This window comes from Mauremys reevesii, linkage group 4, assembly GCF_016161935.1.
Source record: "Mauremys reevesii isolate NIE-2019 linkage group 4, ASM1616193v1, whole genome shotgun sequence".
Classification (NCBI taxonomy): Eukaryota; Metazoa; Chordata; order Testudines; family Geoemydidae; genus Mauremys; species Mauremys reevesii.
Genome location: NC_052626.1, coordinates 11,143,077 through 11,204,024, shown reverse-complemented (window position 1 = coordinate 11,204,024; position 60,948 = coordinate 11,143,077). Strand labels below are relative to the sequence as shown.

The 60,948-nt window shown below is 44.4% G+C and overlaps 1 protein-coding gene across 1 annotated transcript; it reads left to right on the top strand.

The window, feature by feature from the left end:
• Positions 1-3,011: 3,011 nt before the first annotated feature.
• On the top strand, positions 3,012-43,859 carry LOC120403073. Its single transcript, XM_039533753.1, has 6 exons — positions 3,012-3,035; positions 5,090-5,194; positions 5,534-5,611; positions 20,838-20,930; positions 25,301-25,380; positions 43,610-43,859. The coding sequence occupies exons 1-6, from the start codon at positions 3,012-3,014 to the stop codon at positions 43,857-43,859; spliced, it is 630 nt and encodes a 209-aa protein (XP_039389687.1).
• Positions 43,860-60,948: the final 17,089 nt, after the last annotated feature.

The window sequence follows — 60,948 nt, the reverse complement described above, 5'->3', positions numbered from 1 at the left end:
CTTAGAGCTGAGCTGGGAGCAGAGCACAGCAAGCACAAGCTTGAGCACAGCACAGACTAGCATACAGCATACATTAATACAAAACACAGCAGAGAACAGACAACAGCATACAGATAACCAAACCAGCAATACCCAACCTGGTCTTATACACTTTATACTACTTTTTACTTAGGATTTGGTTACTTACCTTGCAACCCATGTTCTATATGACCCTATATTATATCCCATTATCAATATGGTCACAAATGGGGGCAGGGGTCCCGGGGGGCCATCAGGAATGAGAGGAGGGATTGTATGGGGCGGCAGGGGGCAGTCAGGGGACAGGGAAGGGGGGTGGATGGGGCAGGAGTCCCGGGAGGGAGCCACGACCCCCTTGTGGGGTGAGGAGGAGGGAACCGGTTGTTAATTTTTTGGCAGCTCACCACTGCCTAACAGTGTCCAGATTCCGGATGTGCCTGAACTCCTCCGGAAATTCCTTCAATGGCTGGATTCCCTAGACCAAGAATGCCTTATATCCTGCTCTCATGCACTTCGCTCTAGGCTTTGTGATCTGTACTCCACAGTTGTCTTGGTAGTTCATAACTGGGGATGCAATCTCTGTGGTTGGGCTCTGCTCCATTAATGGCTACGTAGATCAGGACCAAGGTCTTGAACTGGCAGTGGAGCCAGATGGAGATGGCAGCCAGTGAGATACCCATGATGACTTCATGCATCGTGGTGGCAGGTCGCTGCATTCTGTACCAGCTAGAGCCTTTGCATTGTTTTCAAGTTCAGATACAGTGAGTTTCACTAATTTGGTCTGGAAGTGACAAATGCTTGGATCACTGTGGCCCAGTCCTGGTCTGAGAGGAAAGGGAGAAGTTTCTTTCTGAGCTATAGGTATAAAGTGATATTTTTGTCACTGTTGCTATCTGGTCCTCTAGGTTCATTGATCATTTCATTCTATTTCACAAACCAGAGGCTCCACTCTCCCCAAGGCAGCAATTACTTGCAGGGGCAGACGAAATTCATGGCGTTTCCTATGGATTTTTCCATTGAAGAAAGGGTTGGGGGTCATGATTTGACTTATAAGTGGTTCCACTCATGGCTGCAGCGCCCCTTGGTGTCAGAGCATGACATTGCAGGGCTTCTTCCATTCTAGCACCCACCCACCCCCGCCCGCCTTTCATCAGTCAATCTGGGTCTTTCAACTGATCCTCTTCTGGGGGAAGCAGCAAAGAATCCTGTGGCACCGTATAGACTAACAGACGTTTTGCAGCATGAGCTTTCCTGGGTGAATACCCACTTCTTCGGATGCAAGTGGTGGAAATTTCCAGGGGCAGGTGTGTATATATAAGCAAGCAAGAAGCAAGCTAGAGATAACGAGGTTAGATCAATCAGGGAGGATGGGGCCCTGTTCCAGCAGCTGAGGTGTGAAAACCAAGGGAGGAGAAACTGGTTCTGTAATTGGCAAGCCATTCACAGTCTTTGTTTAGTCCTAAGCTGATGGTGTTAAATTTGCAGATGAACTGGAGCTCAGCAGTTTCTCTTTGAAGTCTGGTCCTAAAGTTTTTTTGCTGTAGGATGGCCTCAGCCCTCTGGCCAGGCCACACTTCTGTCCCCTTCAGGGGTAACAGAAGTTCAATATAAACAACCAAAAAAAAAATCCAACCAAAGCTTCTGCCTGACAGTGCGGGGTTGCCACTGCCTCTCCCCCGTTGTCCTCCGCAGGACACGGGCAGTTTCTCCTAGGACCTATAAGAAACAGGGAGGTGCCTGTCTCATGGCTTTCTGCAGGAGCCTAACCTGTGTATTTGCACAGCACCTACCACAATGGGGCCTTCATCCTGACTGGGGACTTTGTGCAACTGCAACACAAATAATCACAACCTAATCATTTAATAATAATTGAAGGCTTTATCCCATTTTGGTTAAAATTAGTTCCCATGTATTATTTTGTTGTTGTTGCTATTATTAACCATTTATTTTATTACTTATTTGTTTACCATAGGACCCCTGGGCTTTCTCCTGTCTTTCAAGAAGGGATGGTCCTGGTCCCAAAGATATCACAGTCTTAGAACAGATAAACAAGGAGACAGAGGTTAAGGGAAGGAGAACAAACAAATAAGAACATTTTAATACAACTCAGCTAGCTTCACTCTAAGCAGAATTAGGTCTTTAAGAAGGTTTTAGAGAGGCAGTGTGGTCCAGCGGATAGGCCTCTGCGCTGCAACTCAGGAGACCTGTTATGGCTCTGCCAAAACTTGTTGTGTGACCTTGGTCAACTCACTTTGCCTTCCCACCCTTGTAGTCCTTGTCTATTTAGACTGTAAGGTACTTTGTCCAGGGACTGTTTCTCATGGTGCGTATGTACAGCACCTAGCACAATGGGCCCTTATTTCAGCTGAGACCTGTAGGCTGTACTATAATGCAAATAAACCATAGCTGTAGTAAATGTGGGCAGGACCCTTGCTGAGAAGCTCAGGGAAGCTATACCCTGTGTAGATAATTAACAATAATCATAAAAAAAAAAATCAGAGCACGAAAAGTGCTGCTATAAGAAAATCTTTAGAAGGAGTATTATCCAATTAGTGCTGATAGCTCTGCTAATATGGCAGCAATTAAATCGTTGTTTGTGAAATAAATAGGAGAAGACCTAAATATTCTCTGGGCTTCCATATGAATAATGCTCTAATATCTGGTGGTATCATTATAATGAAGCTGTAAGTAGTCTCTCTTCAGTTGTTTACAGAAATAGCATTCTATTTAATCAGTCGACATGCATTCAAGGTGACTAAATATTAAATATGATTGGGGGTTTACAGCTTGGACTAAAACGATTAAGTAACACGAGAAAGAAAGTGACAGGTGACTTCTGTCGCCTCAAGGAAACATGCCCCAGCCAGGAAATGGGCTGAGACTTCTAATACTATTGGGAAAAAATAAGAGCTGAAAGGTTAGCTTGCAGCAGTCACGTTCTGGAAAGGAATGCAAATCCTGTTATACAGCTTTTTCATCTCGGTGAAGTTGCAATGGCCATAGCAGCCAGCTGTAAGGTACTGTACACTTTAACTAGCCTTCCGAGCTCACTTAGGCTTCACATGTGTCACACTGTCACACCAGGGAAGTTTCAAAAGCCATTTCGTTTCTCAGTAATAAAACAAACGTGACTCTTTCCCTAAAGAGTTGCTGAGGTGTTATGAGCGGCTATCTCCTTAGCTGATGTTCCCATCTCTGGACTCGTTCACTGCTAGTTACCTGACCACTGTGGATTCAGTTACCAGGAGAAGTGTGGGCTGATCAAATCAATTACCGAAAACTTCCTAGGGCAGAGTAGGAAATGCGCTAGCCTGGCTGTGAGTCCGTTTGCATCTTGCTCTGGTGCGATACAATAGTAGAATCCCACTTTCTGGGGAACAGTTTGCTTCGTACCTCTCACAAAAAGCGACCCATCAGGCAGACATTTGTAGCGAGGCATTAACATCGCATCACCACAGAGCCGTAACAAGGAATTTTTGCGCCCGAGGCAAGGGCCGGATCCAGGCTCTTCGGCGGCAATTCGGTGGCGGGTTCTTCCCTCCAAGAGGGACTCAGGGATCTGCCGCTGAATTGCCGCCAAAGAAGTGGCAGCGGTAGACCTGCTGCCGAAGCGCCGCCGATCGCGGTAGAGCTGCGCCCCTCCGCGTTGCGCGCCTGAGGCAAGTGCCTCACTCGCCTGGCCCTCGTTACGGCACTGCATCTCCGTGCTCTGGGAGCTCTGTTGTGTAAAAGGATCCCTTCTCTAATGATGTGGCACAGCGCAGACAATAGGTGTGTGTACACTGCACTCAGAGGTGTGCCAGCAGGCAGAGCATGTAGAACGTACCGGAGCTAGCTTGGATCTAGCTAGCTGAAATAACAAGAGCGGTGACGCTGCAGCAGCACAGGATATACAAACTCACCCAGGCCCCTGAGTATGTTTTGTGCTCCTAGCCCATCACACCTCTGATTGTAGTGTCGACACAACCATTTGAAGTCTGACATCCTTAGGCTCGGTCCACACTTGAATTTTTAGTTGTGTTTTAACTGTTGTCAATTAACGTGATAGTCAATTCAAGTGCGCACAGGGCAAGAAATACTCGCTAGTCGCGTTTAAACTTAGCCTGCATCCTAGGATTAAATGCAAGTAGGATTGTGGTGTCCGCCCCAGAATGTACAATTGTTGCTTACACGTTAGCGAATGTGTTAACATGCAACTAAAGCTCCAGTTCAGATTAACTGTTCAGAATCAGAAGGTTTGGAGGAGTGTCTGGACTTCTGGACTCTGAGGTCCATGCGTCAAGTGTCTATGGGTCAGATTCTTACAGCCTGAGGCTGAACAGCACTTTTTCCCCACAGAAGACCCCAGAGCCAGGTACAACTCATCCTTAGACAAATTCTCATCCTATGTGGCTTGCTGGGCACCCTGATTCTACTCCGCTGTGTAGAAAAAGAACCTGAAGTTCTATCCATGGCGGTACTTACATGGCCCTCACTGCTGTAGTATTTGAGTACCTCAGCCATTAATGGGTTTTTATCCTTGCAACACCCCTGTGAGGTAGGGCAGTGTGATACCCGCTTTACAGATGCGGAACTCAAACACATGGTAGGGGAAGGCCCAGATCCTCAAAGGTATTTAAGTGCCTATCATCAGCATCAAGACAAATCCCAAAGGGACATAGCCTCTTTGCCGACTGATCTCTAGCTAGGTCTTTAAGCCAGTCTACCAATGACAGACACAGACTAAACATCTAAACAATCTTATCGTGCCACCGAAGATTTTGGTACCCACGGGATCACCTACCCAGTAACGGCATTCCTTGGTAAATGCATAACGTAATTTTCTGGCCCTCCGTCCTAATAAAAATCAACGGGAATTAGGGGCCAAAATACCTTGTGAGTTGCCCAAGGTCACAGAGGAAATCTATAGTTAAGTCAGGAATTGAATCCAAGTCTCCTGCATCCCAGTCCTGTCTCTATCTGCTAGACCATCCTTCCCACTTCTGACCATATCACCTAGCACTTCTGGCTAGTTTTGAACATCCTATCTGCTGTGTGACGAACTGTAATTTTATTGCTGTTCTTATTTCAGTTGCTGATCCAAAGTGGCCCTGGCAAAGGAGAACTTGGGGAGCCTGGGGCAACGCCAAAGATAGGAAGTGAGACCTCTGTCTCTATCTGTGCCCCTAACGGGATCGTAAGTACAGTACAGTACAGACATGCATGTCAATGCCCTTTTACACAGAAAATACAGAACGAATTGCAAACGATCCTGGAAATAGCTGACCCTTTTAGCACAGCGCTTAAATATTCTAGCACCGTGCCAAGGCAGCATGTGCAGAGTAAATATTTTAATCCCTAATTAATCACTTTGGTTAGATTGGTAAAACAGAAGTCTAATGAAAATAATTTGAAATTTCCTTCATGAATAATTGCATTGTACAGGGGATTCTGGGAAGAGTCAACTCACTGACCTTCCATTCCTGGGCTGCTGTATTGCTCTGAGACTTAATTTGTGTCCTTCCACCCTTTTCAGTCACTGTCACGAGACTGGAAATACCTTCCGTGCCGTTTAGCAGCAGCTATGGGAAAGGACACTGCAGACTGCGTAGAGGTAAAAAAAAAAAAATGAGCACATGCTTTCCTGCAGTGAAACACCTACAGTACCACACATGGGAAAGGGGAAAGCTTCTTATTGACTCTGTGTTCCTTTATTACATCCTGAACATGATGGATTGGGTTGCTTTATTGAAGTAGTCGCATTCGTTTTTAATTAGAGAGGTGAGGCCAGTAGTTGGGGTATTTGCAAGGTTGGGAAAGAATTTGTTCATCAGAAAGTCCTGGTGAATGGCATCAGGATTAGCTCCATGGCTCTGTACAGCAGTCAATTATTTCCTTTAGCAAGTCATATCCTTTTTGATATTACAGTGTTAGGCCCTTATCCCGCAAGCCGTTCTGTCTATCACGGGGACCTACCGGTATGGAGAAGCTTTGTAGGACTGGACCTTATTGCGTGTTGCATTTTTAATGTGCATTAAGTTGTCTGACTTTTCCAGGGTGTCTCTTCTCTAGTTGGAATGCGAGGAGCTTCTATGGCTGATGCTACTCAATGTTGCTAGTCCACTTTGGGTCCTTTTTTCTATTCTTGCCAGATGCTTTGTCAACCTGCTCTTCCTGCCAGTTCTGTGGATGGGTCAGAATCCACCTGTTGGCCTTCCCAGCATGTGAGGAGGGAGAAAACTTGTTCACCTTAGCCTCTAAGGATAGAACAAGAAGCAATGGGCTTAAACTGCAGCAAAGGAGGTTTAGGTTGGACATTAGGAAAAAGTTCCTAACTGTCAGGGTGGTTAAACACTGGAATAAATTGCCTAGGGAGGTTGTGAAATCTCCATCTCTGGAGATATTTAAGAGTAGGTTAGATAAATGTCTATCAGGGATGGTCTAGACAGTATTTGGTCCTGCCATGAGGGCAGGGGACTGGACTTGATGACCTCTCGAGGTCCCTTCCAGTCCTAGAATCTATGGATCTATGAGGCTTTTCCCATTTGTTTCTGATCTCTCTGGAAAACACAGCTGGGTGGCTTTGGTTTTGCAGAATCATCTTGAAAATGACATGTTAGGTCCAGGGTCTTTTTGGTGTCATACTGAAACATCAAAGTATGCGCTCTTGTTAGTGAGAAGGCAGAAGATAGAGAGGGTTCTGAAAGCAGGAAGGGATAATTAGTTGTGTTATGAAGGCAAGTGAATTAAAAACACCCGCTAAATTGATCACAAGGAGGAAGATGCCAAAGGGATTTCAACAGATGGCTCTGGAATCGACTAGATCTGTGGTTCTCAACCGTTCCCAAACCAGGAACCCATTTTTCCATACTAGGGGTCCCCTCCGTCCTCAAGCCACCCTTGAATCTAGGCAAGACAACCCTCCTATTCAGCCCCAGGTGGATGTAGCCACCCTATTCAATGGGTGCGTTGTCCTAAACTGAGGGGCACTGACCAGCTGCAGCAGCACCCTCCACCCTGGCATTGTAACCCTATGCCTGGCCTGGTGAGGAGGGGAGGCTTGGGGGAGATGGGGCTGGAGAGGAGGCCGTGGGGTCAGGGCGGCTGAAGAGTGAGTCCACCCTGCACTCACTCTGTAATGGCGACTCCTGTCCCACGGGGCTGGGCCTGATTCCAGGCTCTGTGCATTGTGACCTGTTGCATAGGGTCACACTACCACTCAGGTTTGGCCCAGCTACTCCTCACGTTTGGCCTGGCCGCCCCTCCATCATGATGCACGTGTGGCCAGGCCAAACCTGAACGGTGCCGTGACCCTGTGTACCAGGTTACAACGCTTGGAGCAGCCTGGATGCAACTGAACCATGAGCAGGGGTGAAAGGAACTTAAAGGACTTACCGGTATGCCAGAGTCCTGAGCAGGGGGTAGGGTCTCTGCTGGAAGGGGCAGGGCCTTTAAATCTGCAGGACCTTTAAATCAAGATTTAAAGGGCCTGGGGCTCTGGCTGTGGTAGCGGCGGCTGGAAGCCCGGGTTCTTTAAATCACTACTGGAACTACCAGCTGCAGAGGCGGCTAGGAGCCCCGGGGCTCAGGGGCGATTTAAAGGACCAGGGGCTCCGGCCACCACTAATGCCCCAGGCCCTTTAAATCGCCACCTCCTGGCAGTGGGGCTCCAGCGACGATTTAAAGGGCCAAGGGCTCCCCGGAGCCCCGGGTCCTTTAAATCGCCACCTGAGCCCCGCTGCCGGAGCCCCCAGGGTAGTGGCAGCAGCCGGGGCCCTGGCGGTGATTTAACATGCTTTTAACTTCAAGTGATCATTTATTAACCTTTACAAACAATCTATAATTAGCTCCTTCATACAGAGAGTGACCAGCTTCCCAATCAAGTCAGTTAGACTACTCATGTGCTGAAAGTTAGGCACGTGTCTGGCTGATTCTGGGCCTAAACATTAAATTCTCTAGGGATTAAAACAACGAAAAACCAAGACTTTGTTTTCCCTCTGATGACAATAGATTGCTCTTCTTTGTGTGAGGCTTTACCGTATAAAGCCAAACTTCTTTCAATGATCACCTCTTCAGCGCATCTTCTGACCCTCTCTGTGTTGCGCGTAGTATTTGCTGTTGTACTCTCCCTTCTGTGTGCACAGTTGTTGCTTATCAGTCATGAGAATTTACACACATTAAATTAGCTGCAGGAGGGCTCTGATATTGTTCCCTGAATGCAAGAGAAGCCTATTGAATACTAAGGGGAAAGTTATTAATAAAAAATGAATGAGAAGAAGGCTAGAAAGTTCAAACAAAGTATGTTCTTTAGCTCATAAGATCTGCATGCATGCAAAATTTCATGAAAATTACCCATAATACGGTATATTATGTTTTCCTTCTTGAACCAAAAGCTTCACTGAAATATTTCCATGCAATGAGGGATCTTTTTGGATGATAACGATAATGAATGTTACCCAGCTAACCTGGAGATGATAAAGGATAGGAAGAGTTTATTCTATAAATGTGACCTTCACCACAGGATTTGAATTTGCTACTTTCTACAATATGATGCAAAGACTTTACCCTTTAGACTACAGAATCTGTTCCCGAGTTGGCATCGAGATCTGCTTGCTTGCAAAAAATCTCATGAAAATTAGTCTTGCTGCTGTGTGTTTCGCTCCTGTGAATAAAGGGGAGGGAAGTAGGGAAAGTGTTTTCCTGAATTTAAGATGTGAGGTCCAGATCCTTTAGGCTCCTAACGTGCATTGGGACAGAGCGGCTCCAGCATTAGGGCAAATATTCAACAATTTGTGATTTTCACATGATTAGGTTGGTGCAGGGGAGGGGATAGAAGAATAAAGCTTCAGGACTCACCTTTCCATCCTGACAATGCCAGTACCTTGCAAAGGGCTGTAGTGCCACAGAACTGCGCTATCGAAGCCTGATTCGCTAGTACTCCAGTTGTAGGTTTCTAGCTCAGACTTGTAAAAAAATAGGGCCTTAATTTTCAATACGTTAAATATCTGGGGCTGCCGTTACTACGGTCACAGTGCTAGAGGGTGTGATTAACTTAATTCACAGGTTCCCAAGCAGGGCTCTGTTGACCCCAGCTGAATCATATGGAGGCGGGGGAGGGGGAGACTTTGGCATTTTAGACAAGGAAATTAAATAAGGAAACCCAGAAAATATTAAAACTCTAAAAAGAGGTTGGCAGTCCAACTTTACATTAGGCTTTTAACATGCAGGACGGAGGAATAATATATATTTAAAAATAAAACCCTCTCTACTCTGCAGCCCATGTTTCGCTAGATTATACATTTCCTGCGTAACAAGTGAAAATAGTTATGAGAGTTACCCAGGGTCCTCCATCTTATCTAGACTATTGAGCTGAGCACACACAATATGGAATCCTGTCCAGAATCCAAACAAAACTTTTGCAAATTAAAAACCAGTGCACAGGAGAAAGAGATTCAGACACCACAAAGAACCAGAAAGCCTGGTGCTCAATACAACCTGCTGTCTAACACTTCCTGTTTCGGGTTCCTAGAGAGATGTTTTAATTGAAAACGAGGGCCTCTGTTGCAAAAGGTTAGCAAACTCTGCTCTAATTGACTCTTTCTGGGGATAACCATGCCAAAGAATGAGTGAGAACCTCGCACCAAGATTCAGCCCGCCCCCATCATTAATTGGGTATGTTCCTTAATCAGTGGCGCTTGGATCTATCGGCTAGATCTTTGGCGTGTTGCCAGAACTGCCACTCTGACTAGATAAAATACAAGACATGTGTAAGGGGAGGCCAAGCGTCCCTTGTTGTTTCTTCACTCTCTGATGAGGAATTGGTTGTTTTTTACTGCCTGGTGGTTGTTCTTTAATAACCCTGCTTCTTTTTCAAAGCAGCTCGCTGGTATTTTGGCTAATTTTAATCCAAAGGCAGCAACCCCTCACCTCTATTTACTCATGAATGGATCTCTTTGGAAACTCATGTCCAGAAAGTCAGTTAACAACAAGCCTTTAAGTAGTATCAGTAATCACAGGCAAATGTAGGAGAGAAGGTGGATAAGGTAACATCTGTTACTGGACCAATTTCTGTTGGTTGGGGAGAGAAGCTTTCAAGCTACACAGAGCTCTTCTTCAGGGACAGATTCACCCCAGATGTAACTCCATTGGTTTCGGTGAATTAAACCTGGGATGAATCTGGGGTTAGTGCAGCATACGGAGTTTGGCCGTAATTCTGGGATCAGTTCCATGGGAGCAGATCCCTGTGGTCATGGGAAATTGATTGGGCTCAGGCAGGCACAGGGGTCGGCCTGTGGGCATTTAATTCTGTACAAATTATAAATCTGGAAACTGAGATGATCATTGGCACTGAAAGGGAAGGGCCAGTAGATTCTGGTGGCCCAGCCTGACATAGCAAATATCCTGCAGTTTGCAGGGGAATGAGGACAGACCACAGTGCCATATGAAATGCTATTGCGTGGAAGGGAGCTTGGTCGGTCAAATTTAGAGCAGAGTAGGAAACTGTTATCCCACCCTGTCAGATTTTTTGAGCTTTTGAAAATTTGTCATCCTGAATCAGGAAAGAAAGGGGGATAAAATATCTAATCTCCAAAATGTTCATAAAACGCTAATCCAATTAAAAAACTCCTTCGGATAGGGTCAGCTGAAATGTTTTGTTTTCATAACTTCAAAACGTTTCATCTTGATTTCAACCTTTTAACATTTTAAAAAATATTTTTCTGTATAAATTAACTAAAATATCAAACGGTGGTTTTGAAACCAAACAATGACGATTTTTGGGTCCAAAATCTCGAAATGACCTGTTTCCACATCTTCAAAACTTTTTTTTCCCAAAATGGTTTCGAATTGTGAGATTCAGACTGTTTCAGTTGTGATGAATTGGCGCGCGTGCACGCGCGCACACACACACACACATATATATATATATATAGGTGGAAAATTCCCGACTAAGTCTAGTTAAAGTAAGGCCTGCATCATTGTAAGCCATTTTCTGCTTACAATGTGGGCATTGTCCCTGATTGTCCTCTTCCACAGAAACATCTGCAACAAGGGGTGCTGGTCAATACACTAGCTGCTAGGATCCCCTCAAAAGGATCCCCCCATGTTGTTCTGCCAGCAGGTTTGCAATTCCATTGAAGAGGCAGTGGGGCATGCTCTCAAATCATATGGGGCCTTAGGGATCTGCACAGAGGTCCTACACCTCTGCACTGACTCTGGTCCCCAAGAGAACACAGCTGCCCACAGAACGCAAGAGTTGTGTGCGAAAGATAATATATCTCCATGCTGGAGACATCTCTTGGGTGGAAGAGGGAGTGATGCATGTCAACTTCAGCCCTTCCAGTGTGTGAGTCCAGCCTGCCAAGGCAGCTGGCCCCTCTCTTTGGTATCTCTGCAGATGGGATTCCTGCAAGGAGGGTCCCCTCTGTGCATGGATGTGGGTGTGGTGATTGTCTGGACTGTGCACCCTCTTACTGTAGCTCACTTGCCTCCTGAATCAGAGAAGCGGGCAGATTCAGACTCTGGAAGGAACGCCACTGCTGCTAGCTCATGTAGAAAAGTTCAAGGACTCACTTTTACGGGACAGAGGATGGAAAACAAGTCCCAGCGGTTCCAGCTTTTTTGATCGATTTGATTGTTTTGTCTCCGAGTGAGACCAGTCAGGGAGAGAGGCAGAGCGAAGCCAGAACAGTCATCACACGTTTAGCGGAAGGAATTAATTTTTTTTCTTGGAAATTTCACTACTGACTTTAAAGTTCTTCCAAGACCAGTGAACTTACAGGGCATAGAGAGAGTGTGAGTGTGCTGGGTGAGATTTTCTGAGCTCTCTCACATCTTATTAAAAGGAGATTGGCCCCCGGTAGTTACACAGATAGATCCTCCCACACTTTGGCTCTCTTGTTTATTTATTTTGTAAGCTCTTTGGGGCAGGAACTGTCTCTCGATGTATGTTTGTACAGAGCCTTGCACAACAGGGCCCCAATCACAGCTGAGGCCCTAGGTGCTACCGTAATAAATAATAATAATAGAAAACTACCTCAGATGTGTTGTTCCAGCAAAAAGTTATTTTTGGAATGAATCACTCACTACCTCTGTGAAGCGAAATGGTTTTTCCTTGTCGGCGCTGGGTTATGTTTTTTAATTAATCTATCATGTTGCGAGTGCTCAATGAAACAAACTCTTTAGACTTGGGGACCCAGAAAATGGACACAGTGTACTCTACAAATGTTCTTAGTAGCACATGTGAGTTTCTTTGCACTCAAATTAAGCAGGATTAAAGGAGCTAAACTGTTGTTGCTCCGTTCTCTTGGATCATGTGACAAAGGCTTGAATAGATTTTAGTTGCTGGCATAGGTCTAAGTCAGTCCCTTGATCTCCAAATTAATTTTTGAATTGAATGATTGTTGTGTAGGGTTTTTTTTTTGGTCCTAATTGAGTCTTCAAGTGAAAAATGCTTCACAAACAGAGGGAAAACCGAGGACAAAAGACTATTATGAAATTTAAAAAAATGGAGCTCAGTGAAACAGTTTGAAATCAGTACTTGGAGGTTCTCTTTATTTAGAATAAACTTCCAAATAGTAAATGATACATATAATTTATTTGATGTGGCTCAGTGACAGAGCTTGATATATGTGCATGGATCAATAGTTCTTTTCTTTCACAGGATTGTAACAGAGTCTCTGGGTAATTTTCTGCTTGCTCCTCTTTTCGTTTCCTTGTGTTTGTGATATGGCAGAATCCACAGTTTTCAATGGAGGGGGGGACAGGGGGTGGAGTATCTAGTGATCACAGTGTATAGCTCATATATATATATATATATATATATATATATATATATATATATATATTTACTGAGTATGACTCTGAAGGCACTGTAATTAGCAATGAGAAATTTACAGGCTTGTGTAAAGTTCCCTGCGAGTCCTTAGGATTTTTAAGCGTTTCTCTCTGTCTTGCTTTGCACATTTAGAAGGTTGAGCAATTTACTAGTCTGGTCTTCATTATTTGTTATGTCTAACAGTAGCATCTAGAGGCTTCCTCTGAGGCCAGGACCCCATGGTGCAAGGCACTGTATGCACGCATAGTAAGAGAGAGTTCTAACTACAAAGAGCGCAGGTCCAGCTCTTCCAAGGTATTTAAGCTCCAACCTCCCACTGAAATCAGTGCAAATTAGGAGCCTAAATACTTTTAAGTATCTGGTCCTGACAGTCTAAATAAACAAACAACGGGTGGGAGAACAGGACTATCAGCCCCATTCTACAGATGGGGAACTGAGGTGCAGGGAGATTAAGGGACTTGCCCAAGGTGTCACGGGAAGGCTGTGTCAGAGTTGGGAACTAATCTATGGCATTTCAAAATCTTAGCTAGAGTGACAAGAAGAACTCTGCCAGACACCAAAAATCATAGACTCAATAGAGACTCTGGTTTTGTGTCTCATTACAACAATCTGTAACTCACTAACTCTCCTTTGGCCTATGACTCCTCTCTTCATTTTGAATGGTTTCTTGGTGCTTGAAGACTCGACTCTTTCCTCAACACAAGTAGGTACAATAAAAGTTATTACCTGACCCAGCTAGTCTCTGTCATAACCTGGGACTAGCACAGCTACAAGAAAACTGCAAAGGACCTTAATTGCAAGACCATTCTTCCTCTCAGCATGGAGGGATGGAAAATGAACTGTGTAGCATTTTCCTTCCATCATTCATATGAATTCTCCCCAGCAGAAGGTTGTTGGTTGTTTTTTTTTAAAGACACCACAAGCAAAACTTTTACATAACATATTTTATATTTCTACAATGGTGTGTCATTTTTCATCTTTCAGCTAGGCTCCTTTGCAGGTGGCAGTATTGCTAACCCCAGGCACCCAAAAATTATATAGCCAGTTCCCAAAACATCATGAAATTGGCGTAAAAATTATTATATTTTTTAAAAACGGGGTTCTTTTCATTTGCCTTTTGGGTTTTTTTGAGCCTTTTATGGCCTTGTTCTCAAGCTTCTCTCTGCAACAATGAGGACTAGAATTTCTTTTCCCTTAAACGAAAGCCAAGATTCTCACATAATCACATGACTCCAGGAGCTGGGGCTTGAAGGAAACCACCAAATACCACGAGACTCATGATAAGGCGCTTGGTAACTCAGACCATCCTCAACTAGTTACTCTTTTCAGTGGGGAGGGGTGGTTATTGTTAGAAAACTCTGGTCGAGAGAAGTCTGACATTTTGTCCTGAACGGAGTAAAATTCATGGTCAGCCTAGTCTCTTGTGGATCCTTTGCCATCCCCTGAGGCCATGAAGTTCCATAGCCCAGCCACCAAGAAAATTCTGTCCTTCTCTCCTATGAGTTTCACCTGTGTAACTGACAGATTCTACTCTACTAAGAGCCTGGGGAGAGAGAAGTGTTGCTCCCTGAGATAGCCCTGGCCTAACCCATTGAGTGCTTTGAAGCTCAAGAACGCCACCTTGTATTGGATCAAGTATTCATCGGAGAGCAGCATGGGGAGGACATGCTCATATCAGTTCTGCGTTGCTTAGCAGGCGGGCTGCAGCATGTGCGAACAGCTGGAGCTTTTGCAAGGCATTCTCTTTCATTCCCAGGTACAGTCCTAATTAATATCCCTCATTACTAATTAACATGAGTAAATGAGATTTGTCACTTAGGGTGACTGCCCTGAGGGAAGCAGAGCTGGGGATAGGCTGAGGAGCTAGGGGGCAGCCAAAGCCCCCCCAGGCTGCGGCCGCAGCAAGGGCCCATAGGTACTGGCAGTGGGGAGCAGCAGAGGGGGGGGGGCAGCAGCAGGCCCAAACCCAACCCTGCCTGTGATGAGTGGGCTGATACTGCAGTCTGCCCCAGACTGTCAGTAGCCACTACTGAGGCAAGGCGGGGGATAGCGCGTGTGGGGGGAGAGGGGACCCAATTATAGATAGCGGGCACCGGCGGGGGGGGGGGAGGGGGGGCCAGAAACAGCAATACACCCAGCCTGCCCTGCCGGCGCTCGGAGGCGGGACGACACGGACCGACCGACCAGGAGGAGGCGCGGCGCGGCAGCAGCGCACACACAGTGACCAGACAGCAAATGTGAAAAATCCGGACAGGGGGTTGGGGGTAATAGGACCCTATATAAGAAAAAGACCCCAAAATTGGGACTGTCCCTATAAAATCAGGACATCTGGTTCCCCTATTGTCACTAACTAGTATTGTCCAATTAAAAATGAAGTTTAAGGGCTGGTGCTTAGCCAGTTGCTTCCTACCCCCAAAAGCTCTGTATGTAACTTCTGGATTTCCCTATGACACATGCTCCTTCCTTAAAGTAGTGAGCAATTGTAGTATGGCGGGAGAACCATTGCAGCGAGAGTGTTTGTACAGATTATTTTTAACAGTTCGGGTATTTTTGTTGGCTAGAGCGCTACCTCCTGTAGTCCTAGCAACTGAATATTTTAACTGCTATCCTGAGTTACAATCATTGCTTAATATTAAAAACAGTAATTAATTTTGTTCCATCATTATGAGAAGGCCATCTGCTCTGCTGCTCTGCAAAAGCAACCAACAAAAAGAAGCTAACAGTTGCTTTTTCTGAATCCTGGTTTCCACTGCTTGTGCGCCACTGCCACTTTTTATGTGAGTTTCTTGTTGTCTAGTCTGATGGCGTTAAGAAATTAATGGAAGGTGAACACGGCGCTAGTCACGCTTAGATTCTTTAAGGGCCCTGTATGTGTTAGACTGTGAAAGGCAACCACAGCATCCTTGGTATTTCACTGATCACAAACACGCGACAGAGAAGTTATTTCTCAAAAAGCTCCAGCTAATTGGCATAATTTGTGGAAGAACAAGGCGGCAGAAAATAACGGCCTCACCTTCTGCCAAAACCCACAGGGTGAAATTCACCCCTGTGCAGATAGGAGGCAGCACTCGGGGTCACAGAGCTTAGGGTCGGACTTTTGGTGTTAAGCCTTCATGCTGGCCATCAAGACAGTGGCCAAGGTCACCCAAACTCCATACCTGGCACCCAGTCCTACTCCCGTGGAAGTCTGTGGCTATTTTGACATTGGCTCCAACGGAAGCAGGGTATGACCCTCAGTATTTATTCAGACAAAACTTGCACTGAGGACCCTGGGAGTTTTGACCAAACTAGGACTTTCGATGGGTTCCATTCTCTTTTCAAAATCTGGATCCTTCCACAGGATTTTACAGCGGTCTAGGGCCTAATAGGTACTTATATGGCCCCATCACCATAACTATGCGGTGCACAGATAATATCAGTGAACTGATCCTCACACCGCTCCTGTGAGATAGGGAACTTTTTCTACCCAGAGATTGCAGATAGGGAATTGAGGGACTAAGGGTACGTCTACACTGCACCCCCCTCGCCCCCCCAGCACTGAGTCTCAGCGCCTGGGTCAGTTGACTCAGGCTTGTGGGGTAAATGTAGCAGTCTAGATGTTCCCGCTTGGGCCGGAGCCTGGCTCCATGACACTCCCCCATTGCTGGTTTTCAAAACCTGGGCTCCAGCCCGAGTGGGAATCTCTAAAGTGCTATTTTTAGCCCATGCCTCGTAAGCTCGGTTCAGTTGACCTGGGCTCTGAGACTTGGTGCTGAAAGTTTGTCTTTCCAGTGTAGACACACCCTCAGGGCTTTGCCTAAGGCAGTAGTTCTCACAAGCTTTCCCATACTGGAGCTCCGTCCCAGGGCTGTCCTTAGGCAGACCCAGCATATGCGGCTGCGTAGGGCACCCAAAAATCCAGGGCACCACCAGGATCATAGATGCCAATTTCTCATCTTGCCAGAGGGTGCTTGATCCCCCCACTCTGCTCCAGGCCCCATGCCCACTCCACCCCTTCCCCCAAACCCCCACCCCCACCTCTTTCCCGCCTCCTCCGAGCGCACCTCATCCCCACACCTCCCCCTCCCTCCCAGAGATTGAATGCCATGAATCACCTGTTTGCGGCATTCCGGAAGCACTGGGAGGGAGCGGGAGAAGTTGTTATGTGCAAGTGGAGGGAAGTTGAGGGGGGAGCTTGCCGCCTGTGGGTGCTCCACCCGTACCCACTAATTTTTCCCCGGGCATAGGGACACCAGTTTAATAATACTGCATAGGGCCCCATAAATCCAAAGGACGGCCCTGCTCCCTCCCATCTAGCATCATGGGAAGGGTAGGGTGGTCATGACCCCCAAGGAGAGCATCCATGACAACACCGTTTAGAACCAAGATTTGAAGCCTGGCCTACAGACCCCAAAGCTTTAAGCACAAGCCTGGGGCTGTGCCTGTGCACCCTACAGGTCTGTAACTAAGAAAAGTCAGTGTACTGACAGGGCAGTGTTTAATGAGTCTCGTGAATGAAAAGCTTGTGAAGGTTTATTCTGCATTTTGCCTGAACTAACTGCATACAAATCACAGAGAAACAGGTCTAATCTTTCATTGGAATTCAGGCGCCACAAGTTGGGGGATTGTTTCTTGTCATCATAATGTAAAACTCTTTCCTTTTTACTGAACATGATTTCTTTCTGCAGAACGCTTTCAATGCAGATAATGCACAAGAAGGTACAATACAGCTGGTTGTCTAAGAAAAGAAGCTGATTTTCGTCTAGTGGGTGGTAGGTAAGAATTACTAATCCAATCTGTTTGAGTTAACTGAAAACAAGGATTAGGGTAAAGTTCCAGAATATGTTAATCTTCCTTTATAGAAGTAAACTTTAGCACTGCTATCAACCCCTTGGTTTATAGTTCATGGGAACAATGGACCAATTAAACTTGAAGGGGGAGGGGGAATCTTGCACAAGTTTACCGGTTGTTACCTAATACTTTGAATTCTTTTGACTCTTAATTATTGGCCTCCGTGTTGTAGACACAGGAAATAAAACATTGTGCGTTAGAATGTTTCTAAACAGATCCATAATTAAACACCTCTTATTGTAGTTGGCCTTTTCATCTCCCACTTTATTAATGCATGTATTAAATGGCATGTCTGGGGCTGGATAACAGCTGTAATTGTTTGCAACACTAACTGACAGTTTAATGGACTGACTGTGACTCTCTCTAGTGAAACAGTTGTGACAGTGTTACAGCTTGTATGAATAAACAGAACAGGTCGAAGCTTTCCATCGCTCCGAACCACTGCAAGTAGATGTTAGGAAAGAAAATTAACGTGGGTTTTTTAGTGGAACTCTGCTTATTAAATCTATGTTGTATTAATTAAAAAGAAACTTTCTCAGCTAGTTTATCTCGCTCAGAACTAATTGTCTATTATTAGTTAAACCAAACAAAAAATAGAAGCCTTGGCAATGTGAGTTTTTTGCAAGCTGATCCTACTTCCACTGAACTCGTCAATGGCAAAACTCCCATTGACTTCAATAGAGCAGGATCAGGCACTTAAAGCCTATTCAGGAAATCACTTAAGCACATGCTTAACTCCTGTTGATTTCAAAGCTATGCTAATTTTCTATGGGCCAGATTCTGCCACTTATTTCCAGTGATTCACACCTTATTCCACAAGCCCTGGCTATTTAGAAGCAGAATTTTACTCTAAATATTTTTCTTTTTCCTTTTTATGACCCATAAGATTTATGAATTGGAGAATATACCATAAGGAAAATACTTGGAATTACGGTAGGAGATAGGCTAAGGATTTGCGTTTAAAAGCTAAAGGGGTATAGCGTCGTGTCGATACCTGTGTGTGAATCTTAGACATATCAATGAGTCAAAAACAGTCCTAAAGAAAAGACTATGCTATTGTATTGTAGCAACTTAAATCTCCGTGGGTCAGAAAAGCTAATGTAGTTTTAGAATAATAATGCAGATGGCAAGGAGCTTGCTTTGTGCCCCAAATAAGTGAAAAATGTTGCAGCCATTCTGGATTGTATTTGCAGTATCAATATGCAAATATGGTTATTATAGATAGAATCTCATTGAAATTAAAATGAAAAGGAAACACTCTTTCTTCAATATGGTTCGCTAACCCTGTTCACTTGGAGTTACTGATGCTCAGTAGCAGTTTGCCGATGCCAATTCTAGTCAACCCTTCATTATAGAGGATTTAATTCTAATTGAAAAGGGTGGGGAACCGCCACAAAATCTAATCCAAAAATAAATTTTGCATAAAATTTCATAACAAGTTCAAATTCAGTATCAGCGAAAGAAAAATGATAGTAGTGGGAAGAAGAGTCCAGTGTAAGGCACCATGAAGAGTTCATTCCAAATTGCTTGTAGTCCAGTTCACTAAATTAAATTTTTAAAACAATGATATGGACCTTTATAGGATCACAGGTTATAGACTGTAATAGAGTCTAGCCAGTTATTAGTTGCTTATAACTCGTAACCCCTGCTCCTGGTACATTCATAATCATCTGTAACATATGTACTCCCACCGGTAACATACTTATAACGTCCACAAATCATTCACTGACCCTTCATAAGCTGTTTATAAAAGTCCCCTTAATATAAAGGGTGACTAAGTATATTGCATTGTTCCAGGCACTATTACTGTGGCGATAATGACAACATTATCTAAAGCACCAATCCAACATTGCTGTAAACACATCGGTGTTTCTTCTTTTGCCTTTTGTTTCATGCCATTTATTTCTATTTTTCATCTCAGTCCCTTTCAGACCCATTTTCTCCTGCCTGCGATGATGAGCAATCGCCCCAGGTGATAACCCTGCTTGGGAATAGGTAAGTCTCCCTCTTCTTCGTATGCCAACAAGAAAACCACAGGAAAAAGTAAATCAGGTTTCTTTTTATTTCCAAGTCTAATGACAATACAGCAGTGTAATTCGACTGGCATAAGCGTCCATTCCTTGTATGTGCTACCGATGATTCTCAACCTTTCCTCTACAGCATTACCCCGCCTTACAACAGAAAAAAACAGCTTGGGAGCCCACTTCCCACCTGGCCTTAAAGAAAGAAAGGGGAGGGACTCTCAAAACCCGTTCAAGACCCTTCCTCAGCTTAAGAACCCGTTCGTTGTACTATATGAGCCTCTGAGCATGTCAGGGCACTGGGCTGGAACGTGTCATTTTAAGGTGAGTGCGCCCAGGTGTGAGTGGGCCAGATCGTCAGCTGGCGTAAATCAGCATTGACGTCAATGGAGCAAAGCTGAGTTGCATCAGATGCAGAGCTGGCCCTAGAATCCCCATTTCTCTTCTTTGTGAGAAATATTCTGTGACTCCAAAAGGGCCCAATTCTGTGAGGTGCTGAGCAGCCCCGAGTCCTACTGAAACCAATGGCAACACAGGGCTCTCAGCACCTCACAGGTTTGGGCCCAAAGCGAGGGCGTCCTTTCTGCTGAAACATCCAACATCTCGTTCTGGCTGCGGAACGCTGAGCTGGGGGTGACAAGGAGGGGGAATGAACTGCAACAAGGAAGCCCGAGCGGGTGGCGCTCCGTCCTCTTGGCTCACTGTCCAAAGCAAATATTCCAAGTTTGAGCCCATGGACTTTTCAAGCTTGTCTCCCTGCTGGGCTATCAAACAGACAGACAACAAATGCCTTTCTGGACCCTCCACTGGCTGCGACATTTGTTGGTGTCTGTGAATCTCATTCACGCTCCTCTGTGCAACACTAGTAAGAATGTAACTGTATTGTGGGGCTCGCTCACTTGAAAACATGACCTTTTAGTTTAAACAAAAGCCTTGAAAAAATGAAAGTGGATCTTAAATGCAGTTTAATCAGTCAGGCGAAAGATGTCTAATGAAGCTGCCAGCCAGTTTTGTAGCCAGACTGTCACTTTACCCATCATGTTTACAGCCTCCAGTGGTGAGCTTAGGGCACAAAGTCTGTCAAAATTTCCCTGTGTCTGCTCCATCGCGACGGCTGTACGTTTTGACAAATTAGTTTGTTGTGTTGTCTCTAGATTCAGAAACCTGACGTGGGGGTGTTTCCACCATTGATGGAGGTTTGGAGCACATGGTATCAAGGCACAAAAGCTAGACTATTCCCAAATTGGGTAAGTTCTTTTCCATTTTTTTGCTTTGTTTTAATAGGCCTTTTGATGGTTTGTGTTAACAAAATAACATTTTGAAATAAGAGCAGTTAGGAAGTTTAAAGGGCACTTTTATAGCTCCCAGATTCCTGGAGTAATGTGTGGTTGAACCAGTATGTTGTATCTATGGTCTACTTGAATTTCAGTTTGTTTTCTTGTGTTAAGCAGCTGGGACAGTAGTATAAGGCAATTGTCAAAGCTGCTATTCAGTTGCTCCTCTTGTGGGAGATAATTACACTGAGAAATGGACAGTTTTAATGTATAGAAATTAGAAATCTTCACTGCCCACCATGGTAAAAATTATCTCTCATGTAAAGACACAAAAATCATTAATGCTAGGATGGTTACCAGGCAAGTTTGGAACTGGCACTCTCTGTGTGTATGCTCTGTATTTATTTTAGAGGGAATATTTACTGCTTCAGAAGTTTTACAGGGTTGCCTGTTGAGGAAACGAACCTTTCTGTTTATCCACAGGCTAAGTCTGGCTCAGGCATTCATAATATGGGCTTCCCACACTGCCACGTCAGTGAACTCAGTCTTGGGAGGGAATTGCCTCTTTGAAAAATGACAGGGGATTCATTCTCTATGCTAGCTCATTCTGGGTTCGGGGGAGGGGAGGTTAGCAAGAAGAGAAAAGCACTTCCAGTTTTCTGTCTTTTCACTCCTTTTATTTTTTAAAGACCATTCAAGTTGCCACTTTCACACCACAATCCAACAAATCCTAACGTGTTTCCCAGTCCTTTCACAATAAAAGCAGGTGTGTGCATGTCTGAGGGTTCTAGAGTTTTCAGACAATTTTCACATTATGTAGGCTGCGCCACTGGAAGAGTGAAATCAAAAAATCTAGATTTGTAGCTTCTTAGGCCAGAACTGACCACTGTGATCACCTTCATCTGGTCTGTTGGATAGCACAGACCAGAGAACTCCCTCTAAGTAATGCCTCGAGCAGATCTTTTAGAGAAACATCTAATCTTGTTTAAACTCAAACTTCCCCCCTACCCTTGCAGATACTTTGAAGTCAATTATTCTTGAAAAAGTCAGTTGTGTGAAGCAACATCTAATTCTGCTTCAGTAGAACAAGTCAACTGGGTAAAAATGACTGTTTGAGGATTCCCCCACCCCCAAATATTTTCTCCAAGTTCCATGCTTAAGAGAACTCTCCTCTGTAATTGTCTTGTCATGATTATAGGGTGTTTTTTTCCCCCATTCACTGCCGTTTTACATGGAAGCCCCAGGAAAAGAATTCTTAAAAATTAAATTTCATGCTTGCATGTGTTTCTGTGATCTGCAGTGTGTATGATCTCTGAGTGGAAAACTTCTCTAAAAATAAATGGATTACCCTTTTTACTACACTGTCTGATGTCTCTTCGGTAGATATCACTGCTTCCCTGTGATCTCTAACCCACTGCAATTGAATTGACAGGCGTTGAAATTAAAGCCTCTTGGTGGCGCCCTCTGCCTTTGTGCCCCTTTTTGCTGTGTGCTGGGTTAACACACCAGACCTACTTTTAGTCTGCATGCAAATACATCACTTGTTGGCAAAGGACAAATGTTTGACCTTTTATAAAACGGCATTGTAAATATCATCGTGGCTTGGTTCACTGGAAAGACCCACCTCATTCCACCAACAAAAATTGTCTTTTTAGGGTTGCTGCTGCCTGGAGCAATATTTTCATTGTGGCCTTTAGATATATTTTTTTAATAAAGTTCAATATGTTTGATGAGTCCCGTTTACAACATTTTCATAGTGGTGAACCCATGAAATGGGGAAATTTCAGTTCCTTTTTCGTGAAGGGCTGATCTTGCCATGTGCTTAGGGCTCCAAACCTTTTGGAGCCAAAGGAAAGACTCCCCTAGACTTCAGCAGGTCTGGGATCAGACCCCCAGAGTATGTTTGCAGAGCAATCTCCTTCCTGCCCCCAAACACCTGATTTAGTGAGTCTCAAAGCCCAGATCAGCTGACTCAGGCTCACACTGGAGGGCTGTGTAGATGTTCAGGCTGGGGCAGGAGCCAGGGCTCCCAGCCTCTCTCCAGGTTTCACAGCCTGAGCTCCAGCCAGAGGTGAAAGTAAGCCAGTCTGGTCCTGTCCGGCATACCGGCAAGAGCTGGTACGCTGTGCTGAACTGGACCGGCTTCTCCAGAGGTGATTGAAAGGGCCAAGGGCTCCAACCCCTGCGGGGAGCCCCCGGCCCATTAAAGTGCCGCCTGAGCCAGGGCCGGCTCCAGGGTTTTTGCCACCCCAGGCCCTTTAAATCGCCTCTGGAGCCCTGCCGCCGCTACCCCAGCCATAGCCTGAGCCCTGCTGCCCTGGGGTAGCGGCAGCAGGGCTCCCACAGTGATTTAAAGGGCCCAGAGCTCCACTGTGGCCAGCGCCCCGGGGCCTCTAGTTCACCCCTGAGTCCCAGGGCTCCGAGCCGCCTCTGTAGCTGGGAGCTCCGGGGTGATTTAAAGGCCCTGGGGCTCCCCACCACAGCCGGAGCTCCATGGCCTTTAAAATTTGAAAGGCCACGTCTCTTCCGGTTGAGGCCACGCCCACTCCCACTCACAACTCCAGTATACCAGTAAGTCCTTTAAATTACTTTCAACCTTGGCTCCAGCCCAAGTCTAAATGTCTACACTACTATTTTTAGCCCCATAACATGAGCCATGTGAGCCCAAATCACCTGCCCTGGCCTCGGAGACTCACTGCTGCAGGTTGCTTGTTGTTGTTTTTTTGCTGTGCAGATGTACCCTCAGACTGTGTGCTCTTTGGAGCATGGATCTTTTTATTGTATGTGTGTACCGTGCCTAGCACAACAGGCCCCTGGCCCATGTCTGGGGCCTCTAGGTGCTACTGCAGGATGAATAAATAACTCGGACTTAATCTATCACTTTTAAGATTTTTCTTCATTTTCTCAGGCCTCTCTCATGCGAACACTCCCACTGACCTCCTTAGGGTAAGGGCTGCAGAAGCAGACTTGTGACTATGAACCCCTTCCACTTACTTTATGATGCTGATATTTTATTAAAGATTTCGAGATGGAGGAATAGAAAGGACTCTTCCAATGTTGCCTAATTGGAATAACATCTACCGCTAGGGCATCAAACACAGCCATCGGTATTCTCAGAAAACCAGTATATTTGCCCCTTTTTGGCAGGGCTGTATTAAGTCTGGACCCAACTAGTAACCATCCCGACAGAGCCACCTTGCAGGTTATTAGGTAGAAGTGGGTAAGAAAAACACTGAACAGATGATAGCAACAGCACGTATCAAAGACAGGGAAGTGTGTCTCGAGAGTGTAGCACTGGACTGGCATTCAGGAGATATGGCTTCAATTCCACATTCTTCCACAGGCACGGGGCAAGTAATTTAATCTCCTTGTGTCTCAGTTCCCCAAATGAAGATAATGACAGTTCCTTTGTCTGTCTTGGCTATTTAGATTGTAAGGTTCTGGGGGCTGGAGCTGTCTCTTACTATATATAGGGGGTGCCATTGTGCTAGGTATTGTAATTTCTGTTGGAGCTTACTCAAATACAAATAGTAATTAACAATAACATCTGCCCCTTAATCATCAAGGAAACAGAGCTAAAAGCTACAAAATGGGGGGGAGAAAATAAGTAATCAGGCTTTTAATTGAAATTATTGAACAAAGGCCCCATGTACTATAATGGACATCGCTGGAAAACTTCCCCAAGGAGATACTTAACATTAAAACGATGCTGCCAATTTCTTATAAGATGATTTTTATCAGTGGATCTTAAAGTGCTTCACAATCTTTAATGTATTTGTCCTCACAACACCCCTGTGAGGAGAGCAGTGCTGTTACCCCCATTATATCTCTTGGGCCATGCCCTAACCATCCTTCCGTCGTGGCTCTCTAGAAAACAAACACAACGTCTTCCAGTGACCATATTGGTAACTTCTGTAGTGGTAAGATGCGTATTTGCGAATAGCTTGCCAAAACAGATGGGAGAGCGAAGAGGCCATACCTGGCCAAATTACGCATGTAGAGATGTGTACCACGGGTCTGTAGTGCTCCTCATATGCCTATTGTGCATTTCTGATGGATTCATGCAAGGCTAGAAAATCTTACTTCAGAAAATGCAGCTACTGTTCTCCTGAAGAGAACAAACCAGGTGTATCTTGGCTCTGTTGTCTAAATGGCACAGATTGAATTACTTTGACACCAATCCCACCTGCCTACCCACATCCCCGATCACATTGTTGTGCCTAGGATACGTCTAGCAAGGAAATTGCCGAAAGTAACCACCTCTAGAAGGGTAGCTGCTGTTGTCATTCTCTTAGCTGTCAGAATGCTATTTTGAAGACCGCTTAGTTCTCTCTTGTTTCCAGAGGGACAGAATTGGTGTCTATCCTGATTATACGTCATGTCTCCTGGACTCTTCACAGAGGTTAAAAGGAAACTTCAGCAGGTAGGATTATCTCCGACAGTATTGTACCTGCCAAATTGTGCTTGGATTTTCCTAGGCTTATTTACTTGTTCATGACACCCAGGGTAGCAGATTTAAAAAAATAATAATAATTTGGCTGCGTCTGAAGATCTGGAACGGTGTTTTCCAGATGAATCAGACAAGATTGATTTTGAGATTTGACATGAGATTGACTTAGTGACTAACCTCACTGGTCCGATTCCAACACCTGGCCACGCTGTGGCTACTGTGAAAAATACTGAGCTGTTAGAGGGCAGCTGTGATGCATTCTCAGGGCATCTTTGGTTTATAACTTTTCTGTTGAACCTTTTTTGATTAAACAGTGTCACCGGGTGGCTGGGATAAAAGTAGGCCCTGCTCCCCTGTGCCAGAGCAGGTGCTCTAAGTCAGGCACTGACTCTGTGGGTGCTCCGGGGCTCAAACACCCACAGAAAAAAAAGGGGGTGCTCAGCACTCAGACCGTGGCCCCGCCCCTGCTCGGCCCTCTTCCCCCGAGGCCTGCTCCTCTCTGCCCCCTCTCCCATCACTCCCCCTTAAGGCATGAGAGGGAAGAAAGGAGCGAGTGGTGGTCAGGAGGCGGTCAGGGGAGGAGCCAGAGAGGAGCAAGTGGGGGGCCTTTGGGGAGGGGCAGAGCCAGGGCGGGGAGAGGGGGATTTGGGGCAGGGCCTCGGGGGAAGAGGCCGACTGGGAGCAGGGTCTTGGGGCGGAGTGGGGATGGAGCACCCACCGTCAAAACAAAAGTCAGTGCCTGTGGGGTGCGGGCTGCACCTGGGCTATAAAGGGCCAGAGGGGGTTTCACTGAGGGTGAAGCTTCAGGGAGAGAGGGTCCCCTGCAGTGGTCCCCAAGAAGGGGAGCTGGAGTTGGGTAAGAAGACCAAGCTGAATTTTTTTTCATTGGGAGAAGGCAAAGAAAACAGGCCAAGCCCTGCATCTTCTCCAGCTGCTCCGACAGTGGGAAGCGACAGTACCTCAGGGAGGAGGCGTGTGCCCAGGTTAAGGGTGGGTGGAAGATTTGTTTGTGTTTTTGTGTTTAGAATTTTGTGTTAATAAATTGTCACGCTCTCTGGAGTGGCCCATGAACATGGGTGCCAACCTCAGGGCAGCGTGTCAAGAAGCCGGGCACAACCCCCAAATGGGTTGCATGTCATATAATTAGATTTCACCAACCAAGTATCAAGTTCGACCTCCTCGAGCACTGTAACAGCCTTGACACGGAGTCACAGACGGGCACTCCAGTCCATCTTGCCACCTAGGCAAGCCTGCCTTTGTGATAGATGGTCCCTTAAACCAAAAATCACTATAATATTCAGGTCACTCCCAGCCCCAAAGGACCAGTCCCTTACTCCAGATCAGTTGTACCTCAGATCCCACACCAAAGGCAATGCTTGTAACCAACTGTATATTAAACTGACTACACAAACAAATGAGTTGCTGTCTTAGATTTCAAAAAGTAATAGAAGCTGCTGTAGTGTGCAAGCTCTATCTGTCCTGTAGGCTAACCCAAGCTAAGCAGCTTGGGGATTCCTTGCTTATGCTTAGAAATATTTCCCTCTCTGAATTCCAAGCAGCACAGTGCTGATAATTTCTCCATAACAGGGATTTTTATTCCCTTTCCCCAGCATTCATGCAAGAGGGCTTGCACACCGTACCATTTTCAGGGGTGTGGGGGAAACAATCAACAAAGTCTTTTGTCTACTGATGTGCCATGATGGTTTTTTCTGGTGTCTATAGGCTTCCTTTGTGGGGGAGGAGATGACCCCTCTTGTGGTAAATTAGTATTTCACACTTGGTAATGCTTCTCTCCTGATTGCGGTGGGCGGGGGTTACAATCTTAGCAAACATTTTTATAGTCACAGAGCAAACCTTTAAATATTACCTTATGACATGGGATACAGATATTATAAATAAGATTAATACATGCAGCATCCTACAAGCATTTCATTAACTCTAAACACACTGTTATGACGCAAACATCTGTTTTAACAATGCTAACACACGGGTGAGCCAGACTGCTTTCTAGCGATGCTTTTATCAGTGTTCAGTGAGGCTGAGGGGCCTTGGCATGAGCTGGCACCTGGTCTGCCAGCCTCACATAAATAACAACGCCCCAAGAAGGGCTGTGATTTGATGAAAGATTCTGTGGCATTTAATGAGCCCAGAAGGAGGGGAAAACAGAGGCAGGGCACTGCACAGGCACCTCGGGTCATGAGGGGGTGCTAGGGTGGCAGCCACCATGTTACAATTGGCGTTGTTGGCAGAATCTGCAACCCCATCCCACCAAGGAGGGATGATGGCGCAGAAGAGGTCCCTTCCAACCCTGAGATTCTATGATAAGAATAGAAGCCTTTTCGGCAGGGAGGTCTTCACCGTCCCAGTTAGCATATGGAGGGGTGGCAGCAGCAGCCACAGGAGTCCCCAGTCCGGTTTCCGGAGGCAGCTAGATATAGTGAGCATCTGGCAGTGCTGCTAGATCTATGGCAGTGGTTGGCCAGGCTTGAGGAGCAGCAGCAGTACCGTGTGGGGCTTCTGCAGAAGGAGGGGGTCCGAAGTCCCAGATACAATGGAAGGTGGAGTTTGGAGGCCCAGTGAAGGGTGTGTTTTGCCTGTGGGCAAGTGGGGGCATTTAAGGAGTGTTTGTTCCCATCTGAACTGTGACATTAAGAGGCACTGTGCCATACTGGGCACAGAATAAACAAGATTCTGGGGAAAGGGTCTGGGGCTACTCAAAGGTTGTGTGTTTTTGCTGTGGGGGAATAGAGCATATCACAAGGTATTGCCCTGTGAAGAGACTGTGGGAAACCAAGGGTTGGGGTGCCACAGGTGGCAAGGTGATTTTTGGGAGGGACAGATGAAGGGGTAAGAGATGGCCTGAGTGTTTCAGGTGTGGGAATGTTCTTGGTGTCTTGATCTCCTCTCATGGCTTCAGCTTTTTTCTTTTTGCTGATGATTCTCAAATGCTTCTTCTGAACTTCCCCCGTTCTGTCCAGTCCTGCATCTCCCGCTGCCTCAGTGATATCTCTTGTCAGATGTTCAGCTACTATCCAAAGCTGAACTTTGCACTTTCCCTTCTAAACCCTCTCCTCCACTTCCATCTTTGACCTCCACTGAAAACTCATTGCCCTTCCTGTCTCGCAGGCTCAGATCTCAGCATAATCCTTAATTTTTCCTCTTTAATACCTCCGAAGTCCTCTTTCCTCTCTCTTCCCCACTACTAAAGCCCTTGACCACACTCTTGTTGTCCATCACCTTTATTGCTGTAACCTTCTCCAGCCTGGCTTCACAGCCTCTCCGTTCTTCTCCATCTGCTCAAAATGGCAGTGCCAAAGTCATCTTCCTCCCCCAAAACATGTTATCCCATCTACACATCTCTCCATTGCCTTCTTGTCTCTTACCACATCAGACAAGCTCATTGTCTCCTCCATAATTATGCTCCTCCTTTCATCTGTACTCTTATTTTCTTCTATGTATCCTCCTGTTCTCTGATCTCATCTAAATGCTTTCATTAGCCTCCTTTTCCCATTCTCAACATCAGGCCTTCTACCATGCTATCCCGTTACCCAGGACATGCTTTCTGCATTCCTCCACCAAGTGCTTTCTTTTTCTTCCTTAAAACCCATCCCATCAAGCAATCCTCCCTTAGTAATAATACTCTTCATACTCGCACCACTGAACTGTAGTCCTGTTTTATGTTTGTACCATTTACTGTAGAAATTGTCTTTAACAATAATAGTAATTTTTTGTAGTTGATATGGATGGCTACTTTGTATATTTGTCTTTAAGGTGTGATCTGCCTTGGGATCTTGCTGTTAGTGTGTCACAGCTTCATTGTTTGACTGCAATTGCCCTGCTTATGTATCAGGTGAGAGATTCTAGTTAAGACTAGACTCCCATGATCCACCAACTCCCTGACTAAGGGGGGAGACAGTGGTCCATCATGGGCGATGTAGTCTGAGCAAGAAGGAAGGCTGAAAGTGGAGAATGGGAGCATGAGTTACTCGAACTATCACTCCTATCAGGCACCATGCTGGGATTTCCAAATCAAATTATTAGCTTTCACCAAAACCAAAAAGGCTTTTGAACTTTTCAGGCATTTTTTTAATGAAGAATTAAATTTCCACAAAAAAATTCAGGGTCTTGCTGAAGCAGAGTCCAAATGAGGTGGCATCTGGGAGAGAGGTGTTTGTGAAGTATATTGGATACGTGGATAAGATTTCTATGTAAATAGTAAGATTCTGAAGGGTTACACAGATGTGAATTGCAGCAAAAGCTGCTTTCACTCCAGCTTCCTGAATGCACAGTAGAGCTTTTGTTTTGTTTGTTTGGTTTTTTTGTTGGACTTGTTCCATTTCTCAATACTTATCTAAGACTTATTCCACTGAGGTGGAATATATTGAATGAGCATCACAAGAACTGCTTTCCAAAACAAGACCCTGTTTTCATACGAAAAACAGAAACCTAGAAATTAGCAAGGCTGGTTGAGATTTTTTTTTTTTTTAATTTTGGTGAAAAAAATGTAGACAAAATTTTGACCAAAAAACAAAAAAAGGAGATTTGTTTTGCAACCTTTCCCATATTCTTCAACTCACTATACAGCCAGCCAAAGCTTTTCAAATTTCAATGAAATCTCAAAATTTTAGAACTTCAATATTTTGACTTGAAAAGAAAAATGTTCCCCATCTCCCCTCATGATTTTCAACAAGTAGAAAGGGCCTATTATGTCATCTTGCCCATAGCTCCGGTTGCCAATGCAGGGATTTTCCCTGAGGTATATTTTGCTGAGTCTTGTCCAGTCTAGTTATAAATGATCCATCTCAAAGATGATGGCTCTAATTATCTCTGGTGAGTAAGGAGATGGGCCCTGTGTAAGGCTGTGGTGCATCATGGGAGGTGTAGTTCACCAGGGAGCCCAGACTATCAATTTTTTCCCATTTATTGTCCTTCCCACCCACTCTCATGGAAAATTTTCCATTTTCCAGCCATCTCTTTCTTCAAGTCCTGAATTGGAGCCTTTTAAAACATCAAATCTAATAATCTATTCAAATCTCAACAAAGACTAAGTAAGAGGGAAAAGACTTGTACCTGGCTATTGCCCTGGCATGAAAAGATGCCAAAACCTTTGACAAAAGTGTGAGATTCTTTCTCAAAAAACACTTTATAAATACCTATTGCTGGAACGGTGCCTCATTGTGAGAAGCAGAAAACTGATAGCGAGGGTGACAAATGCTGACCTACTTTCATCCAGAACAAAAGCAGGACTTAGGGGTCATGGTGGATAGTGAGCTGAACATGAGCTCCCAGTGTGACACCCCAAAAGGGCTAATGCAAACCTTGGATACATAAACAGGGGGGTCTTGAGTAGGAGTAGAGAGGTTATTTTACCACTGTATTTGGAACTGGTGTGACTGCTTCTAGAATACTGTGTCCAGTTCTCATGCCCACAGTTCAAAAAGGATGTTGATAAATTGGAGATGGTTCAGAGAAGAGCCAGGAAAACGATTAAAGGCTTAGAAAACCTGTTTTATAGTGATAGATTCAAGTAGGTCAGCATATATATATATATATATATATATATATATATATATATATATATATATATATATATATATATATATATATATATATATTTTCCCTTGGAAGAGGGAAGAATTTAATCAATGTTATTGTCTATGAAAGTTAGAACCGATGACTGACAGTAAAACCGAGCACAAAATGCCATCACCTTCCTGGCCAAAGTTCCTCACATAGCCTTGCCAATCTATTTCTCTCTCGCTTAGGTAGTTGTAGGGCGCTCATCACTGTAGTGACTGTGTCAATGTACTTTAAAAACCTTATCAGTCTTCTGACTTGCCAAACTGCTTAGTTTCTGCTCTGAGCCACACCTCGAGTCAAGTTTTCAGAAAAGAAATGTTAGCAGAATGTTAAACCAGTTCATCTTGATTAAGGTCAGACAGGTAGGCCTCGATTTGGCAACACAGTTGAGCATATATTCAACTTTAAGTATGTGCACAAATCCTATCAAATGGGGTTCAGTACATATTTAAAGTTAAGTACATGGTTTAATGCTTTGTTGGATTGAGACTTTAAGGTCCAATCCAGCTCCTTCCATTGACATCAATAAGTGTATTTGCATCAGTTTCAATGGGAGTCACATAGGTTTCTCCAAATACCAGCCTCCTGATATCCTCTTGATTGATTGAGTAGCTCCATTTCTGGAAGGGATGTCTAGACCTTGAGAAGAAACTTTCTAGTTCCTGACAAGGGTATCTCTATGCTTTCCCATTGAAAACAAGAAGCAGAATGGTGGTGTTTCAGTTGGCCTGGAAAACTTGGTCATTCCTTTGCATGGACAGGAAAATGTTTTCTGCTATTGTCACCAGCATTGTTAGCTCTACAATGGATACATATTCTCATCTTAAATGCATTAAGGGATTTGCACAAAACTCCCAGTGCACCAAGATGGCAATATACCCTTAAGAGAGTGACTGAAGGGTAGAGTTAGTTTGAGAGGATTATGAAGCAGGAACCACCCTCCCAGGTAGTTTTCATTACTTATTTGAATTTATGTAAAACAAGAAGTAAACCTTCACTTTCTATATTTGACAAGGAAATGTTTAATACTGTATATAGTCAAGGAGCAGTGTAATATCAATTAATTTCCTTATGAGTTTAAATTAAGGCTCTAAAACTGGCTTTAATTTAGAAACTTACAGGTATTTTGCCTCTTTTTGATTTTTTTCATCACTTATTTTAGTTTTGCTTTATATGTTTGAATCAAATGGAGCTTCTAAAGAATTCTCAGTAATTGTAATTCATAATTTTATTTTATTTTGCCAAATTATAAGCATGAAGAGTTCCTTTGGAATGCTGTATCTTTATTACTTAAGGTTGAAAATGTCTTTGCTTGGAATTTTAACTGGAATTGACACATTAATCTATTGATTTGGGTAAAAGTCACCAATCAAGCCATCTATTTCGATCATTGTTTTTGTAATTAGTAAAGGAAACTTGCTTTAAAAAACAAAAACCTGCTTTAAAATTCAGTCCATCTGAAAGGTTTAAATTAATAAATGCAATCAATACAATATGAAATATCTTAAATGATGGGCTATTTAAATAGTCTCCCATTTAATGAAAGAAAATCAATGGATCTGCATACTTCAGGAATGTTTTCATTATTATTTCTTAGGGCTAGTCTATACTGCAAAGGCTTTGCCAACACAGCTATACCAGTTTAGCTATACTGGAAGAACTCCCTAGTGAAGATGCAGCTTATACTGGGTAAAGGAATCCTTCTGCCCCTCTTGATCTCCACTGAAATGCTTTTACCTGACTCTACCTCTGGGCTTCCCCCACAGGAGCCTAAACTATTCTCTGCAGATCCTCCTACTTGGCTTCTTGTCTGCATAAGCCCTGTCTCCAGGCTGATCCTCCTCCCGTGGGCCAGGCCAAGTCTTGCCTGGCCTTCGCGGGTTTCTCTCCACAAGAAATTAATGTCTCCTCTATAGTCAGTCCCCCTCAGAATCAAGTTCCAAGGCCCAGGTGACTAATGATCCTTACTTAACTCTAGCCAGGAGGCAATCGATCCATCAATTACGGGTGCACTAGCTGGTTCTTAACCTCTTGTCTAACAGGTGATGGAAGTAAGCCCCATCACAGTCATGGACAGGGCCACATCAAATCTGTGGGGAATTTTTGCCATATTCCCCATCAGATTTTCCAGAACTTCCCCTCTGTCACAGAGTGGTGAGGAGAAATCCTTCCTATCACCTTAAAATCTTTCATTCCTGGCGGTAATGGACATAATTACTATCATGAGGCCACCAAGTGATCTGATTGCTTTGGGACACCCTCTTAAGCCAACCTCATTCAGACTCTGATCCAGAGAGACTTAAGAATATTCTTAATGTTGTGTTTCTTGTGGAGTCCTGCAGGGATTGTTTCCTGGCCCTATGCTAGTTAACATTTTTATCAATGATCTGCAAGAAAACCTAAAATCATCATTGATAAAGTTTGCAGATTAGACAAAAATTGGGGGTCTGGTAAATAATGAAGAGGACATATCACTGGCACACAGTGATCAGGATTACTTGGTAAACTGAGCGCGAGCAAAAACAATGCCTTTTAATATGGACATATATAAATATGTACATCTAGGAACAAAGAACGTAGGACACCCTTAAAGGGTGGGGGACTCTAAACTGAGAAGCAGTGACTCTGAAAAGGACTTGGGGGTCATGGAGGATAGTCTGCTGAACATGAGCTCCCAGTGTGACACCCCAAAAGGGCTAATCAAACCTTGGATACATAAACAGGGGAATCTTGAGTAGGAGCAGAGAGGTTATTTTACCCCTGTATTTGGAACTGGTGTGACTGCTTCTGGAATACTGTGTCCAGTTCTCATGCCCACAGTTCAAAAAGGATGTTGATAAATTGGAGACGGTTCAGAGAAGAGCCAGGAAAATGATTAAAGGCTTAGAAAACCTGTCTTATAGTGATAGACTCAAATAGCTCAAACTGTTTATCTTAACAAAGAAAAGATTAAGGGGTGACTTGATTACCATCTATACATATCTACATGGGGAACAAATGTTTAATAATAGACTCTACAAGCTAGCAGAGAAACACAATCCAATAACTGCATGTTGAAGTTAGACAAATTGAGACTGGAAATAAGATGTTAATTTTTAACAGGGTGACCAACCACTGGAATAATTTACCCAGGGTCATGGTGGATTCTCCATCACTGGCAATTTTTAAATCAAGATTGGCTGTTTTTCTAAAAGACCTGCTCTAGGGATTATTTTGGGGAAGTTCTATGGTCTGTGTTATGCAGGAGGTCATATGAGGTGATCACAGTGGTCCCTTCTGGCATGGGAATCTATGGATTTATAGCAGGTAAGTAATCCCATTGACTTCAGTAGAAGTACTCACATGTTTACAGTTAAGACTCTGTTTAAGTGCTTCAAAGTTGGGAATTTAGTCAAAGTTGGTACAGGGTAGGTGCTTTTGGCCTTGAGACAATAAGCTAAGGAGCAAAATTTCAAACCATTTCAAGTTATAAAATCATTTCTGTAAAATAATATTAAGATACAAGCAAATCCAGTAGATGTGACCATATTTGAGAAATATTTAGGAGGGGATTCTAAAAGGGAATCTGTGATAGTTCTACCCCAGACTCATCACAACTGATTTCTCCAATATATGTGTATCTTAATTTCTCAGGATGATTGTGGTCAAAGTTGAATGACAATGGGTGAAGGGGACAGGGAGCTGTTTGTTAGACGGTACATGTGGAATTAAGAGCCACTGGATGCAATGTCTAAGAGACAGGATGCCGAAAAATTCTTGTGTTATTAATCACACCACCGACTTGATATGCTAGTGCTCTTCACAGTGAAATCAAAAAGAGGACACATCTGAAAAACTAGATAGTCTAATGAGTAAGACATTTGGTAAATAAGACCAATTAAAAATCAAAAACAGTACACATCTGAAAAAGCAGATAATATAATGAGTAAGACATTTGGTAAATAAGGCCAAATAATGATGTTCTAAACCTCAACCTAACGCATTCAGCCACGTTAACACTAATGCTATTACCAACTGCAATTTTATATCAACTGTTTATTAAAAATGTGGTTAGGATTTTTAATGGAAAAAGTATTTGAGTGTTTTCCACCCTTCACCCCATCCACCATCATTGAAAATCACCTTTTGGATACAGACCCACTCATGAAGTACAGGAGTACTTGTGGTACCTTAGAGACTGACAAATTTATTTTAAGGTGCCACAAGTACTCCTGTTCTTTTTGTGGATACAGACTAACATGGCTGCTGCTCTGAGACCACTCATGGAAAATCCAAGCTCCCCAGTCCCCCCGGCCCCATGAATGTTTTAGAAAGTTACAGACATGTGAAAACAAAGGGCTATAATGAGAATTCTTTTTCAGCCTTAATTGTGAGGAACGTTATCAGAGAGACAAGGTGGGTGAGATAATATCTGTTGGTGAATGAGACAAGCTTTCAAGCTCCAGAGAGCCTTCTTCAGCTATTTGTGGAGCCCAAAAGCTTGTCTCTTACACCAGTAAAATCTGGTCCAGTAATAGATATTACCTCATCTACCTTGTCGCTTTCCTCTTGTGGGACCAACATGGCTACAACAACACTATGAATGTGGTGACATAGCTGGACCCAGGGTTTATATCAGCACTAGAGTCAGACAGGACTTTTTTTTAATGAAATGTTTTCTTGTCGGAAAATGCCAAGTTGTCAAAACTGAAACTTTTTGTGGGAAACGGTCAGTTTTGATAAAACTTTCATCAGGAAGATTCCTCAGGTGCAGAGTGGAATTTCTGGTAGGTGGATGAATGCCACCCTGGAATTGCCAATAGTCCAGTGATTAGGGCAATCTTATGGGATGTGAGAGATGCAGGTTCTGCTAGGCGGAGAGATGCTTTAGCTGCTAGGTGGAGCAGGGAGTTGGACATGTGTCTTGACCCGGGGTCTCTCATATGCCAGATGAATGCCACAACCACCAGGCCTTGGGTATGGGATGGGTCTCTCATTCTCTCCTGGTGGAGCTGTTCCATTTTGTATAAATAATTAAAATTCTTTAGGCCAGAGAGATTGACTCTATAGCTATTAAGATGTCCCTAATTGAGCACCCAAATGTAGAGGAACCTATGATTACAAGCCATAGAGTTATAGAAGTGTAGGACTGGATGGAAATGTCCTCTAATCCAGTTTCTTGTACTCAAAACAGGACTAAGTAATAACCAGATCATCCCTGACAGGTGTTTGTGTAACCTGTTCTTAAAAATCTCCAATGATGCAGATTCCACAACTTCACTAGGCAATTTGTTCCAGTGCTTAACCACCCTGACAGTTAGGAAGTTTTTTCCTAATGTCTAACCTAAACTGCCCTTGCTGCAAATTAAGCTCATTGCTTCTTGTCCTACCCTCAGAAATTAAGGAGGACAATTTTTCACCCTCCTTTTTGTAACAACCTTTTATGTATTGGAAAACTGTTATCATGTCCCCTCTTGGTCTTCTCTTCTCCAGACTAAACAAATGCATTTTTTTTTTCAAATTTTCATCATAAGTCATGTTTTCTAGACCTTTAATCATTTTTGTTGTTTGCTTCTGGACTTCCTGCAATTTATTCACATCTTTCCTGAAATGTGGTGCCCAGAACTGGACACAATACTCCAGTTGAGGTCTGATTAGCATAGAGTAGAGGGGAAGAATTACTTCTCGTGTCTTACAACACTCGTCCTAATACATCCAAGAATGATGTTAATTTTTTTTTCCAACAGTACTATGCTGTTGACTCATATTTAGCTTGTGATCCACTATGACCCCAGAGCCCTTTCTGCAGTACTCCTTCCTAGGCATCATTTCCCATTTTGTATGTGTGCAACTGATTGTTCCTTCCCAAGTGGAGTACTTTGCACTTGTCCTTATTGAATTTCATTCTATTTACTTCAGACCATTTCTCCAGTTTGTCAAGATCATTTTGAATTTTAATCCTATCCTCCAAAGCACCTGCAACCCCTCCCAGCTTGGCATCATCTGCAGACTTCATCCGTGTACTCTCTATACCATTATCTAAATCATTGATAAAAATATTGAACAGAACCAGACCCAGAACTGATCCCTGCAGGACCCCACTTGATATGCCCTTCCAGGTTGACTGTGAACCACTGAAAAGTACTCTCTGAGAATGGTTTTCCAACCAAGTATGTACCCACCTTATAGTATCTCCATCTAGGTTGTATTTTCCTAGTTTGTTTATGAGAAGGTCATGCGAGACAGTATCAAAAGCCTTACTACAGTCAAGATATATCACAGCTACCACTTCCCCCCTATCCACAGGCTTGTTACCCTGTCAAAGAAAGCTATCCGGTTGGTTTGACACAATTTGTTCTTGGCAAATCCACATTGACTGTTATTTATCACCTTATTATCTTCTAATGTTTGCAAGTTGATTACTTCATTACTTGCGCCGTTATTGTTCTGGGTACAGAAATTAAGCTGACTGGTCTGTAATTCCCCAGGTTGTCCTTATTTCCCTTTTTATAGATGGGCACTATATTTGCCCTCTTCCAGCCTTCTGGCATCTCTCCCACCTTTCAGGAGTGTTTGAAGATAATCACTAATGGCTCATATCTCTGCATTCGTCAGCTCCTTGAGTATTCTAGGATGTATTTCATCAGGCCCTGCTGCCTTGAAGATATCTAACTTATCTACGTAATTTTTAACTTCTCCTTTCACTATTTTTGCCTGAGATCCTACCTCATTTTCACTGGCGTTCACTATGTTAGACGTCAAATTGCTACTAAACTTGTTGGTGGAAACTGAAACAAAAATATAATTTAGCACCTCTTCCATTTCCACATTTTCTGTTTGCAACGGGGTCCCTGGGGTGAACCTGGGACTGTGAGACCACTGAGACCTCCAAATATACCAACATGGGCTGCCACTCACACAGTGGTGCTCCTGTCAAGCTACAAGCCTCTGACAGGCACTGCAATTACACAGCCATCCACAGGTACAAACCCAACTGAATTACATTTCCCAGCCACTCGTGAACCATCAATAGAGACGCTCCGGCCAATTCACCCCAGCTCCTCCAGCCTTGCACCCCAGAAATATACCATCTTGTACTGCTCAAGGTTCCCTTGGACAGTGAAAACTCATTAATAAATTCACCACATCTTCATACGAAAGTGGACATGCACCAGCCTTTGTAACCTGAGCTGAGATTCCCCTAACACTTCAACCAAAACCAGCTGTTTTACATAAAATATATAACAGATTTATTAACTACAGAAAATCGATTTTAAGTGATTGTAAGTAGCAGGCATCGAGATCATAGTTTGTTACTTAAGAAACAAAAATAAATTTGCAATCTCAATTCTAACTGAAACAGACCAAGCAAGATTTGAATCAAGCGGTGCCTCACCCTAACAGATGGTACAAGCAGGTTACAGTTCCTCAATACACAGACTGAACCAGAGGCACCGACTCCCCCAGTTCCCAGGGGGTTCTGGACCCCGGCTCTGCTCCAAGTCCTGCCCCCACTCCACCCTTTCCCCCAAGCCCTCTTCCTGCCCCATTCTGCTCCCTCCCTTGCCTCTTCCTGCCCCGGCTCCTCCCCCTCCCCCCAGTGCCTCCTGTGCACTGCTGCACAGCTGATTGCGGCAGCTGGGAGGCACTGGGTGGGAGGGGGAAGAGCTGATTGGGGGGCTGCCAGTGGGTGCTGAGCACCCGCTATTTTTTTTTCTGTGGGTTCTCCAGCCCTGGAGCACCTATGGAGTCGGAGCCTATGGACTGGACCACCTTCCAAACTTCCCCAGTTCAAAATCTTTGTCTTCCAGATCTTTTTCCAGGTGTTGAGATGCGGGGAAGAGGGGAGAAGCAGGGAGAAAGAAGCCAAGTGATGACATCACTGTCTTTCTTTTATTCCTTCTTTCAGCTGCTAGAAAGATCCTTGCTGTGACGTGGAGGTCAGTGAGTCCCCATTGGTCAAGCAGTCTCCATTGCATATGTGCCTTCTCTAGGGAGCCTCTGGGACAATGGATTGTTTTCTTGATAGGCCATCAACACCCATCTGGCCAGTGACGGGTACTCCTTTGTCCTTCCTGAAAGTCCGGCTGTGGGCATCTCCCAACCTCACAACATATTTCAATAGCACATATAGCAATACTTTACAACTTCACATACAATTCAACATGATAAAATGTTCAACAAATCAAGACTTGTAAAATGATACCTCACAAGCCATGCATTGTACCAACATATCATAATCATATCACAGTGGTGAATATGGGGGTTCCAGGGTGCTACTTTGAGGGACAGTATCACACTGTTGTTGTCTTTCCCCCCTCATTGAGTAATGGGCCTATCCTGTCCTTGGTCTTCCTCTAGCTTCTAATGTATTTGTGGAATGTTTTCTTGTTACCCTTTATGTCTCTAGGTAGTCTAATCTCATTTTGTGACTTGGCCTTTCTAATTTTTTGTTCCGACATGCTTGTGTTGTTGTTGTTTTTTATATTCATCCTCTGTAATTTGAGCTAGGTTCCACTTTTTGTAGAAATCTTTTTTGAGTTACAGATAATTTAAGATCTCCTGGGTAAGCCAGTGTGGTCTCTTACCATACTTCCTGTCTTTCATGTGCAGTGGGGATCTTACCTACCAACTCCCTGAGTTTGCTAAAGTCTGCCTTCTTGAAATCCATTGTCTTTATTCTGCTCTTTTCCCTCCTACCGTTCCTTAGACTCATGAACTCAATCATTTCATGATCACTTTCGCCCAAACTGCCTTCCGCTTTCAAACTCTCAACCAGTTCTTTCCTGTTTGTCAAAATCAAATCTAGAACAACCTCTTCGCTAGTTGCTTTCTCCACCTTCTGAAATAGAAAAATTGTCTCCAATGCATTCCAAGAACCTGTTAGATAATCTGTGCCCTGCTGTATTGTTTTCCCAACAGATGTCAAGAGTAGTTGAAGTCCACATCACCACTAAGTCCTGTGCTTTGGATGATTTTGTTAGTTGTTTTAAAAAAAGCCTCATCCACCTCTGCTTCCGGGTTTGGTGGTCTATAGCAGACCAGTACCATGACAAAACTCTTGTCACTTGTTATAATCTTAGCCTGACTTTCTTAGTACCAAGAGTCCTATGTAACCTCTCAAAATGTTGTAAAGTAGCTTTTCTATATATTAAAACGTCGGATATTTTGGGGCCTTCCAAGATTAGAAGCAATTTTGTGTGCGCATAGTATTGGAAGATAGGGAAATTTCCTTTTTGAAGCTCCCATTTCTGTTTCTTCAGGGTTATGAGATATTGCACTTTATATTGTCTCTGGTATAGGGCTCAATATTTTGCAACCTGGGCATCAGATCAATGTAACTGGAAGTTCTACATTTTGGGGGAAATAGGAAACATGATGATGATAAAAGCAGCAAAGAGTCTTGTGGCACCTTATAGACTAACAGACGTTTTGGAGCATGAGCTTTCGTGGCTGAATACCCACTTCGTCGGATGCATGTCACTACTCACATGCATCCGACGAAGTGGGTATTCACCCACGAAAGCTCATGCTCCAAAACGTCTGTGAGTCTATAAGGTGCCACAAGACTCTTTGCTGCTTTTACAGTTCCAGACTAACATGGCTACCCCTCTGATACATGATGATGATAGGCTGTTCTTTTTAAAACGGCAGCTCTTTGGCCTGTTTGGATAAGTCCCAAAGGAGATGGATCAGTTGGTAAAGGGCTAGTGAGACAGTCAAGGGTGCAGGATAAATCACTTTATCAAATGGATCATATAGTTACTAACTCTGCATGGCCTTGATCTGGCATTAAGGTGCTGGTTCCCTCTGGCCCCAATCTAGCCAAGCACTGGGTAGTCTTTGGGATTCCTCACATGCTGAAGTGCTTGCTGGATTGGGGCCAGACTGTTCAGCGCTTTCCACACTCAGGCCCCACATGAGGCCTATATAAAAGTTTAGGGACTGATCCATCTCACACAGATTTTAATTGGCTTGGATCAGGCCCTTGAGAAGTAAAATAATCCACAGAGAATGTTTTATTCAGCACATGTAGCCTCTTTTTCTGCTCATTCAGTATCAGCAGCGGATAATGATTTCCTTAAATTAATTCAATCTTCAAAAGTATTAAGTCAATTTTTTAAATCGGGATTGATTGTGACCAGTTCTCCGTGACTACTCAACGTTCTAGCTACTCTATGTTGGCTAGTCGTGAATGGTTCGATTAGTCGCATGGTATTGTTTGTGTTCCCTGATGAGATAAATGCACATGCAATGCTGACATGAACACTTAGACGTATGATCTGAACGTTTCGTCTCCATGAATCGTGCAGCTTTGAAATTTGCTTTCTAACCTTCTGAGAATGCACAAAATGTTTGCAAAAAAAACAAACTGCAAAGGAATGTGCATATAACCAAAGTAAAACTGAATTTAAAACTCAAGTGAATACTAATTGGGAAAATATAGGGTGTGTGTGTGTGTGTGTGTATATGTATAGTATATCTGAATGGATGAACATAGGAGTTAACATACTGCATCAGACTACTATATATAAGCTATAGATGTGTGTGTACACAACTTATATATACACACACACACATATATAATTTGTGTACACACATGTTTTATATATATATATATATAACATGACAAATATGATGAAAGAAAAATAAATCCTTGTGCACTAAAATAAGGAAGGAAGCAAGTCTGTGTGATAATGAAAGATGTGACCTGATCTAGCTGTCTTTGCTCCTTCAATAAGCGACACCAAAAATGAATTTAAATCTCATCAATGGCAATACTGATGCACACCTGGGGCCTAAACATCTGGGAAGTGCTGTATTAGTATTGCCATCCCTTAGCTTACAGAGGAGGCCGTATGGATGAAAACCAAAAAGATACGCCACCTGGAATTTTAAATAGCTAATTTGGAAAGATGTGTTTGTGTCATCCAGTTTCAAAAGCAAAGTACAAGCTGTGTAGTCGTCATTACCGCTGTGAATCTAACATAGTCTCATCTCAATGTACAGGGATTTATGCACGTTCACTGACTCTCTGTCTTAAGATGAGGCACTACACCCCTCAGAATGCTTTTAATTCCTAGCCACTTGGGGTTATATTCTCCTCTTGATGTGCAAGGATTTATGGCCATAACTCCCTGGAATGCTCATGGGAATGCACCCATGAATCGCCACTCGATGAGATGAGTCCTTACAATGCTTAGATTCTTGAGTTTTATGTTTCTTTTTCTGCTTCTGTTATTTATGAACAAACCCACAATCTGTTCCCAAGTTGTCTACCTTGTTCTTGTTGATATTAATGATGCTCTGAGGTCAACTAAATACCTACAGATTCCTCAAGAAAAAACTGGCTTCATGTGAAGTTCAGGTTGTAGACACATGTCTGTGTTTTCAGCCGATATTACCTTTCATGTTTGTTAAAGGGTAAACAAAAAAGTGGCCCCTGTGACCATCTTGTCTGTCCTCCTGTATAACACAGGCCAGAGAACTTCCCTGAATTAATTCTTCCCAAGAAATTCAGTGTTAAAGTGACACTTCCACAATAATCCATAGAGTCGTATTCAGATCACCACCACAACCTTAACTCTGCCCTAGAACAGAAAACAGAACCAAAACGCACGCTTGAGAAGTGGGTTGCGGGAGGGAAAACATCATTACATTGTAATAAAAGATTGTCAGGAAGGGCAAGTTAAATGGCTGTAAGGGGGCAATCGGGACTGGGCTGCTTGCCGAGTAGTTGGAATAGACTTAGTTCAAATGGCACTTCAGCACGGAGCCACTTTCCAGACACTTATACAAACCTTTACATTTGCACGTAGGGGCTTTCCCTGTGTGTGTAACCCACCGAGGAGTGTGGGTGACAGGTTCTCCTCTGTGCCTGATCCACAGAGGATATGAGAGCCCCTACCTACAGTGCTCATGCAGCTCATGCTTTTAGCTCTGGAGGTCCCTAGTTTAGTTTGCCACTTTGTTGGCCAAGATGGCACCATCACACACTCACTTAAGTCAATAACAGCACATTAGTGCCTGCAGGATTGCGCCATAAGGGTAAAGGTATTGAATCTTTAACCCAGACAGCCTTTCTCCCAAATGTTCATTAGACAGCAGAGATAAATAGAAATTTAAACAAACAAAAAAGTGCTTTAAACAATCTCTCTCAACATCCCTTTCACTTGCTTTGCCTTCAGAAGCCAATTCTCAGTAGCACGAAGGCCCCTTTATGTTGGTCTGAGACTATGGAACTCACTGCCAGATGAAATAAGAACAACCATTATCTGCACTATATTCTGAGCTGGATGCACAACCAGCTTCTTTGCACAACAGTTCTACAGCAAAGCGACTGTCCTCTTAAGGGTAGTAAGGACAAGTGGTCAGTCAACATATGTTCCATGGTGTGTCCCTTTAAGATTCCTGGGACTTTTGGCTTGGATGAAGATCTAGGGAAGGCCAGAAGTAGGTGTTGGGAGAGAGGAGAATGTTCCCGGGGAATAGTTAATGCCTGGGGGAAACCCAGGCTACACTTTCTTTAAGGGCCATGGGACCAGGAGCCTTGTAGTGTGGGTGGGGCAAGGCTCCCCTCTCTTTCAGCCAATCAGGACGTGATTTGGGAAGAAGGCTGCATATATTCTGTCTCTTCCCTCAGAACAGAAGAGACAGGAGCAGAGGAAGGACTGCTACCTGTGCACCTCTTTGAGCTAAGGGAACGAATGACAGCGAGACCTGCTGAAGGGTTCCTGAAGGAAGGTGCTAAAAGTGATGCTGAGAGCCCAGAAACACAGGTCCAAAGAAAGGAGTGTTGTGCATCCCTGAAACTGAAGGGAGAGACTACAGACCAGGGAGATTTTATGTCGAGTTTATTTGGACTTAATAAAGTGAACCCCATTTCATTCTGATACCTTTTAATCTGTGTGGAGTTCTTAAGGAGCTCTGAGAGAGAGGGAAACTGAGGCAGGTTGCCACAGAGCCATCCCAGGCCATGAAGCAGTGCTCAGGAGTGGTCAACCTTTTTACAAGTACCTTTCACTTTCATACTTACAAGTATTGCCAATCAAAACCCAAGCCTGCCTCTTGTTATGGGGGAAGAGAGAAATACTGTAGTCACTTTTACTGGTAGGAAGCACTCAGATACTAAGAACAAGAACGTAAGAATAGCCATACTGAGTGAGAACAATGGTCCATCTAGCCCAGTATCCTGTCTTCCAACAGTGGCCAATGCCAGGTGCTTCAGAGGGAATGAGCAGAACAGGTAATCATCAAGTGACCCATCCCCTGATGTCCATTCCCAGCTTCTGGCAAACAGAGGCTAGGGCCACTTCAGAACATGGTTTAGCATCCCTGCCCATCCTGGCTAATAGCCATCGACGGCCTCATCCTCCATGAACTTATCTTGTTCTTTTTTGAACCCTGTTATAATCTTGTCTTTCACAACCTCCTCTGGCAAAGAGTTCCACAGGTAGACTGTGCGCTGTGTGAAGAAATATTTTCTAGAGAGTTAAGTCACATTGCAGTGCTCTTATATCCTGATGACACGAGTGCTCGAGCACTTTCAGAGCTAGTAACTGTGTGCACAAATCTAAAATTTGGTTTTCGCAAGTACATCTTTTTAGGTCCTTATATTGGCATGCATCACTTGGCATGCATATCTAACTTTGAAATTTGCTCTGCCCCAATTCTTCTGTCAGTGGGGTGAGGCTGCATGAATACGCCCAGAAATAGAACACAAAAGACTGCAACAAATTCATTTAACAATTTGAGTGAATATTTAAATTTTGTCTTTGCAATATTAGAAGTTGCCTTTCTACAGCTGTGCACTCTGATGCTGAGAGCATGTAAGTCACAAACCTGCAGGATTAACTGACCAGGTACCATGCCTTAAAACTTCAAATGATGCGCGTCCAAGTATGGAGCCAGTAATAGGTAAAAATTCTGGGAACTAACCAAACCATGTCCATTTACTTTGGCAGGGGATTCACTTACTGTGTTTTCTTGTTTCTCCCCTGATATTCAAAACAAACCGATCAGGGACGGAGGTAAGGGAATTTGGAAACGACTGATGTTCAAAGGCCTTGTTTGAAATGGACCTATGCTAATGAGCAGTGTCTGTGTAAATTGGGACAACATCTTGCATATTCCTAAGGAAACAGCTTTATCAGGAAAGGCCGCATCTCACGGAAACGCCGATATAAATATTTCATTGGGCTTCACCTTCTTTAAGTATTGTCAAAAGCTTCAAAGTGAATTTGGCTATAACTAAGCCAGTCTTTGGCCAGAGGAACACATTCTTCCCAAGAGACTCATCCACTGTGTGTGTGTGGTCTCTCAGCCATGATCTGAGAGGTTATGTTCATTACAATGTAATTAAGTTTAATTGCTACCTCCCTGACTCTCTTCACACAGGGATGTTGTGTTTTAAAAACTAAGGGCCTGATTTGCCACAACTACTACTCCAGATTTATGCTGGTGTAACTCCATTGTATTCAACAGAATTGCACTGGTGTAAAACTGGATGAATTCGACACCTAACCTAGTTTTTACCTCTTGTCTGTTTTCTCCATGTATCCTAATGGGATACTGAAAACAACTTTCATTAAGAAATGACATGTGACTGTTACTACAGATGTGCAAAATAGTTGCAACGATATGTAAAATTAAAGGATTCTGTGACCCGTTTCAAAATTCAGTTTTGCAGCAAATTGTACTGAGGTACATTCATTATTGAGACAAACCAGGCACTTTCCACTTTTTCAGAAGGGGGAATTGAAAACGACCTGTTTCTAACTGAAAGGAGGTAAAACAGGGCCTATTTTTTTAGGAAGGATGACTTTCTTTGGAAGCAAAAATACCCATTACTTTTAAAGTGCCAATAATGTAAAATTTGGGGGATTGTAAAGTGGCAGGAAATGGAAAATTGAGTATTTTCACATATAAGTCCATCACTCAAGCCTGGTGAATGCCACAGAGCTCTGAGGCCTCAATCCAAAGCCCGGTGGAGGACTCCCTTTGATTTCAATAAGCTTTGAATCAGGCCTTATACACTCTAGTTCGTTTATTTTGAGAGAAGGTCCCATCATTATAGAGGGAATGTCAGCTGGATCATCTTCCTGGAGAGTGATGGTGCGTAGATACTATGGTGAAGGGTGCGCGAAGGCCAAACACTTATAGTTAGGCTTGGCAGAATTTGATCACTGATTTAATGACAGATGTTGAGACTCCAAAAGTTAAAGCCCTATAACCATTAAAACACAAACGGTCCACATCACATGTCAAAATATACAAAGTAAATATCCTTAAATCAACAAATTGTACTTGTTTTTACTATTCATTCACCAGTCTATTTGTAACAAGCCTAATTCAAAAATCTAAATCACTGGAGTTGGACTCTAAGACGTTCTCAAGCAGCATTTTTCTGATCTGCCTATGTGTGCATTTTGATTATGATCGATGAAAATATTTTTTGTCGGTTTGTGTATATGGGGAAATCTACATTTACTGGCATTTACCGATAAAAATCTAATCCTTACAAGCCTTCTTATGGACAGATAGATGTAAAATTGACATGAGTGACAGCTTTGTTGCTGGTCATGAGCCATGGACTCAATTCAGATTAATTGCTACAGGGAGACACACTGTTATGGTGGGAGACACAGGTGGTGGAATAACGTGCTAACTTCACAGTATACAGAAAGTGAATATAGCTCTGCGTACAAGGTGTGTACTTAACAGGGGAGCCCTTCAGCTTTGCACAAAACAAAACATACTCAAATAGGGAGTTGCTTTTCAGATTCATACAACTTAAAGTCTCTTTTGGTTCAGGGATGAGACATAACTTGCAGACCAGTCAGTAGAGCAGTCTGATATTTTTCCATCCAAATGTAATTTTGATGGGAGAAAAAAATGATGAAAAAGCAGAAACCAAAAATCTTTACCAAAAATGTTTTTTTAATATTTTCAGCTTTTGTTTTATTTTAATTTTTTTAATTGAAAAGCAAACAAAAAAAATGGTGGGAAGTTTCAGTTTAATTTTTTTTTTTCAAAATTACTGATGAAAACTAATTGACATTGTTTGACCAGTTCTGATAACCAGGCCCATCCACTTTCTTTGGGCCACTCTTTCCTCACAAAGTCATTGGAATTCACATTGGTCTCAGACTTTACAAAGAAGCAGTTCCTGGAGGAATCTGTTCAAAATGGCTGGTGGTAGCTCTGCTCAACCCTTCCCCCCACTAGGTGGAACGAGAGAAAGCCGGGGGTCCCTCTTAAAGGACCAGTAAGAACTTTCCGAGTGAAATGGAATGATCGTGTAGTGGGCCCTCGCTCTCCTGCTCGGAGGCAGGCCACTCGTTCCGGTTGCCTTCAGGCTTGTCTGGCCAAGGTACAAAGCTGCAGAACAGTCTAGGGCTCTTGTCTCCACCTGAGGTGGAGCAAGACCCCTCAGGTCCTCTAGTTCCCAGCCCCCAATAGGGCTGGGCACCAGACAGTCATGGCCAGGCTTTAGCCTGGGCTTGGGGAGGCTAAAGCTGCCAGCAATTAAACACTGGCGACAGGGGGCTGGTTTCGGCCAGGGTGGGGCTCCGGCCGCCAGCAAGGCAAACACAGTCTATGGAGCTGGGTCGGGCCTGGGCTTGAGGAGGCTCAGGCTGCCAGCAAAGCAACAGTCTATAAGGGAGGAGGGAAGGGAGGGTCCTTCTTCAGAGCAGGAGCTTCCCTGCACAATGTAGGGAGTCGGCCACCCCGGGGTGGGATGGCAGGGGGACACAGGCCCACCCTACTCCACCGCGTCCCAGCCCAGGGCCCTAGCAGGGGCAGGACTGGCTGCCTCTGCGTCGGCGGGGATCCAGCCACAACATGCCGACTGAGCCACACCTGGCCCTGCAGCCGGCTGTTCCGTGGCTGCCCCTGGGCCACTTCCTTTCTCCCCGGGGTTTGGTACCTCTCGCTTCTGGAGCTCGTCGGGCTCCTCAGGGTACACCGCAGCCGGTAGTCCGGGCCACTCCTCGTTGGGGTCTTCCACTACCGTAGCTGTTGGACAGCGGGGGGTAGGTTCTCCTCCTGGGCACAGCAGTATGGCTGGAGCATCCTTCTCCAGGGATTCCACCACAACTGGGCTGCAGAGCCTTCCTCTTATACTCCTGGCCCCACCCCGACACTTCTGGTGATGGGGCGGGGCAGGCTAGGCTCCACCCACCAAGGGGAGTGTAGTGGACTCTCGCTCTCCCGCTCAGAGGGAGGCCACTCGGCCTCACTACAGATAGCTGGAAGAAAATAGATAAGTCCTGCGAAAAGCCCATCGAGCATCTTTAGTGCATGCTCTGTTTTCACTGTGCAATGAGAAGCTTCTCTATAAGACGTGGTTTGTCTGATTAATGTGTGCCCAGCATTGACTCGCACCTAAATTCTACAAACGAACTTCAAAGAAAAAAATGATTTTCTTTTTGATGAAGAGCAGTGCTGTTCTTTTAGCATATGCACTTTAACGAGCACCCCAACCCTGGCTTGCTAAGCTAATTGGTCTTTGTTTCAGAACGGATCAAAACAAGACAAAACCAAAATTTCTGATAAGGTTAGAAAATATTTTGTGTCTTTTCTGTTGTTTGTCTTGTTTTCTTCAGTTTCTCACAAGCAACAACAACGTCCTAAAGTGTGTGAAGTAGAATTTGCACTACCAAAAACTTTTCTGCTGTGGCAAATAAGTGACCTTTTTTTTACACTCAATTAACATCCTCAAATGACAATATTTGCAATTACTTGGGGCCCAAATCAGCAACCCTTATTCATTCCAAGAGATATTTTGAATCCACTGGTGAATAAGGGCATCACAGAATGGCCTGAGCCAGGTGATATTGTGGTATTTCCTAGGAGTCCGAGTCCTAGATCAGGACCACGTTGTGTTCAGTGCTGTGTAAACACAGAACAAAAAGCCCCTGCCCCAAAGAACTTATAAACTAAGTATAAAATAAGACACTACAGGTGGATACTGACAGATATGTGGGGAGAAGGGACCACAAGGAAACAATGAGACGACATCGTCAGTATAATTGGCAGGGGTCTCAGTGCACCAGCAGCCTCACCCTTGTTAAGTGTTTGCACGGGATATGCCCAGTCGCTGCTATCGTTTTGGAATCTGACAGTTCTGTAATTTCTAGGGGAGGAGGGAACGAGAAGCATTTGAGAGCCTTTGTGACGTTTAACTCGAGGTCAAGGATTGAACAAGGCTGGAGACTGAACTATCCTCTTGAGCGTGGGGGATGTATCCCACCCTTCCCGGTGAGTTGGGTCATAGGAGACACCTTTGGAACACAGAATTAGGAGTGTGAAATCTTTGGGACAAGGACTGTCTGTTATATTTGTACAGTGCCAGGTATAATGGGATCAGGGCCTCTGGACAGTATCTCCATGCAAATGAATGGCCACTGCTCGCTGAGGGCTCTGCCAGTCCCAGAGCTGGGTCCCCCAACCTACGCGGCTGTTACTGGCTGTGAACAGTTGAAGGGCGGTGGGGAGCAGAAGAGCAACCACAGCCCCAGGCACCAATAGCAGCAGCAGGAAGAGGAGAGGAGAGAATGCAGCAGCCTACTCGCACTGCCTGGCTCCAGCTTCTGGCCTCTGACCTGGCCAGGGGGCGGAGCCTCGTGGGGGAGAGGAGAAGGTGTGGCCGGCACTTACCTGAGGAAGAGCAAGGGCGGGGCCACAGAGAGGGGGATGCAGTCGCCCCCTCGCCCCCAGGTTTCTGTCTAGCCCACTTCATCCCTCCTCCCCCGCCGCTGGGAAGAGCCTGGCGCTGCCACTGTTGGTGAACGTGGACAGTGCTTGTCGTCTTGCAGGAGCAAGCCCTGAGCTGCAGAGAAGGTCTGTGCTGCAAGTGTTAGAAGGAGCTAACCTCAGTTCTTCCTAATCGCTTGGGATCTGCACAGTTATCTCCCTGCTTACTGGAATGAATGGGAAATTAGATAAAACTTTGCAGAGCAAATCTTTTAGCAAATGTGATACCCAAGTAAAAAATGGGCTGCAGACTCTACATTGTCACAGCTGCTCCTTTGTTTTGCAGAAGTGTATTTTGAACGTAAGTCCTGCTTACACTCCATCCCTATTAATTCTACTGTACATATTAAATGTCCTCTTTTCAGTGTGTAAAACCAGAAGGGAGACTAAAAACAAATAGCATGTGTTTAAAATGTTTTATAGGAGATGGCACCAATATTTTCGGAACAGCTGCCTGGTTTCAGGGTGCAGCTTTATAACCCAGGTGTTATTGTTCAGGGCCAAACTTGGAACCTAAAATCAGGCAGGAAATGATGGAAAAGAAGAGAAAGAAATATGCTATTTGGCCCTGCAAGAGCCAAGAGAAGAAAAATGCAGACAAAATAAGGAAAATGGATTGCTGACTTATCTATAGGACTACTTCCATCTGTGGCCACTGAAGGTCCTCAAATATCAACAACTGATGCATGGAACTTTTTTTTTTTTTTTAACCTTTATCATAACAGATGGGAGTCATGCCATTGACTTCAGTGAAGCCAGAATTTCACCCAATAGATCTAACACTGGCTAAATTTGCACTGTGGTCTGTGGACCAAAAATTTTCCAAGAGAGGTGGGTGCAACATCTGCCCACCTCTGTGTGCTACTATCTGCAGTAATGTTGGGTTTTGTGGGCCTAATGGGTCTGATCACAGTTTACACGGATGCCCTTGGCACCCACAGTTGAAAATTTGACCACGTAAGTGTGGGACCCATAATGACACTCAGGCTTCATCTACAAAGAGTCCTTCTGTAATAGCCTGCAAATGTGTCAACGTGCAATAGTGGTACAATTGAGCAACACTCAGAGCTCGCTTTGTCCTCTGTCTCCTCCACGGAAGAGACTGATAAAAGGCAAAGGAAGTAGCTATGGAAGGTCTAACACACATCCACTTCTTTTAGGATTCTTTCTAACAAGTCTAGGTTCTTTGGTCTACATTTTCCTTGCATTAGAGCCACTCTGTGCTGAGCCACTGAAGCAAAGCAGTGCTAAAGCTGGCATACATGGCAATGGGAGAGTCGTCCCGATGTAGAGGAACCTTCTGGTATCACAGTACCAGTGTAATGGCTCCAGTGCTGCCCTCTCCCTGCAGCCTGCAGAAGAGCTATGGCCAATGGAAAGGGGACACACACCCGACTGATCCCTGGCTGCTATAACTTCCCTTTGGGGCTGTTAGTGTAATTTAAATCAGCTCTCAGGCTATTATATTCTGCACTGGGTGAACCAACAGGTGCACACAAGGTCAGAGGAGTGCACCGAAAGCAGCACCATGAGTTTCTAGAATGCAGCTGAGGATCTGGGCCTTTTCATTATTCCTTACATCCCAAATATTGCTTATCACTAGCTGGAGGATACTGAATCTAGATAACAAGACTGTAATGGAAGGGAGGGAACCACTGAGTAGGGGGAAGTTTGAGGTAGCCAGCCAGTGAGTGACTGACTCAGCACAGGAATCTGGGGCCTCATAGGGTAATGAATGTGGGACTTTACATAGACTCAGGATGGCAAGAGAGAGCAGGCACTTACTCAAAATGGCTGCCTCCGCATAACCAGTAATCAAATTACATTGGAGAAAGGGATTCACGCAAACACCAGCCTGCCGAATTCATGTACGGATCAGCTCCAAACTGGAGATGGGGCACCTCTCTCCTCCCTTTCTAATTACACCACTGCCCTGTTCTGAAAACAGGTACCAACACTGCTAATCTGTAAAGAAAGTAATTCTGTGGGTTAACCACAGAACCTGTACTGCGAGGAGAGAAGACCTCTTGCTGGTCTGTGAAACACCAGTGCTGTAATTCAAGCTGGTTGAGAAATAACAATTGTTTTTCACAGAAAATTTTAGAAAAATTTCCCACAGCTTATATTTTTTTAAAAAACTGAAACTGAAAAATGCTTTTCAAAAACTGAACGTGTTTCACTTTTGGTACTCATCTTCCGTTTTAAGAACCCCCCAGCACAAATTTTTACCACAAATGTTTTCAGTTTTTGGTTTAATGCTGGAAAATTTAAAAGGAAACATTTCCCCCACACACACAAATTGACAATTTTTAATACTGTGTCAATGAAACATTTTCAGCCAGCTCTAGTTGTGATTGATTCCCAGCATTCTTCCCACGCATACCCAAAAAAACCTGACAGCTTCCCAAATCTGGAGTGAAACACCATCATGTGTGTATAATGACTCCCTGCATGGGCTACCAGTGAGGTTTGAACCTCTCCCTGTCCCTTGTAAAAGCATGAGCGTCTTCTAGAGCTAAAAAAAGTAACTCCATGAACTGGTAGCTGTAGAAAGCTCTTAACCTCTTGCATAGACCAGCCCCTAGAGGGAGACATTCAGCCAGTGGGAGTTCCATATGCACAGCTGCACGTGTATCACTGCTGATGCATTTGCATTAAGTGCCAATTGTTTTTCGTGTGACTTAGTTCGGGCTGGGCTGAGAAGAGGGATCTATTGGGGAGAAGCTAAGCCACCAGGCCATCCAGGAACTTTTTTTCACAGTGACTCCAGACCTGTCTGTTTACAGCCCAAGCAACCCCCCTCCGCCATGGTGCCACCCACTCATTGCACGTTATATAGAATCCAATTGTGACATGGAGACAGGAGAAGTAACAGTAAGGTCTTAAGCACTGAACCTTTGAAGGGGGTTTTCACAGAGTCTAATAGCAGAGAGCAGTCAGCAAAAGTGCTGGCTAATCAAGGTGAGCACTGCCGTGAGTAAGATTCAGTGTGATTGTTGCTATAAAGTGATTCTAAGCGTGCCTCAAGAATCAGTTTTGTGTATCTGCTTTCAGATGTCACCAGCCTCGATCAGAAGAAGGAGGTGGAAGAAGAAGAGAAGGGGCTCGTGAGTAACGTCATCATCTGTGTCACCACATCCATCAGTCAATGACATGTCTGTTACCCCACGATGGCCAAGCTTCCAGTCTGACCCATTTGTACGGCTCAGCTCCAGCAAATCTGCCAGAAGGAAACATTGCCTGATTCGTTTCTCAAAGGCAGAACTGAAACTGTATTTTCTCCTGTTGCAGATAGGGAGGCCATGCTCATAAACAAAGTGTTCCCAGCAATGTGATTTTCTTTCATATTCTCCTTCTCTCCAGCTCCCATGAGTAGGCCAAGAAAAAACTGAAGTGGCAACAAAAAGATATGGCAAGTCCTTTTGTTGAATTTGGGATGGAGGGCTTGGATATTAGAACAGCGGTTCCTGGCCAGTGGGAGCTGCGGAGCTGGCACTTGGGGCGGGGGCTCTGTGTGGAGCTAGAAGCTGAGGGAGGAACATGTTACCATTTCTGGGGAGCTGTGAGGAGCTGGGTAGGGAGCCTGCCAGCCCCGCCTGCCTCCCCTCCAGCACCAGTGGGAGTCCCAGGCTGCTCCCCCTGAGCACCTGTGGCACCCCCAGACTCTCCCCCCAAGCACCAGTAGCACTCCCTGGGCTGCCCCTCCCCACCTCCCTGAGCACCAGGGGCACCCCCTGGGCCACTCATCCCCCCCACTGAGCACCAGCACTACCCCTGCTCCTCCTGCCCGCCAAGATTTAGTCTGGGGTATATAGTAAAAGTCATGGACAGGTCATGGACCATGAATTTTTGTTTACTGCCCATGATCCGTCCATGACTTTTACTAAAAATACCCATGACTAAAAAGTAGCCTTAATTATGGGGCACAGAGAGCTGTGTTAATTGATTGTGGGTGGGGAAGCAGAACCAGTGTTAACTGTTGGGGAGATAGTGAGGCTAGTCTGGTGCTATGAATTGTGGGCGATGCAGGCAGGCAGTTTGTGGGGAGTGGGGTGGAGAGCATGAATTGTATGGTGGGCTTCACCAATTGTAGGGAGGCCAGCATAGACTGAATGTGAGGGCAGTCTGGGCAGAGAACACCCTACCCTTAAACCTGCCTCCCTCAGGCACCTCATAGAATCATAGATTATTAGGGTTGGAAGGGACCTCAGGAGATCATCTAGTCCAACCCCCTGCTCAAAGCAGGACCAATCTCTAAATCGCTCCCTCAAGGACTGAGCTCACAACCCTGGGTTTAGCAGGCCAATGCTCAAACCACTGAGCTATCCCTCCCCTCAGATGGCAGTGGAGCTCTGCCATCAGGCCCCCAAGGTGGCACTCCTGTGTTCGGGTGTATGTCACACTGTACTGTGGGCAATAGACTGTAAATGTTACTTTCAGTATGAAGCCTGTTCTTCAGACTGTTTTCTCGGTGTGTATGTGAATCACATGAACCAGTTTTACAGTCTGTAGCAGGATAGCCACCTCAATGAATGCATCTCACATTGCCAAGGTCGTTCATTTGAGTCACATAATGCGAAAACATTCTTAAAAACAGGTTTGATGCTTTAAAAAAATCCCCCACCTTTACTATCCGTTACTTATGGCACGATGCACGACAAAATGGGGGTAGCCCACATTCTGGCCATTTTCAAACAGTTCAGTGGCCTGTGTTGCCAGTTTTGAAGGCTGAGAGTTATGTCAGGGCATCGATGAGGCATTTCTCTCTCGCTCTCCTCATCCCTCCTGCTGAACACCCCAGATTCCTTTTCTGAACATGTGCTGCCCACAACAGGACTGGCAGCCTATTCGCAGCTCGGCGCTTTCTCCCGTGCCTGACAAAGGTCTCTTTCAGGGCTGTAGACGCCATTGGTGGCCATCGATTAAAATGAGCGACCCCGTCTCCATCTGCATTATTCCAGACTTCACGCCTTACCTTGGAGACAGCTGACGGAGGAGCCGTGCAAATCCTCCAGTGACCTGCAAACCCCCAGGGGAGTTGGAAAATTTCTTTTCGAGAAGAAATCCTAGCGTCGCTGGGATACAATGTGTGTGGCGAGCAACCAGGCATTAAGAGTGACATGAGAGCCTAATAGGTGCGAAGAAACTTGGAGAGAACCACAGATTTCAAACACTGCAACGGAAAAGGAGGAAGGTGGTGAGAACTAGTGGAGAGGGGCCTGGTAGAAGCTACTCATTCCGGTCTCGTTAGCCGGCCCCCTAATAAGAGATCAAAGGGAATACTTGAATGGCAGTTCATTTAGAACCAATAAAAGAAAATACTCCTTTAAGCAGCGCAGGGAATTGCTGCGTTAACTGCTGCTGTCGGGCTATCAGAAAGACTGGATCTCTTTCATTAACACTAACTACGATTATGTCATGGAGGTCACGGAAGTCATGGAATCCGTAACTTCCATTGACCTTCATGGCATTTTCTGCCCCAGGGCTGGAGCTCCCAGCCAGCCCTGCCCCTTCAGCTCCCAGCCCCTGCCCTGGTGGGGGGACCCCACATCTGCCCAGCCACGGCAGGGGGCTGGCAGACCCCGCAGCTGCCAAGCCATGGCAGGGGGAGACCCTAAAGCTGCCCAGATGTGGCAAGCAGTGAGGACCCCTGGCAGCTGTCCAGCCACTGTGGGGAAACCCTGCAGCTGCAGCTGCCCCATGGGCAGGAGGACCCCAGAGCTCCCATGCATCGCAGTGGTGGGGGACCTGGGAGCCTTAGCAGCAGTGGGTGCTGAACCCACCTACCCCTTTTGTCAGGGGTATTTTGAGTGAAAGTCAGGGACAGGTCATGGGGCTTCTGTGAATTTTTGCTTATTGCCCATGATCTGTCCATGACTTTCACTAACAATATCTGTGACCCAAACTTATCCTTAATTAACACTAATAAAGTTTGTGGCTATGCGGGGTGAAGTCACCACTATGATAACCAGAGGGTAAGTTTCAGGGCATAAAGAGTTTTCTGCAAAGATCAGGAAGGAATCCTGAAGGCCTGATTCACAGTCCCTTGAAGTCAATGGGAACCTTCTACTGGTTTCAGTGGACTTTGGCTTGATCCCTTAATTAGCTGCAATGCCACTTAAAATGATCACATGGCCCCATTTGACTGGATAGTCCATATGATATCCCAGGGCCGGGCCCTAAGAATGGCTTTCCAGACACCTTAAAATGTTCCAGTATTTTATGTACTCAGTCAAAACTTTCTGATAAGTACAAAATGTTTGTTCACATACTGGTGCACAAAGTAGAGTTTGCTCAGCGTATGCCAGTGGAATGAGCGTTCAGTGTAATGAACGGTGCTTGGAGTGACGAGGGAAGCTGAACGAGCACAGACCCGCTCAAAGCCGCTCGCTTGCTCAGAGTGCATGTTAATGACACTCGCTCCGTGTTTCACAATAAATGCGTTCAGAATATTCATATGCTGGGACGAAGCCTCCCGTTTGACTTGAGAAAGGTGCACTCATTGCTATTGAGTGAGAAGCCAGCAAGAGTGATGTCAGCTTGCCTCGTTAAAAGTACACACGTTTTTCTTTTGATCCAGTATTTCACAACCTTGAAAAAAAATCATTCCAAAAGTTTCTGTTGTTGAAAATAGGGTGAGCTTCATTGGGGAGGCAGTGTGGCCAAGTGGCTAGCGCACTGTGCTAGGCTGTAGGAAACCTGGGTTCCATTCCTGGTTTGGCCTAAGTAAGTCAGTTCACTACCCTGTGCCTCAGTTTATCCCTCTGTAAAATGGGAATAATGACAGTTATTTTGTAAAGCACTTTGAGATCTAGTAAGTAAAACCACAATAGAGGAACTAGGTAGTATTATTTATTCCTGTGTGTTTTCACCGTCCTCGTCTGAACATCTGCTCCTATTTGTGCTGTCACTGTGCTTCCAGGATTATGGCTTTACTGTGGGGTTGGAGTGAAATCCTCCATATCTCTTGGGGAATTCTGAGGATCTTCCCCATTTCCATCCACTCCCCCTCCGCCCTCTGCCTGTTGTTATGGCCTTTGGCCCCATGTGACAGCCACCGGCTTGACAAATGGAGACTGGACAGCGCTGACAGGCACTGGGCCACAGTTGAACATGCCTTCTGCCTCAGCACCTGAGCCCCAGGTGTTCAGTGCTCCTACTTACTGACAGTTCAGGAAGGAAGAGGTCAGACTGGAATTTGAGTCCAGCTGTCCCTGAGCCACCCTGTGTGCCTTGTGCATTGAGAGAGAGAAGATAACCTGCCGGTGGCATTTTGGCAGACCAAAATGCCTTGTTTGTTTATTTTTTTTTAAAGGTAAGTACCTCGTTTCCTTGGAAATAATTCTGGGAACCTCCCACAAATTCTGCCCCTGCCCCTTTAGAAGCATTGTGGCGTGGGAGCAGGAGGCAAAGGGGATTGCTGCATTTTGCCGACCATGAATCCCTCTGCCCAGTTCTGTGAAGCGATTCTGGGTGATCTCCCAAAAAAAAAATCATTCTGTCAGATGGCTAATTAGCTAATTTGAACAGAAACCTGAGTGCCAGGGATGCACAGCTGTGTGTGTGCACACCACGCCTAATCCATCTGCAGAAAACGCCACATGCTAGGTGGTTTGACTTTAGGGTAAGTTGGGATGGGAGGTGGCCCCATTAAGAAGAGAGAGTCCATCTTTACTTAGAGAGTCTGGCTTTTTCTTCTTTCTCTCTTCTTCTCTTCTCATCATTCACACGGCTTCACTTATTTTCATAGAATCATAGAATATCAGGGTTGGAAGGGACCTCAGGAGGTCATCTAGTCCAACCCCCTGCTCAAAGCAGGACCCATCCCCAATTTTCTCCTCCTTTATGGCATGGTGATGGTGCTTAATGATGATGAGACACTGGTTTCCTAATTGTTTGTTTTCCCTGATATGATCAAGGCATCATTTTGAAGGGTGACGATGATGCGAGAGGGTATTTTGGTGGCACGTGTGGCCGAGTATGTATCATCGTCACAGTTTGTCTCTGCTTTTGTCGGCATTGGGCAAGTCACTTAATTTCACCTCCGTTTCTCCCCTCTGAAAAATAGGGACAATAATACACACACCCCTGAGGCATGGGAAGGATTAGTGGGTGCATGTTGATAAGATGGCAAAACGCTTTATAAAAGTGTTCAGTGCTATTATTTCATGTCTTGTTCCTTTCATTGCCACAAAGGACCGATTTCTGCATTGTATTGGGCTGGTTCTAATCTTTGTCGTGTGATTTTTGGCATCTGAATTCACAATAGCACTTTGATATTATTCTCTACCATTTGTTGAGTTAGGGGCTAGGTCGTTCCTCCCTGGTTGCTGTAAGGCAGCCTGGTCACAAATGAATAAGGAGCCAATCAAAAAACTAGCTGGTGGAAAAAGGAGTGGGAGAGGGAATAAGGTAGTAACATATACAGCTATATTTTACTGAATGAATGGGACATTCCGATGTGAATACTTCCCTCTTTTGACAAAGCACTGGGAATGTTCAAATGTAACCTTTCTTCATTACAGCCTAAGATGGTAATCTTATGTCTCCCCTCAGATGGCGCACCAGGGTTCATTAATGCAAGTGGTGCCTGGGAAATCTCGTGATCACCCTCAACCTTTGGACAAAACTTTTGGTGTTATATCACAGGACACAGTAATCTCTTGCATCCTGTGACTCTAAGACAGAGAAAGAACCTCCTCATAATATTTTACATATTCCTAACCTCATTAAAACACACACACACACACACACACACACACACACACACACAGCAGTGAGTTTAACAGAGTGGGAACTGCTGACTGACAAAGTGTGCAGTGCAGTACAAAATTCTTTCTGGCACTCTAATTATCCTTTCCTTCTCGACTCCAGTATCACATGTAGCCATGTGTAGAATCATAAAATAATTATGCAGTGTACAAGCTTTCTGGGAGCATGTACCACTGTTTTCCTAATTCTTTATCGCTCCCATTGATCGTGGCGTGTGTGCATTGATCCAAGTCGGCCATCTGGTTGGGCAAGATAAGCGTGCGAGTGTCTTTGCATTGCACTGTCACTCAGGGAGGGGGTACATTTTGGCTGTAGGGAATTACAGGGGTAGGATTAGCCCTCTTCCTATGAGTAAACTGAATTTTAAATGCAATGTTGCAGCTGCATGGACCATGTTGCTAACTTCTGGTTTTGCCCATGGACTGGGTAGATTTCTCCCCCCCTCTTCCTGTTCAGACTGTATTCAAAGATAGAGAGGTGGCTTGCATTAAATGGAGCAGGGGGGCCAGGAATGTCCTTTTTAGCACATACTAGATTTGTGTATTATGGGATTTCTAAATGGCAAAACCAGTTTAAACACACACACAAGGTCCCGCTTGCCAGATTTAAATTTGCAGTGTTGTGTAGCTGTGTTGGTCCCAGGATATTAGAGAGAGCAGGCGGGTGAGGGAATATCTTTTATTGGACTAACTTCTGTTGGTGAAAGAGACCAGCTCTGGAGCGACATAAAGCTCTTCTTCAGCTTTTAATGTCGCCATTTCCAGCGTTAGCGATCATTTGAACTTAAGCGTCGTATTTTCTCTTTTTTTTGTGGGGGCGAGGGGCCCCACGGGTCATCCTCTTGTAAAATTTGATCACATCCATTGTTGGCTCATATTCTGCAAATGTATGGAGGGGTGGCTCTAAAGCCTTTCCTCCAAAATTGAACAATTCTGTCAAAAAAGATTAGTTCTATTTTGTCTGCCGCTTGCTGACTATTCATGAATGTAAAGAGAGAGGGCTGGGGTAAGTTGCTAAGGTGGCTGCATTTCAGCTATTGACTTGAGGATACCAAGCGAGAGCCTACAAAAGAGCAGCCAGAAGGAGAGGAGAGAAATGGTCTGCCATGTGTTTCAGCTCTACCTTCTTGAGCGGCCTATTTATTTCTTTTGTCGCCACAACTTTTATTGTCATACAGTTGAAAAAAATGTCAGACACAGGCTTCAGGCAGCACCAAGCAGAAAAAAGGATTAGCGTATCACTGGGATCATCTTACACTGAACCAAATTCTTTTCAGGATCTATAATTAGTGAATACAGTTCTTTTTGGAGCCTATGGACAGAGAAAATTAGCTTAGATCTCGGGGTAGGATATTCAAAGAAAGGACAGAGAAAGCTGACCAGTTTGGAGGTGTTATTTTTAGCTATTTGCATTGCATAATATTATATTTATGCCTACGATTCAGTGCATCGCAAGCTGTGAAATGGCAGGATTTGTCTGCTAGCGAAAAACATTCTAATGTGTTTATAACATTTATATACACAATCAGCCTTCAACTTTGGCTCAGGAAAAAAAAACACCCTGACCAAATAGAAGCTAGACAGAGATGAATTGTTTTTTTAGAGTTGGACTCGTGACCTGAGCAGCTACAGATATGAAGTGTTCCTTTGTCCATCACCTCTGATAACTGTAATATGTTGCATTTTTTTCTCTTCATTTGCTAGGGATAATGTGCTGTGCACAAGTGCAACTTCCCTCTGCCAGTCATGAGTTGAATGGTCACACTCGATTTTATTAAAATAAAAATGGATTGTGTTGTTCATTGTCGTATGTTCTGTCTACAGCTATATAATGTAGCTATAAAAACATGGATACTATTACACTGCTACTGGTAACTGCCTAATTATTTAAAAAAACAGGAAGATAACATTTTGATTTTGAAATGAAGGGACGTTTTGAAAGGATTTAGCCTGGTTTTCAATCATTACGAAATCGAGACTAAAAGGAGTATAGCTATACAATGTGTATTTTTGTACATTATATGCATCTGTATATAGGCGGTGGAGAGCACAGATGTATAGGTTGTAGATTTAGCCTTTAAAATGTCCCTGTGCTGTTGCAACTACTGAATATTTGACTAAAATCCATTATTTAAACCAAATATGTGCCACAATATGCTTGCAATATCTGCAGATGAATTGTTTTGAGTAGAAAGTGCAGTTTTGTATGAAAATTAGAATAAAGGGGAGCTATTTGACCTGCATGTTGGTTTGAAATGCACAGACATCAAGATGTCCATAAATCCAAGTCCAAAGATCTGTAGCATCATTGAACTGATGTATCTGAGCCCACAGTAAGAGGATATTTAAACTTAGTGTTCTCTGCTCAGTTCTGAGCAAATCTGAAAACAAAAATATACAGGGGGAAAATGCTGCTGCTTTTGCTACTCGCAGGTTATGATTTCATTGTATT

Bases quoted from the DNA above. Each gene is read 5' to 3' on its own strand.
- LOC120403073 (XM_039533753.1), top strand. From the start codon at position 3,012: ATGGCCATAGCAGCCAGCTGTAAG. The intron at 3,036-5,089 runs GTACTGTACACT...TTCTTATTTCAG, and splicing joins CCATAGCAGCCAGCTGTAAG to TTGCTGATCCAAAGTGGCCC. The intron at 5,612-20,837 runs GTAAAAAAAAAA...TGTTGTCTCTAG, and splicing joins ACACTGCAGACTGCGTAGAG to ATTCAGAAACCTGACGTGGG.